Source organism: Desmodus rotundus, chromosome 4 (assembly GCF_022682495.2).
Source record: "Desmodus rotundus isolate HL8 chromosome 4, HLdesRot8A.1, whole genome shotgun sequence".
NCBI lineage: Eukaryota > Metazoa > Chordata > Mammalia > Chiroptera > Phyllostomidae > Desmodus > Desmodus rotundus.
Window position 1 is genome coordinate 67,504,953 of NC_071390.1, and position 72,089 is coordinate 67,577,041.

At 44.1% G+C, this 72,089-nt stretch overlaps 1 protein-coding gene across 4 annotated transcripts; it reads left to right on the forward strand.

Moving 5' to 3' along the window:
• The first annotated feature begins 28,649 nt into the window (after positions 1 to 28,649).
• Positions 28,650 to 54,071, forward strand: C4H10orf71 (chromosome 4 C10orf71 homolog). Of its 4 annotated transcripts, none has more exons than XM_045196216.2 (3): positions 28,650 to 28,916; positions 43,330 to 43,432; positions 49,010 to 54,071. In XM_045196216.2, the coding sequence occupies exon 3, from the start codon at positions 49,153 to 49,155 to the stop codon at positions 53,425 to 53,427; it is 4,275 nt and encodes a 1,424-aa protein (XP_045052151.2). In that variant the 5' UTR covers positions 28,650 to 28,916; positions 43,330 to 43,432; positions 49,010 to 49,152; the 3' UTR covers positions 53,428 to 54,071. The 4 variants fall into 4 exon arrangements, with proteins under 4 accessions (XP_045052151.2, XP_045052152.2, XP_053779497.1 ...); XM_045196217.2 differs by having other exon boundaries at positions 43,330 to 43,400; XM_053923522.1 differs by having other exon boundaries at positions 28,650 to 28,745.
• The last annotated feature ends 18,018 nt before the right edge of the window (positions 54,072 to 72,089 follow it).

A 72,089-nucleotide genomic window follows, 5' to 3' on the forward strand; every position in this document is an offset into this window, starting at 1 on the left:
GAGAGAGAGAGAGCAAGTCCTTTGTTCTGAGAACTTACATAGTTGGTGGAAGAGGAGAAAAAAGTTACATATTGATTAATGAGTAAATGTGGTGCAGCTTTCCTGGGGGAATGTGACTACCCAAACTTAGGTATGTGTGGGGGTCTGTCCACTCAAATGCAAACAGGTACTGGGAATCTGGGTGGACAGGGATACAAAAGAATTCATTGTTTAAGTCTAAGACAGTATACCACTAAGTATAGTCTGGTACCTGGGTGAGGATAGCATAAGCGTTGGCCACAAGGGGATGTAAGGGGACGACAGCCTCATTAATTAATCTTAAATCCTGGACCAACAAGTACTCCCCTGTGGGCTTAAGAATGGGGAGGATTGGAGTATTGCAGGGGGATTGACAGGGTACCAGCTGCCCGTGCATAATAAACTTCTCTGTGATGGGCTCCCTCTTGGGATATTGTTTCTTGTGGGGATAAAGTACCCCAGGCTTTGGGCAAATTTGGACTGGTCGGGCTGTGCTGGCCCTGCCAAGAACCCCAGAGTCCCAACTAGAGGATCTACTCCTTGTAAAATCTGCTCTGGGATATTATTTCTTCTTGTCTTCACAGGCTAACATAATTATAAAGACTTTATCTGGGACCTCCTGAAACTTCAGAATAGCTCCTAGTCTGGTCAAGAGGTCTCGTCCTAGCAATGGTATGGGCATTGTGGAATAATTAGAAAAGAATGCTTAAAAATTTGGCTTTCAAACTGACAAGTGATAAGGGGCATGTAAAAACAAGTCTTAGATTTTCCTTCTACCCCCATAATGCTTCTTTAGTTAGAGGACAGAGGACCAGCATATGAATTGAGGACAGAGTAAGTGGCCCCAGTATCAAGAAGGAAATTAATTTTCTTACCTGCCACATCAAGAGTCACTCGGGGTTCTTCATTAAAGACTGAGATGCTGGTGTAGGCTGGGGCCAACGGCTCCCCAGGCACCCTCAGTCCTCCAGTGCTGCCATGGCCATAGGAGTTGACCCTTTTCCACTCTGGGAATGGGGGCAGTCTACCTTCCAGTGCCAGGGATCAAGGTTTGTCCCTTTGCACTTGGGACGTGGCCCTGGGGGTTGCTTAGTGCATTCTTTTGCCCAGTGTCCAGGGCATTTGCACCTAAAGTACATTTGATCCTTGTGCCCTCCATGCCTTTGTGGCTTTCCCAGGTTACCTTGAGGTGGCTGGCCACAGCCGATGTTGCCACTAAGAGCTAATGCAAGTAGCTTGGCCTGTCTCTCCTCTAAGTCTCGATTGATAAAGACCGAGAAGGCAACATCCATCAGTTGTGCCAAAGGGGTTCGGGGCCCCATTTGTAATTTCTGAAGCTTCTTACAGATATCAGAGGCTGACTGGGTTATGAAGCGTTGCCCTATTAATACTTGCCCCTCTGGAGACGATGGGTCTATATTAGTGTATTTCTGAAAGGCTTCTACCAGTCTATTGCGGAAGAGAGCAGGGTTCTCTTCCCTTCCTTGTGTTATTTCCTTAACTTTATCATAATGCACTGGCTTTCTGATACAGGCCCTCATTCCAGCCAATAAGCACTGTATCATGACAGATGTACTTCTGGTCCCTCCTGGTGTATTATAGTCCCATTTGAGGTCATGCTCTGGGACAGCCTCAGCTGCAGGCCTTGCATTACCAGGGTCTTCAGTATGTAATTGATCTGCATGTTTGCAGGCCCCTTCCCCAATTAGTTGCTTTTCTTTCGGAGAGCAACACATAGTTAGAACTATATAAAGGTCCCTCCAGGCCATATCAAAGGCAGGAGTTAAGATATGGAAGTTATTAATGAAGTGTGAGGGATCTTCAGAAAAGTTTCCTAGCCTTTTCTTGCACTGCTGCAGGTCAGCTATTGAGAAAGGCACGAGTACCTCTAGAGTATCAGGTGCAGGAGGCCAGAAGGAGCAGGGAGATATGAGGCTCCACTCCTAGTATGCCCCACTGGACTGGATTTCTCCTCCTTTGGTAACTTTGGGTAAATGGGTGAGTAGGGTGGAGGAGAAGTCGTAGTTATCAACTCAGGGGTTGAGGTCTCAGGGCTCTGAGACCTGCTAGATTCCCCCTGAGAGACGGGCAAGGAAGCCTCTTCTCTCTCCCGCTGGGAGACAGATGGGAAAGCCTCCCTTGTTTCTCTCTGAGAGACAGGGGTGGAATTTAAAATGGGGTCATCTAGAATGTCATCGAGAGACCCCAAGGTAGATGTTTCCTTGGACCCAGAGCAAAGAGATGGAGCATGAGATAACACAAAAAAAGCTTGTACGTAGGGAAGCTCCGACCACTTGCCTAGCCTCCGACAGAATAGATGTAATTGGAGTATGGTGTTGTAATTGCTACTCCCATTTTCAGGCCATTTCTCACCCTCTCCTAACTTTAACTGAGGCCAAGCTGTGTTACACAAGAAAATCAGTCTCTTTTTCTTGAGATACTCAGGGTCAAACTTATCCCAGTTTCTAAGGATGCATCCCAACAGGGATCCTGGGAGGGAGGGGGATAGAGGGTGTATTTCCCATTCGGTCTGTGGCGCGCCTAGGAAGAAAAAAAAAAAAACCCTGAGCTTGGAGGGGTGTCCCCACCCCCCTCCCCAGTCACTGCTCCAGGAGCCGACTAGTGGGATATAGGGCGTCCCCTGTTTTTCCCACCTCGAAGCTACCAGACGTCTCTGGAGACATGAAGCACGAAGACTAAAACTCCTGAGCTCCAAAAAGGCATCCCCCTGGATCAATCAAGGAGCTGACTAGTAGTTTACAGGGCGTTCCCTGTCTCCCCACCACAAAGCTACTGGAAGTCTCTGGCGACACGAAGCACAATGCGCTGGCCAGCGCGAGACCACGAGCTAAGCTTGCCACGGACTACTTGTATCCCCTTTGCTACTGGTGGAATCAGCAGCTTTGATTGAACTGGACCCTTTCTGCAGATCTCAAGATTTATATAAGTTTGGCTCCTCGCCAACAAGGGGTCAGAGAGAGGATGGCACTAGTCACTTGGTATGTTTCCTGCAAGAACTGTAGGCCGATACAGTACTGTTTAATTCAGTAAGGGAGGCCCCCTGTGGCAAAATATTTGCCACCTTTGTGGCTCTGGGTCACTCCTGTCTCCGGATTTACAGGATTAAAACACAGAAGTTGGAGGAGTGAGCTGGGAAGTAGGCTGATACTACAAACTCCCGCCTAAGATGGCAGCTCGGCTGGAAAACGACCCTATCTAGAAGAGGGGAAAATGCCATAAGCTGTTGTTTCTCAGCATCCCCAAAACCCTGGGTGCTCGGGTGCTAGCAGCAGGACTGCCCTTAAGGTGACCCACCCCCTGCTGTGCTTAGGACAGAGGCTGGGGGAAAAAAATGGCAGAGATGTCAGGCTCAGGCTTTAGGCACAGCTGAAAAAAAAGGAAAACACCTGAGTTTAGGGATGGGGATAAAATGCAGACACTTGTAACTGAATAACAATAAAAAGAAAAATTTTTTTATTAATTCTAAAAAAAATAGACAGGGAGAGATAAAAAATGGTATAGGAAACAAAGAATTCAAAGAACTTATATGTACAACCCATGGACATGAACTAAGGGGGAGGGAGGAATGCTGGAGGGTGGAGTGTGCAGGGCAGAGGGAGGATAAAGGGAGAAAACTGTAATAGCATAATCAATAAAAAATAATAAATAAATAAATAAGAAGAAAACACCTGAGTTTAAAACATCACTTTTTCCCCACAGCTTGGAGAGGCAGGCACCCTGCTGTTTTTGAGTATCGAGTTAATTACTCTATTGTTCTCAGGACCTACAGTAGCCCCTAGGTCTAGAAGTTTACAGTGTTTCAAAGACTTATTTCCTCGTTTTTCTTTCTGAGTTCTACAGTCATGGAGGGGATGAGATTTTCCCTCTTTGTACCCTTGCTTCTAGTTAACAAGGGCATAGTGGGGCCAAGCCCAATCTGTAGCTGAAATTAAATGCAAGGCTTGGGTTAGGCAGGTAAGGAATAGCATCACCTCCTGCTGGACAATAAAGATCAAAGGCATGGTTTTAGGGATTGATTAGATGGCTGCTTGGCTGGAAAACAAACACAGCAATTACTTGGTAAAGCAGATAGACATGGGAGTGTTCAGAGATGTAAATGGAGTGGTCAGAGAAAGGAGAAAAGACTCAGGAATGAGGCAAATTTGAACAAAAAGGCCTAGTTAGGAGAACAGAGCCTGGAAAAGCCAGGACTTCCTGCTACGGGCTAAAATCTTGCTCTCTCTTCTCGAAGACTAAACATAAGTGGGGAATGTGCTGCAGGGATGGGACCATGAATGCTTTTACAGTGTGCCTCTCAGTGCGTGGACTTTTGCTTGCAGCTGGCGAGAAGCCTGGTGCTCTGTCCGAGCCCATGTCCCAGCTTATCCTCTCATGGGTGTCTTTGTTGTGGCGAGCGCCCTGATGGCTCTTAAATACTCTACCCGTGCCCACAGGGTGGGGTGATTTCTTGAGAGAGAGAAAGCAAGACATTCACCCAGGCAGACCTAACATTGCCCACCCGCTTCAGTTTTTGCAAGGGGTATTCAGATGCAAATTGAGTTGCTAGAAGTCACCTGGGGTAGAGAGAGATGCTGCAAGCTCACAACAGGCCAATGATTCAAACTGACTTTTTTTCCTGGCCAGGTTTGGAGGCAGAAAAGGCTAAGGAATCCAAGTAGTGGGTCAAAGTGTGCTGCTTATGAGCAGGATCCCAAAGGCCATTACCCCTTTGGTCACCCCTAACTCTCTTATGTGTCTCAGTTTCTCCCCTCTTTGAAACAGTCAGGGAGACTCGGAGTGCTGGGTGACCAGCTTTTATGTGCACTTCCCTGGACGAGCTGAAGTTTAATTACCATAATTGGAGTTCCCTATGAGGCCCTTGCACATCTCAGGGATTGACCCCAGACACCCCCGCAAGACCCCCACTCACGTAGGGACACCCAAAGATTTGGTCCGGGGGGGAGGAACTACTTCTTTTCTTCAGATCCGGGGCAGTACCAGCACACTCATTTCAGATCTCATTGTTTCTACCTTCAAACATAGGCCTAGCACTTTGAAATGCCCAAATCCCACAGCGCAGCATCTCCTTGATCCCAAAGGTGAGAAAGACAGGACAGCCTTGCTGGTGACCATACTCACTGCATTCCAAACGGCTGGAGACAAAGGGTAGGGTCCAAGTCAGGTTCCAAGGTTTTGGCACCAAATCTGTTGATGGGAGAGACCTGGTTCTTCTTGCTGACACATGTAAAGAATTACAGATCAGCAAATCTAGTAGCATGTAATCAGTTTATTAGTGACCCGTTCCCATGGAAGAGAACAGGACTGGGTAGAGTAGGGGTGAGAGGCAAAGTTTCAGGGCAAAGCAGTGTGATAAAAGTAAGAGTGGCTAAAGACCAGGGTGGCAAGCCCCTGGCAGCCTGAGGCCAGGTGGCCAAAGGCCCAGTGGCCCAGAAGCCAAGAGCGCCCAGAGCTCCCTGAGCCCCCAAGAGAGAGAGAGAGCGAGTCCTTTGTTCTGAGAACTTACATAGTTGGTGGAAGAGGAGAAAAAAGTTATGTATTGATTAACGGCTAAATGTGGTGCCAGCTTTCCTGGGGGAGTGTGACTACCCAAACTTAGGTATGTGTGGGGGTTTGTTAGCCCAAACCCTTATCTTGCTCCAGACCCCATTTGTTCATCTTGTTGTAAAACAAATTTGTGACAGGAGGCAATTAATTAAAATTGAGGCATTTCCCAAAATTATTTATGGGCTCTTTCTGTAAGCATCAGGGCCTCCCTCGTAAAACAGATAGTGACCAGAGGCAGACAATTAACCAAAGTTGTTTTATGGGCTCCTTCTTTGGGCACCGGGGACCCCCTCCCACATTCAGGCCTTGGGATAAAAGCACAGTTTCAAGGCTTTCTTTCTCAGATAGAGGGAATGCTACATAGAATTTCAAGGACTTCCCTTCTTTCTTGCTAACCTAGTGTTTCTTGTGGTGTTGGAACACCTGGCAATATTATCAGACCAGGCTCAGGACTGCTGAGTTAGCATGTGAGACCTGTCTCCTTCCTCCTTCCTATTTAATCTACCTAATTGGTAAAAGGTGTTTCCTGGCAATCAGGATGCTAGACGCTGACCAGTAACAGTATTGCAGTCTCGGAGTTCCTCCTATGCTGTCTCTTGACTCAGTATGTAGCAGTATAAATGCTGTGCCTTTCTCTCCCTTTCCCTCAGTCCTCATAATCCTACAAGGTAGGAGTTAGTCAATCTATCCCCATTTTATAGATAAAGAAATGAAATGCAGCACTCAGAGAAAGTAAGGCCAAGGTCTCAACCTTGGGTTTCAGCAATGTTTGTGTTGCAGACACACCAATATTTCCCACTCTGGATTTGACCAGTGTTATATGGTCCAAGAAAATCTAGGTGGTGGTGGCGTGGGGGGAGAGCTAATTTCCCAGAAACAATCTCGCTTCTGCTCTTTGAAGTGTCACAAAATTGGCTGGAGACTGCTCCCGTCAGCAGCACTGCACAGGCTGCTGAAAGCACTTTTAGAACCTGATTTTCAAAGAGCCTTATTTTCCTGAGCAATTACCAGCCTGCATTTCATGATCTCATCCCAAAGATGAGGAAGAACAATGATGGAAGGCTGGGCTCCAGATGCTCACCCTGCAAAGCACTGAAATTCATGCCTGAATTTGTAGTGAGACTTGCACAGCTTAGGCAGAGGTGGCCAGAGCTGCTGGACAGCAAGCAGAGCCCACCATTGGGGTCAGCTATCCTTTCCAGCTGACAGAACTCTGCTTTTGGGCTGCATCATCCTTGCAGGCCATGACCTAGCTGCTGGGGGATTTGGGAATGAAGCACAGGGAAGAAGGGAAGGAGTCTGACTTGAAGTTGTCCTGCTGACAGTCATTCCTCTCATTTCCCAAAACAATTTTGCCTCGGGGCATTAAAGGAAGCAGAGACTTAAAAGGTAACAGCTAGCCCAAAAACACACAGCCAGGAGCTTAGCGGGAAAGAGATTCAAATTCAGGGCTCCACCCTAAATCTACCCTGTATTATACCACAAGGCCTGGTAGTGCCCTGAAACTGCCTTTTAAGAGTAGCTCAGGGTCTGCGCTTGTTCCCTGTTTCCCGTCCTGCCTGTTAATGGGAAGGCCTCCCCATCCTGGGTGTGCTGGGAACATTCCTGCCCCCTGCATTTGTCCTGTGCCACAGATACCACACGTGGCACTGTACACCTGGTCTCAGTCATTACAAGGGATGTTACCACGGACTTGAAGCCCCAGTTTCCACAGTTCACAGTAGCAAAGACTCATAAAGAAGAAATAACTAATGCTGGCTGCCAAAGATGTGGTCAAATGGGCAGGCCTACCCATTGTTGGTGGCAGTTGGATACATTGGGCAAGATGTACCCTTACAGAACTTAATAATGTGCATCCCTTTGATCCAGTAAATACACATCTGCAAACATATTTTAAGGTAATGAGTCTAAATAAAAATAAGTCTGACCTATAAGCACCATTGAAATAGCATTTTCTAAGGTGCCAAAAACACTTAAATTGCATAATATGGAATAGTAATAAGCCATTAAAATATTATTTTAGAAGAATTTATAGCAACATGGAAATGTTTTTATCATATTTAATGACAAAACAAGGTTGTAAAATTGTCTAGGTGGTATGATCACAACTATGTTAAAAAAAAAGTGAGCTAATGGGACTCATGGGTGGGAGGTTGTTTTTGTGTTTTTTTTTTAATTAACAGACTTTAGTTTTTAGAGAAGTTTTAGGTTCATAGCAAAATTGAGCAGAAGATTCTACATATGCTACCGCCAACATCCCACACAAGTGTAGCCTCCTCCATTATCAATATCTCTGGGGGGGTCCCCCTACTGCTTTTTATTTCCCCCTCAAAATATCAAATTGTCTATAGTGAAAACATACATTTTATTAGGAATGAAGAAAAGACAGAAGACAGGAAAAGAAGGAGGAAGGGAAGGAGAGGGGAGGCAAAAAGGAAAGAGAAAAAAAGAAAAAAGAACCCCTTATCCCAAACGAAGAACACAGACAGATTCTTGGCCCTTTTGCTTCCCGATACAACTTTCCATTTCACCAGCTGTTGGACTTCCTCACCATTCTTTTAAGAATGGTCATTTTAAGTTTGTGACCTCATGTTCCCGTCAACATATTTTCACCCAGGGAGGGGAGACCATGTTAATGCTTTCTCAACCCCTCAGCCCTCCCGAAAACATCGAATTCAAGCTGGCCTCCTAGCGAAGCGTTCTGAACTCACTCCCCGGCTCCCTTACCTTAGGAAAGTGTTCCTTTTGACCTTGTGCCCTTACAGGCTGGGCAGAGATTCTCTAGCTTTATCCCTACTCTGTCAAACACACACACTGCCTCCAAGGCCTGTGAACAAGACCTGCATATTGGCCTTCTGCCAGCAGTGGGCAGAGTGCTGAGCTTGGGTGGAGGCCAAGCCTGGGTGGACATCTCCAAGTCTCCAGTACCCAGAACCAGGGGACATAGACATATTGAATGAGTACATAAGTTTGAGACCCATTTTCAGACTCTTTGTAATTTTAAATTGGAAGTGGCTTCTTCTGGTCAGTGATGGTGGAGTTTCTCATACATTACCTCACCCCACAGGAAGAAATGTTAATATCTAGCCTGTTTCAGTATCTAATAGATTTTTCTTCTTCTTTTTGGGAAGGAGGGTTAAATATTATTCTATCTATCTATTTATTTATATTTTCATTGAATTTATTGGGGTGACATTGGTTAATAAAATTATACAGGTCTCAGTTCTACTATACATCATCTGTATGTTGTACTGTGTGTTCACCACCCCTAGTCAAGTCTCCTTCCTTCACCATTTATTCCCCTGTATTGTCTTCCATCTCCCTTCACTCCCCTTACCCTCTGGCAATCACCATGCTGTTGTCTGTGTCCATGAGTCTTTCTTTTTTTCTTTGCTTAATCCCTTCACCCTTCTCACACCACCCCCAATAGATTCTTCTAAGTGTCAGTTTCACCCAACTGCCAGGACTTGGGTTTGCCATACACATCCCACAACCTGGACAAGGCTCCTTCCCCCAGGGCCTGGGTTTCCCTAGGTATAGAATGAGGGGATCAGATGAAATCCCAGGGCCCTTCCATGAGGCTGGCCTATGACCCCATTAAGGATCACTTAAATATATAATGAACTCTCAATATGGAAGTACTTCCAAAATATGAGACATTTTAAAAGTATATTTTATTTTTATGTTGCACATAATAATACCTACAAAGAATTGAGGGTAAGATCCTTAGAAAATTAACTCCCCAAACAGCAGAAATCAGCTCCTTATCTTTTTGACCCACAAACCTTCCTGTGACACACACCTACACCCAGCCACACATACTCACACATGCATGCACAAACTCACCCACTCGCACATACCTGTACACATTGCTATCACCACCACCACCACCACCACATAAATGACTATATTGCAAATCCACATGGAAAACTTTTAGGAATGGGACCATATAATTAAACTTAAAAAGATGAAACTTGGGGGTGAATCAGGAGCAAATAATGCTGCAGAAACAGGGGCAACAAGCACTCTGTTGGGATTTAAAATAGATGGAAGACTGGACTATTTTTGTCTTTCTGGAGAGGAAAGAATGGGGGGGTGACAGTGCTGACTTTTTGGCACTAAAGAAAAAGAGGTGTACTGGCTCTTTCTGTTGCTTAATGCAGTGGCCTCGACGACCAAAAGAGGCAAGGTCTGCACAGGAGGCCTCTGTCAAGGACAACAGATAACATATCACTCCTAAGCTGCTTCTCAATGAGTTCCAAGATCAAATGAAGTATTGAACTAAGGGTTGAATATTTATTATTTTACTTAATCTGTACAAAAATTGCCAGGCCAGTATTATTACCTCCACTTATAAACAAGACCATTGAGGTAGAGGTAAATAAATGTAGTTCCCACATCCACATACCTACTAAGAGACCCAGCTGGACTTTAAAGCCAGATGCCAGCTGTTTTCCCCTACTGCCTCACAATCTCCCCACTTTACAACATTTCTTCCCACAATTTTATTTATTTTTTAATTTTACTTTTCAATTACAGTTTACATTCAATATTACTTTGTATTAGTTTCAGGTATATAGAATAGCCATTAGACAATCACATACTTTGTACAGTAATCCCCCTGATATTTCAAGTACCCACTGACACACACATAGTCCTTACAGTATTCTGACTATGTCCCTATGCCGTACTTTATATCCCTGTGATTATTTTGTAACTACCAATTTGTAATTCTTAATATCTTCACCTTTTTCACCCAGCCCCCCACCCCTTACCCCTCCAGCTACTGCCTGTTCTCTGTATCTATGGGTCCATTTCTGTTTTGCTTCTTTGTTTATTTTGTTATTTAGATTTGAAATATAAGTAAAACCATATATTTGTCTTTCTCTGTCTGACTTATTTCACTTAGCATAATACCCTCTAGGTCCATCCAGGCTACCACAAATGGTAAGATCTTGTCCTTTTTATGGCCAAGTAATATTCCATAGTATATATGTATCACCACTTTTTTTCCCACTCATCTACTGATGGGCACTTGTGTTGCTTCCATATATTGGTTATTACAAATAGTATTACAATGAGCAGAGGGCTGCATATAGTCTTTCAAATTAGTGTTTTTGGTTTCTTCAAATATATGACCAGAAATGGAATTGTTGGGTCATAAGGCAGTTTCATTTTTAATTTTTTGAGGAAACTCCATACTGTTTTCCACAGTGGCTGCACCAATCTGCACTTTCACCAACAGTGCACAAGAGTTCTCTTTTCTCCACAACTTCACCAACACTTGATGTTTGTTGATTTATTGATGATAGCCATTCTGACAGGTGAGTTGATATCTCATTGTGGTTTAAATTTGCATTTCTCTGATGATTAATAATGTTGAGCATCTTTTCATATGTCTATTGGCCATCTGTATGCCCTCTTTTGAGAAGTATTTATTTAGTTCCTCTACCCACTATTTAATTGGATTGTTTGTTTTGGGGTTCTGAGTTGTCTGAGTTCTTTATAAATTTTGGGTATTAATCCCTTATCAGATGTATCATTGGCAAATATGTTCTCCCATTCAGTGGGTTATCTTCATTTTGTTGATGATTTCCTTTACTGTGCAAAAACTTTTTAGTTTGATGTAGTCCCATTTATTTATTTTACTTTTTTGTTTCTCTTGGCTGAGGCAATATATCAGAAAAAAATATATTGCTAAGAGAAATATCCAAAATTGTACTGCCTATGTTTTCTTCTAAGGATTTTATGGTTTCGAGTCTAAAATTTAAGTCTTTAATCCATTTTGAGTTTATTTTAGTATATGGTATAAGAAGGTGATCTACTTTAATTTTTTTCCTATATCTGTCCAATTTTACCAACACCATTTATTGAATAGACTGTCTTTACCTTATTGTATGTTATTGCCGCCTTTGTCATAGATTAATGATCATATAGGCGTGTGTTTATTTTTGGGTTCTCTATTTTGTTTCATTGATGTATGTGTCTGTTTTTATGCCAGTACCAGACTGTTTTGATTACTATATAGCCTTGTACTATAATTTGATATCAGGTAGCATGATACCTACAACTTAGTTCTTTTTTCTCAAGATTGTTCTGGCTATTAGGGGTCTTCCATGGTTTCATGTAAAATTTTGTATTTGTTCTAGTTCTGTGAAAAACACCATTGCTATTTTAATAGGAATTACATTGAATTAATGATTTCTTTGGGTAGTATGGACATTTTAACAATGTTAATTATTCCCATCTACGAGCATAGTACATGCTTCCATTTATTTGTATCTTCTTTAATTTTGTTCTTTAATGTCTTAAATTTTCCAGGTACAGGTCTTTACCTCCTTTTTAAATGTTATTCCTATGTATTTTTTGATGCAATTGTGAATGGGATTGTTTTCTTAGTTTCCAATTCATTATTGGATTATAAAAATACAAGTTCTTAAATATTTATTTTGTGTCCTACTCCTTTACCATTTCTAATAGTTTTTTGGTGTAATCTTTCATGTTCTCTATATACAGTCATTTCACCTGCAAATAATGACAGTTTTACTTCTTTCTGCAAATTTGGATGCCTTTTTTTTTTTAATCTAACTGCTGTGGCTAGGACTTCCAGTACTATGTTGAATGAAAGTGGTGAAAGCAGACATCCTTGTCTTATTCCTGACCTTAAGGAAAACACTTTCAGTTTTTCCCCATTGACTATGATGTTAGCTGTGAATTTGTCATATATGGTCTTTATTATGTTGATGTATGTTCTCTGTATTTCCACTTCACTGAGAATTGTTTTATCATAAATGGGCACTGAACCTTGTCAAATGTTTTCTTCATCTATTGATATGATCATACGATTTTCATTTTGCTTATGTAGTATAATTGATGTGTGGTTATTGAACCATCTTTGCATCCCAGGTATAAATCCCACTTGACTATGGGGTATGATCTTTCTAATGTATTGCTGGATCTGGTTTGCTAATATTTTCTTAAGGATGATAGCATCAATGTTCATCAGGGTTATTGGCCTACAATTTTCTTTCTTTTACTGTCTTTCTTACATGTTTTGTAATCATGATAACGTTAACCTCATAAAATGAACTTGGGAATCTTTCCTCCTGTTGAATTTTTTGGACTAGTTTGAGAAAAATAAGTATTAATTCTTTCTTTTTTAAAAAAAATATTTATTGATTATGCTATTACAGTTGTCCCATTCCTCACCCCCTCACTCCACTCCATCCTGCCCACCCCCTCCCTCCCACATTCCCCCCCTATAGTTCATGTCCATGGGTCATACTTACAAGTTCTTTGGCTTCTACATTTCCTACACTATTCTTACCCTCCCCCTGTCTATTTTCCACCTATCATCTATGCTATTTATTCTCTGTACCTTCCCCCCCACACTCCCCTATTGACGACCTTCCATGTGATCTCCATCTCTATGGTTCTGTTCCTGTTCTAGTCGTTTGCCTAGTTTGCTCTTGTTTTTGTTTTAGGTGTGGTCGTTAATAACTGTGAGTTTGCTGTCATTTTTACTGTTCATATTTTTTATCTTCTTTTTCTTAGATAAATCCCTTTAACATTTCATATAATAAGGGCTTGGTGATGATGAACTCCTTTAACTTGACCTTATCTGAGAAGCACTTTATCTGCCCTTCCATTCTAAATGATAGCTTTGCTGGATACAGTAATCTTGGATGTAGGCCCTTGCCTTTCATGACTTGGAATACTTCTTGCCAGTCTCTTCTTGCCTGTATGGTCTCCTTTGAGAAGTCAGCTGACAGTCTTATGGGAACTCCTTTGTAGGTAACTGTGTCCTTTTCTCTTGCTGCTTCTAAGTTTCTCTCCTTCTGTTTCATCTTGGCTAATGTAATGATGATGTGCCTTGGTGTGTTCCTCCTTGGGTCCAGCTTCTTTGGGACTCTCTGAGCTTCCTGGACTTCCTGGAAGTCTATTCCCTTTGCCAGACTGGGGAAGTTCTCCATTATTTGTTCAAATAAGTTTTCTATCTTTTGTTCTTCCTCTTCTCCTTCTGGCACCCCTATAATTCGAATGTTGGAACGTTTCAAGATGTCCTGGAGGTTCCTAAGCCTCTCCTCATTTTTCCAAATTCTTGTTTCTTCATTCTTTTCTGGTTGGATGTTTCTTTCTTCCTTCTCGTCCACACCATTGATCTGAGTCCCAGTTTCCTTCGCATCACTATTGGTTCCCTGTACATTTTCCTTTGTTTCTCTTAGCATAGGCTTCATTTTTTCATCTGGTTTCGAACAGATTCAACCAATTCTGTGAGCATCTTGATAACCAGTGTTTTGAACTGTGCATCCGATATAGGTTGGCTATCTCTTCCTCACTTAGTTATATGTTTTCTGGAGCTTTGAAGTGTTCTGTCATTTGGGCCATTTTTTTCTTTTTTTGTCTTGGTGCTTCTGTTACTTTAAGGGGCAGAGCCTTAGGTGTTCACCGGGGCGGGGTAACGCTGGTTGCTGTGCTGTGATGCTGTACGTGGGGGAGGGACCCAGAGGGAGCAATGGCACCACTCCCCTCTCCACCAGATTTCAGTCTTTTACTCCGCTACCCAGAATCAAACTGGGCCCCTCTGATGCTGGTTCCCGAGTGGGTGGGCTTGTGCACGCCCTAGGCCTCTGTGGGTCTCTCCAATGACCTCTCCTGTGAGGCTGGGAGTCTCTCCTGCTGCCGCCCCAGCCCTGACGGGCATTTTCAATCAGAGGTTTGAGGCTTTATTTCCCTGAGCTGGAGTCCTGGGTTGCGCAGTCTGCTTTGCTCCCCGCTGTTTGTCCAGTTTATCTGTGTGCGAATGTGGGGCTGCAGGGTGCTATCCACTGCTCTGCCTGCCCCGTTCTCCACCACTCTGAGTCCGGCCCTCTCAGTTTATCTGTGCGCGAATGTGGGGTCGCAGGGTCTGCTAGTGGTCAGACTGCCTGCCCCTTTCGTCCCACACTCCACCAGTCTCAGTCCCGCCACGGCCACGCGAGTCCTCTCCGCCCCGGTGCCCATCTCCAACCCCTCCTACCGGTCTGGATGAATGTTTATTTTTTATTTTCTTGGTGTCAGACTTCCTTGCCGTTCAATTTTCTGTCAGTTCTGGTTGTGCGAGGAGGTGCAGTGTGTCTACCTATGCTGCCATCTTGGTTCTCCCTAATTCTTTCAATATTTGGTAAAATTCACCCATGAAGCCATCTGGTTTGTTGGAAATTTTTGATTACTGAATAGGTTTTGTTAGTTGTCATTGTTCTCTTCAGATTTTCTCTTTTTTTTTATTCAGTCTTGGAAGATTTTTTGTTTCTATGAATTTATCCATTTCTTTCAGATTGTTCAATTTGTTGGCATATAATTGTCCGTAGTATTTTCTTATAATCCTTTGTATTTCTGTGATGTCAGTTGCCACTTCTTTCATTTCTGCTTTTATTTATTTGGGTCTTCTCTCTTTTTTTGTGATGAGTCTGGTTAAATGTTCATCAATCTTGTTTACCTTTTCAAAGAATGAGCTCTTGGCTTGATTGATCTTTTGTATTTTTTTTAGATACTGTTTTATTTCCCTCTGATCTTTATTATTTCCTTTCTTATACTCACATTGGCTTTATTTGTTGTTGATTTTTCCTCATTTCTTTAAGTGTAAAGTTGGATTTTTTATTTGAGATTTTTCTTACTTCTTGATGTAGGCCTGTAGTACTATGAATTTCCCTCTTAAGACTGCTTTAGTGGTGCTCACTATCCCTTTTTATGCAGAGGGTTAAAGAGGGGTTTAGAGGGTTGCCAGTGGTTATTTCAGGAAGTAGAAAACATTCCCTGAAGTCACAGCCCTTCCTGGACATTTTGCTCCTCTCTCAAGCCCAGCAACTCTGGATGTTTCCTCTTTACTCTGGCTGACCTGGCATCTCAATAGCAACCTCTTTTAAAATAGTCTCTGAAGGGTGTGGCCTGGGTCTGATGGCTTGATCTTGCTCTAAATTAAAACTATGATTTTTGGCAGTCCTGTTTTGTAGTGACTAGTTCTCACTTGTGCTATGGATGGTAATAGCATATTTATGTGTCCGACTTGACGAATTTGACATGCCTTTTTTTCCCTTCCTTTAAGTGCAATTTAGAACGCTAGTCCTTAATTGGTAAGGTTGTTTAAGTGGGAGGGTCATCTTTAGATGGGGATTGTTTATGTGTTTACTGGCCAAATATTCTCTAATTTACGTGAAAGGCATATCAATGTGGCATATGTTTTATTCTTTCCATTCTTGGCTTTCCACATCCCTTTCAGTTAAGTTAGAATCAGGGAGAAGAATTTCCTGAACACTGTGGCTCCAAGTCTTGTCCTTACATCCCACTATACCCTCTGGGGAAGAAGTTCATGTGCAGTTGGGGAGGAGGACCTTGGACCCAGCCCTGCCCTTGTCCACTGCCTGACTTTGGAAAAGTCATGTTGTCCCTCTGGGCCTTGGTATGCTACCTATGAAAGGTGAAGATGCTTTGTTAAGACCAGAGGTTGCAAGAGAATCCTCTGGACTCTCTTCTGATCTTCTGGGCTCACCCCTAGTGTCTCATTCACTAGAGCCTGAGAATATGCATTTCTAAAAAGCCCCAAGATGCTGATGCAGGTGGTCTAGGGACCAAGCTTGAAGAATATCTGGCTAAGAGTGAAGTGGCTAACAGTAACAGGTGTTATCATGATGCAGGGTAGGGTCTACACACAAGGGAAGCTGCTCCCCTCATCGCTACCCCTCACACTTAAGGACAGCAACAGGACAGTGTTGCTTAACTCCAGCCAAGTATCATCTGGGGTGCTTGTTTAAAAACAACACAAACAGATTCTTGGGCTCCAACCTCGACTTATCAAATTAGAAGTTCCAAGAGAGAGGCCTGGTGATCTGTGTTGAAACAAGGCTCCACACCAGTCCTACCATCAGAGATAATTGGGAAACATTGCAGCTTAACCACTAGTTCCAGATTGCAAAAATTTTAGGTAAAAGCAAATGGTCCATGTCTCCTCCAAGAGAGGACATGGATAATAAGTGTCATCATCTTTTCTTCAAGGAGGAGGTATTCATTAGAAACTCATAAAACCTGGAAGCCAGACTTTGTGGATTTCTGATAGCATCAGAGCAAATGTCAAAGAAGAAGACCTGTAGTGGACCTCAGTGTGGTTCTCATCACCAGCATCAGGAGGAACCTGTCCAAACCAGGGTGCTCATCCACTCACATAGGCTGCTATGTCCCATTTCTAGCCCCAAAGTTTCCCTGAATCAAGGAAACAATAGCACAGCTTGAAGCAGTGATTCCCAGACTTGGCTGCACAGTAGATCTATGTGGGAAGCTTAGTAATCCTCTCCTATGTATAGCAAAGCATTACTCAAGATGGACTAAATCAGAAATGTAAAGGGTTGGACACAGCATTGCAATGTTTAATGCTCTGCAGGTAGTGACAGTGCACAGCAGGTCCTGCATTAAAGGGAAGAGGTAGCATAGCTGGCAACCCTGCAGCTGCACACCTTCCTAGGGTTTCACCCTCTGTCATCTGCATGTCCATCCACAAACATAGTTACAAACCATATGGTATGTTCAATACAAAGACTTCCATTTAAAATGCAATGGTGTTTGCACACCTCTTTAAAAACTGATATTTCCTAAAAGATGCTCAACATCATTAATCATTAAGGAAATATAAATCAAAACCACATGAGATACCACCTCATATACAACAGTATGGTCACTATTTTTTTAATGAAATAAAAGGAAAAAACAGCTTATGGGTGGATAAAAAAGGTGTGGTACATTTACATAGTGGAACACTACCTGGCTATAAAAAAGAAGGAAACCTTACCATCTGCAACAGCACAGGTAAGCATTATGCTAAGTGAAATAAACCATTCAGAAAAAGACAAAATACCATATTATTTTACTCATATGTGGAATATAATAAACAAAATGAACTAACAAGCAAAATAGAGACAGACTCATAGAGAGCAGGCTGAGACTATTGAGTGGGAGGGTGGTTGCAGGCCAGGTGGGGGAGTGGAAGGATTGAGCAAAAAATGTGAAAAAAAAAAAGAGAAAAATCTCATGAACATGAATAAGAGTCTGGTGATTTCCAGAGGGAGGAAGTGGGGAAAGGTAGAGGAGCATATGGGGGAAATAAATGGTGATGGAAAGAGACTTGATTTGAGGTGGTGAACACACAATACACTGTACAAATGATGTGTTGTGGAACTGTGCACCTAAAACCTGTGTAGTTTTGTTAACCAGTGTTGCCCCCAGTAAACTCAATAAAAAGGAAAAATAGAAAAGAATAATTTTGGTTGTGATGTAGGAAAAATGGAGCCCTTAAGCATTGTGGGTAGGAACATAAATTGGTGCGAGCACTGCAGGAAACAGTATGCCAGTTCCTCAAAAAGTTAAAAATAGAATTGGCTTATGACTCAGCAATTCCTCTCTGCATATATACCCAAAAGAATTGAAAGCAGGATCTTGAACAGATATTTGTACAACCATGTTCATAGAAGTACTATTCATAATAGCCAAAAGGTGGAAGCAGCCCAAGTGCCCACTGATGGATGAATAGATACACAAAATGTGGTATATACATAAAATGGAATATTATTCATCCTCAAAAAAGAAATTCTGACACATGATACAACATGGATGAACCTTGAGTATATTATTTGAAGTTCAATAAGCTAATCATAAAAAGACAAATACTGCATGATTCCACTAGTCAAATTCATAGGGATTGAAAGTGGAATGTTGGTTGCCAGAAACCAGGGAAGGAGGATGGGGAGTTACTGTTTAATGTGCACAGTTTCAGTTTGACAAGAAGAAACAGTTCATAAAGATGAATGGACTTAATGCTATGGAATTTTACACTTAAAAATGATTAAGATGGTACATTTTATGCAATATGTACTTCACCACAACTTTTAAAAATTACAATATTAATAAAAACTGCTATCTTGTGGAAATGAATAGGGCCCCCTCCACGACAAAGCAGATTTTATCTGAACCAATGTCAGAGTCAGGGCTAGTGCTAAGAGAAACGTGGCATGTGTATGTCAGTTTTCAAAACATCTCCTACCAAAGGCACCAGAGAACTCAGGGGACATACCACTCTCCTTCAAAACAGAAATAATCTGCTAGGGAAAAATATAACTGAAGAAAGCTGGTCACAGAAGTTCATGTGTCAATGCCAGACACACATTCACAATTGTGTTTCATCCATTAACCCCTTGGTGCTTTCATTCACTTGTTTGCTCTTCCACTGTACAAAGAGTTGCCACACACAAGTGCAGGAAGAATAAGGGGGCCCAGAGTACAGGCTCAAACTTGGCCCAGTAGGTCCTTTAAGGTAGAAGCAGCCCATTGTGACAAAGAAGGAAGAAGATAAAAAGGAACAACCAAAGAGAAGAAGCCATGGAAGTAGTCACAGGTGTTTGGAGCCATTGGACAGGAGCAAATGGAAAAAGCTCCCTATGGGGTCTTGCCTGGGCAGCTGGTTCAGGGAGGCCTAAGGCCACATGTGGCTCCTCTGTGTGCCCCAGCCCTGGCACACAGTAGGCACCCAGCAAATGCTGGCTTGTGACATATCAGAGCAGGGCTAATTTTATAAAAAGTGCAAAAGAACCACTCTTCTGGGTCTGAGGATAAGTTTACAAAGCAGACCTAGCTGCCTGTGCCTCTCGCCCTGGGAGCCCGGAGGAATTCGTGGCCCTGTCCACTGCTGGCTTCTGGGAGATCTGTCTCCTCATGAAAGGCATTTTGCAGACATAAACCCTCTGCACACCCATCTCTTTTCTAAACCAGCGATGGATTGTCTTCATTTTATTCAGATTGAACAGCGACACTAAACTGGGTCCAATTTTTGATCAGTGTCATTTCTCAGGCTTACTCAGGGAGGACAAAATCCATTAAACTCCCCCTGCTTCCCCTAAGAGGCACTGAGCTCCCCATGGCATTAAGGCAGGAGCTCTTGAGGATAAAGACTCATTTTATGTGGATCAGTGACTGGCTTATTGTAGGTGCTTAATAAATATTCAATCATAACAATCTTAATTACTGGATTACATCATGTCTGTCTTAGGGTAGGATATAAATAAATAATGCCATAATAATAATGAGGCCCTAATGGAGAGCTGCTCAGCTTGAGCTCCTACTACTATGCAGGCAGTTGTAATAAATTTGGGTGGATTTCATATTTCATGAAGACATATCCTCTCACAGCAGGTAAATGTTTCTGAAGCTAAGCCATATTTAGTATTAATGCCAGCAGAACACCTCCTGGTTTATGTCTTCCCCAAGGCTTAATTCAACTCGACATGGCACCCAGCTCTCCAAGTGTTTGAGAGTGTCCAGTGGCTAAGAGGGTGGCAGGGCTGGGTGTTCAGGGTTTGGCCCCCCAGCTGGCTTTAGGGAAGACACTGAGACAGGTTAGGTTTTTTGTGAACAACTATTCCTCTTTAACACAGCCTAAGCCACCCCTGCTCAGAATGGAATTGCAAATATTGAAGTTTTTAGTCCTGACCACTTATATAAATAGTGAAATTAGCTGGTGGTCAGCAGAAGGGGCTGCCTTATCTAATACTCCTGCCCCCATTCAGGAATGTCACCCAATGGTATCCCACTTTTCCATTAAAAAGAGCCATAAATGCTGCTGTTGTCACAAAATCTCTTGATTTTAAGTGCTGCTAACCAATCCAAATTTTTAGAAGAAAACTCTCCTGCAGCCTTTTGGGCCACATCTGATTATGGGCTGCACTAAGTGAGTCCATGGACTGGAGCTCAGATCCAGGGAAGTATAAGCAAAGCATGTGCTGGTCCCTCCATGTAGGCCAGGAAAGAGTCAGAAAGCCCTTGTCCAATTGTTGGGCACCTAGAGACAGTCTGGCACTAGCTCTGTTATCTGCTGGATGGTCAGTCATGTGATTTCTGTAAATCCCCAAGACCACGCTCCCTCTGCTAGAAAGGAAGGGGGCTGGAAATGAGGCTGCTGAGCCCTCCTCAAAGGGCTTCCCTAGAACTAATGTCCCCTAAAGTGTTGAAGAGCCCTCTGCAGACCAGACAGCACCCTTCATGCCAATGGAATGGCAACTAGTGGACACCTGAGAAGTCAAGTGAAAATCTCACAGCTCCCTGAATTCTGGCCCCTGGAAGCCTCCAGAAGCAGAGCTTTTCTTGGGGAGCTGAGACTTGGATGTGAGAGAGCAAACCTGGGAGAAGGTGACTTGTAAAGCTACTCATCTGAGAATGCACTGACTATTCCAACCTTGAAAGGCACCTGAGCCAGTCCCAGTCCCACTGTGGATATCTCTTTCCTACTCTGTGTTCTAAAATTGGAGGAGAGAATGGGACTGAACCTCCTCTAGTGGAGCTGATATTCAGGAAGGGGGTCTTGACATCTTGTTTCCCAAGAGGAAGCCAGAGCTCTGATGGCTTTAAAGGTCCATAAGTTGGGCAGCCCATCTGTAGTGGTGAACACCAGCCTCTGTCCTAGAGCCCTAGGTGGCTGCCCTTCTGCAGCAAAGACAAAGCCTGTAAAGGGACCTTGGGAAGTGCAAGGGTCCAAGAAGCAGCTTTTGTCCCTGACACAGTTCACAGGCAGTGGTCGCTAGGTAGTGACCCCTTGCCCAAGGGAGAAAGTAGACATCTCTGGGTTTTCTGGAGAACTTCTTACACTGGCGTATTTTTAGCCCCACTATCCCATACATCCATTCCAGGGTGTTATAAGGGTGAGGGAATGGGAACTATCCCATTGAAAATCTGGACTCAGTTTTCCCTGAAAGTTAGTCCAACTGTAATATCTTGTCAAAATAGGAACATCTTTTCTTCACACGGCCACAAATCACTTCAATGAAAAATGAATTATCTTTTTTTAAGGAAAAATCAACATCCACACACACATAAACTGCTTACAAAAAGTATCTGTTGGGTTTAGGTATCTTTTTACCTAATGTTTGGTGATATATTTAAGACCTTATTTTTTTTTAACAAAACTACAGTTTTACATTTTTTTCTTGCCATGAATATGCACATTTTTACATCAGTACATGAACTCCATTTTTACTTGGTTAGTTAACAATCTACCATAGATATTTTCATCTATTTTAATTTTTTAATTGTTGAGCATAGCCTTAGTCAACCAACCTCTGAAATTAGACATTTGTTTCTGATGTTTTGTATACCTGCCAATATTTGTGGAGATGTTGGCCTCTTTGAATTCACTTCATATCAAATAACCCTAAGTGAGGTTATCAGACAGACTGGAATCTACCGGACGGGCCAGGCAGGCCCCAGTGCCATCTCTTCTGCCCCAGGGCCCCAAGGACAGTCTTAGTCCTCGCCCCAGCTCCCACAAAGGTTTCTCTGACTTCCTGTGTCTCTGTCCTCCCCTGGAGCTCCCACCTTCCCCTCAGCTCACTCTCATCCTCCTTTTCTCTCTTTTGTGCCCCAGGGTATTTTCTGTTTTTTTAAATTATGGAACATTTCAAATCTATACAAAAGTTCATAAGACAGTGTAACAAATCCCCAGTATTAAAAACCTTGTTTCATATATTCCAACCTTTTCCCCCATATATTGCATTACTTAGAAGTCCTAGATAGCATATTATTTCATTCATAGATAGTAGTATAGGTCTTTTCAACTAACAAAGCTTCTTTTTTCAGCATGCTATTATCATACCTAAAACATAAGCAGTAACTCCTGAACATCATCAAGTACCCAGGCAGTATTCAAGTTTCCCAAGTTCTCTTATAAATGTTTGCCATAGATGGTCTGTTGGAATCAAGATGCAAAGAGAGTCAACAAATAGCATTTCATTGATGTGCCTCTGTAGTGTCTTTAAATCAATCAGTTCCTCCTGCCTCTATTTCAATGGCTTATTTGTTAAAGAAATTGGTCCCTTGTCCTGTAGAGTTCCCACACTCCAGATTTCATTGATTCCGTCCTCATGGTGTCATTACCAGTTTCCACTTCCCCTGTTATTCCTATAATCTGGTAGTAAAATCCAGGATTAAAAGCTCATTCTGATTTAGGTTTGGTTTTTTTGGCAAGAATATTTCATGGGCAATGGATATTTTCATAGGAGGTCCATTGGTGACCACATCTTGAACCATTATTTTGTCAGGGGATTAAAAAATAGTAATATTCTAGTTTTACCCTTCCTTCTGTATTAGAGGAATTCTCCTTTATCTATCACTCAGTTCCTTGATACAGTCCATACAGGAAAGTCAGGTGAGGTACTCATCCCTGCTCCACTTTTGAGAAGAAGCTACTCCCTACATCCTTTAAGCAGACCATGAAGGGCTGTTTCCATTGGTTTAGGGGGAGAGGGTTCAACATCATTATGGACTCATGGGTTTAAATATGTTCCATGTGTTTCAACTCATCATGGTTTTCATTCTTACTGATGTGCACATTGTTCTGTCTTTCCCTGATAGGAAACTCTTCAAGTTGGTTCCTTAGTTCTTTGGTCTTATTCTAGAAGTTTTTCTCAGTCTGCCTGCCTTTGGTGTGAAAAGGGATTCTAAACTCTTCTTATACATTTTCTGCTCTAGATCTGGAAACGTTCATTCTTTTTAATGAGAAATTGAATTTAGAGACAGAATCTAGACACAAAGGAGGTTCATTGCTATTACATTGGTTATTGTTTCGAGAACTTTTCAGTAGGAAATACTTTTATTTTTTTTAAGATAAAGTATAGCTTATCTTTGTTTTTTATATTGATTTTATAGAATCTCTTCACCTTACGTTGATATTAAAATACAATTGATATTCAAGTATGCAAGAAACAGGTTTTTACTTACTATTTTGATTTTATATTTGCATTTCTTTAACACTAAAAAAGGTCTTGCTTTCCAATGAAATTAACATAGTAATTTTCTATATCTATATCTATTTCTGAGAACAGTTTGAGGTTTTACTTTACAGTTAATTTTGTGTTAGAATATATATGTTCCTGATAGATGTCAAGTCAAATTAATAAATTTTAAAGTCCTTTTAAATAAATCCTTTCTGTGAAATTATGCTCTTAATTTTTAGGGCCTTCTTTTTAAATTGTTTTTTATTTAATTTAGTTTTATAATTCTGTAAGGTGCTTATATGGCTCCACATCAAATCTACCAGACCGAGTAGACTCAGAGAAGTCAAGTTCTTAACCTATCACCACACCTGCGCTCTGCTGTTCCCATAGGTAACTATTCCTGTTTTTTAATTTATTCTTCTATTATTTTTAATATAATCAAATACACATAAATGCACACATGACTCCCTGCAAGGATAGAGAAATGCCCCTCATCCTTCTCAGCAGCTGCGTGTACTCCACCACGAAGAGGACTACCTTCTTGGTCCTCTGCTCACTCCCTCCTCACCCAAAACTCCCAGGTTTTTCTGTCACCCCAGACCTGCCGTTGCCCTCCTCCCCAATGCTAATATGGCCAAGGCAATCAAAGTTATAACAAAATAGTTTCATTGGCCTATTGTACCTATCTATGTGGAGCTTCTATTGCTAACTATTTGCATCATCTCATTTAACACTTACAACAGTCATTTGAAGGGAGTACCAAAATAAAGTTTGGAAAACTCAAGTCAAACACCAAAGCTCACATAGCTGTGTAGTAGATCTGGGAATGCAAACCTTACATCTCCGGGGCCCAGATCTGCAATCTTAGCCTCTCAGCTAGACAGACTCTCTTGGCTGTACCCCATGACGTTCTGTGTGGCTCTGCCAAGCATCACACAGATAAGCAGTGGAAATAGACAGCTAGGTCTACCTGGTGCCCATGACCTATATCCAAGAGTTCTGGAAGGCAAGATATCAGAAAGACAGCAGGGTAGGATGGGAACATACCTCCTGCCTGGGTTGAGTGCCAGTATCCCTAAAAATTCAAGCCCCAGCCTTATTTTCTCCTAGCTCCTTGACCTTAGGTTATTTATTTAACTCATGCCTCAATTACCTTACCTGTAAGTCTACCTCCGTGATGCAGTAAAGATGACAGGAGGTGCCTGAGATAGAGTGAGGGTTCAGTAAATATTTGTTGAATAAACTTGAGGAGGAAGCCAGTCTTGAGGAGTATCTCCCAGTAAATAATCTGTAGCAACAGTGGGAGGGTGAAGTTGACTTATCCAGCCACAGTGACCTGGTCTCTCGGGCTGTTTTCTAGCATGATCTGCAAATAGGGATCCACCCTCCCCCACAAACCCAGACACTCTGACTGGGCACTGGGTCTACATTTTCATGCAACAAAGGGGTCAACCCAGGCTTCCTAGTTAGGAAATCCGTGAGAAGGACAAGCCCAGTTGCTCAGCAGGTGAGTGACCCAATGGGGCCTGAGCCTCAGAAGCACCTTCCTGCAGTGATACCCCATCCTATCATCAGCCTGAGGACACAGTTTCACTGTTCCAACACTGAGGTACAGAATCCCCTCGGTTCCCATAACAAATCAGTAGCTAAGGAGGTGCCCTGGCCTGCCTGATCCTGGTGTCTCGCCAGAGAGAGGCAAAGAGAACAGGTGGGTGAAAGGAAGCCATGTTCCCTGGACTTGGGCTAGGAGAGTGGTTAGCTGCTGGTTGGCAGGGGAGGGGCATGGCTGCGACAGAGACTACAGGCTAAGCAGGCAGACAGACAAACCCTGGCCTACATCCTTAGTGCCACCGTTAGCTGTGTGATATCCAGGACCTCTGCAAGCCTCAGTTTCCTCATCTGTAAAGGTAAGGCATAAGCAGCCATCACACAAGGGCATTGTGAGGATTTGGTGAAAAACCTACAGATAGTGCCCAGCACATAACAGGTGCTCAGGCAATATTGGTTCCCTTATCTCATCTTTCCCTAGCTCCCTGACAGGTAGTGTTGTGGGGATAGAACTAAATGGTGCCAGGTACAAGATAAAGAATGTATAGTGTGAGAGTTAATTTACATAAAAGCTCAGGACAGTGCAGGGTGCAGAGGAAAGGTTTTATATGTGTTAGCTAACATTATTATTGTTATTATTGAATATTATTATTATTAAGCTCAGGAAATACACTAACCTCCTGAAGAAGTTTATGGAAAAGACTTCTAAAGAAGGCTCAGCATTAGTGAAGAAAAGTCTCCTGAGGCCTCCTAACAAGCAGTCCAGAGAACCATGTCACAAAGTGGAAGAATCAGGGGAGGTGCCTCACAATATTTGCAGGGATGTAAGCTTCAAATACCCAGAGCCAGGGATTGGCCTGAGGGACCCATTCTGCATTGCTGTTATTACCAACTTTTGAACATTTGTAACTAATACAAATGCAGAAGAGTAAATTTGCTGCAAAATTAACTTAGCGAGCATCAGGAATGTCCAGTCAAGGGCCAGGCCATTTTCACCCACATAGTTAGGCAGGTAGGCAGCTCCCACAACATTCCAGAAGTTCTGCTGGGAGTTAGAGCCAGTGAAGTCACTGCAAGGATGGGAAGATGTAGCACGCCACCTGAGGACAGCTTTATTTATGCTCTTGCAGAATGTACAATGTTTTTCTGGATGACTAGAGAGCCAGCTCACATAGCCTTCGTGATTCTACATTTAGAATTGTGTCTTCATTCACATTCTTTCCACACAGCTCACAGCTCCTGGACTGGAGAAGAGTGATCACTTTGCCTGTGCCTGTCCCCTGGGAAGATGCCAGCTCAGGCTCATGCAGACACTGAGCTCCCAGTCTGGAGCTGTGGCTGAGTTCTAGGGCTCTGTTTCCTGCTAGAATGGTTGATGCCAGTGTGCCCACCATGACCCAACCACACATGGGTTCCATGGCACAGGGCTGGTAGAGGCATCCTGGCCAGTCAGCTGTGGTCAGGCCAGTGGGGTGGCACCCCAAGCCATACTCTGAGAACTCCTGCTCCCAGGACAAACTCTTGCCAGATCAATGGTGTTTCATTGTTGTCTCCTAACCCCTCCTGCTGATGCCATTGACACGGTTGCTGGCCACTGCCCTGCCTCCTGAATTTTCCCCAGGTCATCCTCATGGTTTTATTTTCTTCATCAGCTGCTTCAAGCAAACACCATCAGCCCCTGCTGCACAGCAAAGCTTACCGCTTCCAGGATCCTAAACCAGACATGAGGTCATGCTCTCCACCTGTGAAGAATTAAAAGCTGGGGAGAAATGCACTGAGGAGTGGGAGGAAGCAAGTCAGAAAATCAGGGGCCCTGCTGAACAGGTTCAGCTCATGTTCCTACATGCACCCCAGAGCAAACTCCTCCATAAAATGAGATTTGGTGATGCGACATTTCCTGAAGTCCAAACAAAATATTTGGGTCAGATGCACATAACATATGAACTGGCTATAAATTTGTTGCCATGTGTAATAGGGGAAAAATATAACTAGAACATCAAATCCATGATTTAGCAGGTATTATTGTTTGCCATAAAGCTCTGTTTTTAAAAGTTCTCTTTACATAAAAATAGTAAGTAGGCCATGATACAAATTGTTGAAGATGTGGCAAAAATCATGAGAAAAAAATAGCAGATGACTGACATTTGAGCAGCTTTGTAATATATGAGCATATCAGTATACACGAACTCATTTGAACTTCAACCCCATAGAGCATAGGCAATCTGTCTATCCTAGAGATGAGTAAACTGAGGCATATAGAGGTCAAGTGATTTAGCTGGTATCAAATAGCTAAAAAATGCGAGAGGGCAGGGCTCCAAACTCTATGTTCTGTTTTGTTTTCTTAATGCTGGCTTAGATCTCAAGTTGATTCTTTTCATCTGCCAGGTTGACTAGTGTTAGTTTTGACAAACAAGGGAGTTGGATGGAGTGGGTAAAGTCAAGGGATTTACTTTGGGCCTCCCTCAAACTAATTCAGACTGCTCACTAGTGAGCAGGTGGTCCTAAGTCCTCAGGGCAAAAGGCAAGTTGTGAGTCTCCCAGGAGGAGGAGGGGCTAGATGCTTTTGCTGGCTGGGGTCTGATCCCTTCATCTGTGGGGCAGCAAGGAGCTCTTCTATGACTCTGTTCTAACTGAAATGCATACACCCGGGTTCCTGTGACCCTGGCCACCAGTAGGTCCAAGGCCCGAGGTGGTGCCTGGCACTGAGTCGTAGCTTGGTCAGAGGTTCCTGGCCATTAGGAACCCACAGAAGCAGGAGGGACAGTCTGCAAATAGACACAGAGATACAGTGCAGTGCAGACTTCCTAGGGCTTTGAGCACCGCATAGAGTGAGGTACCCAGCAGGGACTGGGAGCCTTGGCTTTCCCAGGCTGTGGGATAAGGGAGTGGGAGAAAGGGCTCTTGGAAAGAAAGAAAAAAACTCTTGTTTTAAATACTGGTGATAAGCAGACTTTAACAGGGCCAACTTGGGGAGGGTGAGAAGGGCATTCAGGAAATGGCACCACATGAGCAAAGACATGAAGGTTGAAAGATGTCGGGGGGTCTGCAGGCAGTATGGGGAGCAGACGACCCTAGGCCAAGACAGAAAATGACGAATGGGCCAGCCCCTCCCAAAGATGGACAGGGGAACTCTCACCTGGTAGAACAGGACCTGCCCACTGGCAATTGGACCTTGCAAACAACTGGGACTGCCATGGCCAGCCTCACAAAATTGGAGCTTACCTTGCCTTGTCCTGATTTTATTTCATATTCTTCTGCAACTCTTACCCTGAAAGCCCAGCCTGGCCTTCCCCCAGCCTGCAGCTGGGCATGTTATTTTGCTCCAAACATACAACAGAGTACGTCTCCTTACTCGAGGAATGCAGGCTGCGGTCCTCTGAGCTGATGATGAAAGGGGCTATTTCTGTGCTGGGACATCAGCAGGCCTCTGGGTGCTAGTTCCCAGGCGCATACTATCATGTTTTTACTGTTTCCCTAAACAAATGTTTTCCTTTGCACCTTGAGATATTTTTATTTGAATCTAGATACTATAATAGCTTTAGAAATCATTCTGGATTGAAGCTGGAATCATGGTTAGGGTCCAGTGAACCAGAAAGTAATTTCTTACTCCTCAAGTTATCTATTACCCATGGCTGATCTGGATGTAAAAATAGCTGCTGAGGCTGTTTGTTTAATCTGACTGTTACTTGACACCACGCGGGTGTTGCAGTGCACACTGTTTGCCTCTTCCCCACCGAGAACACCATTTGGTTTCCCCAGCTGAGTCTCTATTTAGGTACACTCCACGGACTTCCAGTGTCTGGCCAGTTTCTGGCCACTGATTTTCTCCAGGTGGGCAAGTTTGGGGGAAAGAAGAGGTTTGGGTCTGGAATCTCATCTTTGGGCAGCCCAGCTTGTCAGTTTTAGCTGCTGGGCAGAACTGGGTTGCTGGAAAAGTCAGGGCTCTCTCTCATTGCCAGGGAGGCCTGAAGAGCAAGCAGCAAGACTCACAGGGAGTGGAAGGTAGGATACCGACTCCTCGGTTTTTCAGTGTGGGCAGGGAGGTGCAAGCTCCCACAGCAGGGCTTTTGCTTTGGGCCAGCAGGATTGGGGATGAAGTTCTGGGCCAGGGTGCTATGCAGGGTGGTGTGAGTGCTGAGGGGCATATTGAGGGCTGCATTTCTCAGTGTACTGGGTGTGCCATGGGTATGAGACAGCTGTGTGGACCATGAGGGGTACGCCACAGAGTACATGTTATAGCCTGGTGTGACTTTTTCCTCACGTGTCTCTGTCAAGGCACTCTGCTCCCACATGCCTATGGATGTGCCCAGGTCAGTGTGCTGCCAAATGAAGGCGACCCCACGGTCACAAGTTCTATAGCAGGAGACTATGTTGTGTCCTCTAGCACTAAGAGGGACAGGATCCTACCAGCTGTAACAAAGGACACTTGGCCATTTACATTCTGGCCGTGGGCTCTGAGAGCATGAGTGTCCTCATCACAGGAGCTGCACTGGACTGCGTGTTCCCCCACACCCTGGGGGTCTCCAAGCAGACTCCCGCACAGGAGGTTTCGCCAAATCTAAAATCATATCTTTATTTTTTATTGTGGAAGAATTGATTATTGAGAAGAACAATATTGAATATATGGAGAAAGCTAGATAGCCTTTAAACATTATTATTTAGGACTTTAAAATACACGTGTGGATGTTGATAATGGAGGAGGCTATGTATATAGGTGTAGGGAGTATATGGGAAATTTTTGTGTTTTTCACCCAGTGGTTCAATTTTGCTGTAAACCTAAAACTGTTCTGGAAAATAATGACTATTTTTAACTAATTATGGACCATTTCTTCAATACATCTAACCCAATTATAATAAACTCTATTTGAAGTATTTTTTGAAGTCCTAAAGTATAGAAATCCTAGAGAGGAGATTAAACAAATGTTTGTGGTAAATGAGGTCCAACTTTCCAATTTTTGAGTTCCCTTTACAACAGTGGTTGGTAAACCACAGCCATGGGCTGAGTGCCTGATTTTGTAAATAAAGTTTTATTGGCACACAGCCACAATCATTCATTTACATATTGTCTATGGCTACAATAGCCTATACCATATGGCCGGTAAAAACAAATATTTTAATTTTCGGCCCTTTACAGAAAAAGTTTGCTGATCCCTGCTGTGCAACACTTCCTGAGGTGCACCAATTTGGTACACACACACACTCACACAATGAAAGTTCTAGCGCTCAAAACAGACCCTTCGGGACCAGTGACTGGCTCTGGAGCACCCTACCACTCCCTGGCCAGTTTTTTCAGTTACAGGAAAAAAACTGTTATAGGAAATGTTTGGTTTACCACTAGGGGGTAGTTAGCTTTGCTATGGAGAGTGGCCTGGGCTAAGCAGGGCAGATTATGCTTATCAGGATAGTTTATAAATAGATATCTCCAGGTGACCTGAGTCCAACGTGTCGCCCCTGAGTCTTTGGGAGGGGAACAATTGCGCCTGCTCTCTGGTAACCAGAAAATCATTGGGATGAGAGCAACTGTGCCCACTGGGAGGAAAGGGGTTGGTGGGATGCTGGGTACTGGTAACAGAGGGGCTTGGATTCCCCAGAAACCAGGGGACAGCAGTATGTAGAGATAAGGAAGATCAGAGGAGGCCACAGGCCCTCAGAAATGTTATTTTCCACTTCTTTGTTCCTGACCCTAAGAAAGTCCTAGAGACCCTTATAGAAAGGGGAAGCCCCACGTCTGGAAATAGCCCTGTTCCTCCAGACTATGCCAGAAATCTCAGCACTGAAACCTGCCGGCCAATGGAGCCAGAGCCGGACTCTCTTCCTTGTTGTCTCTTGGGATTTCACTCCATCTGTCCAGGGTTACTAGAGATGAGAAGGGCTTTAACGGAAGGCAGCCCTCGTGGAGACACACAGTGCAGTAATTCCCATCAGGCTGCAGTGGGTATTGGTTTTTCTTCCATTTGTGGGTTTAAACCACATTTCACCAAATCCAGCCAATGCATGGCCCTACAAGTCAATCTTGTATTTCATTTACCTAGTTGGGAAACCCCAAAACACCTCTTAGTTTCTACTTGTTTCCCTGTGGTTGCATGACTCAAGCTGGTGAGGGTGGATGAAGAGGTGGGGGACAAGAACAAGACAGATGGACCAAGACTCAAAAATAGAGCATGTAAAGCACTACTGAGATGCATCATCCCCACTCTAGGACACTGGCATCCTTCTGGAACATTCTCTGAAGGGGCTGCATGTGTGAGTAATGCATGGCTTTCTGTGCCAAGGTAGAGGCAGAGCAGTTTCTCTGCCAACCTCAGTTCTCAGGTGGAAGACTGAAGGCCACTTGCTGCCAGGTGCATTCCCTTGGGAGCCTATGTCATCGGCCTCACAAAGTTTGAGCATAGAACTGAAGTGTTTGGGAATTGGACAAGAGGGTCCAAAGAGCCAGTCAACTGGTAATAGTAGCTTTCTCTCCAGCACTTGACAGATAGACTTCCCTTTCTTAGTAGAAAGGAGAAAGGGTCCCCTCTGGACCACAACATGTGAAAGTGAGAAGAGGCCTTCCTCATAACTTCCATTCTCTGCATGGCCCTCCCTCAAGGCTCAGCCCAGGTGTCCAAGCCTGAAAGGGCTTCCAGATCCTATGGAGATGCTGGTGCATGGTGTCAGTAAGAGCCCAGGGCCTCCTAGGGACCTCTGCAGCCTGAGCATTGTTCCCTGGTCTCAATTGGAGCCTTCTTTCCCTGAGGACCCCTTCCAGAGTGGGACTGAGCCTCTGAGGGACTATAAGGCTGAGCTAAGAGTGGGACTTTATCTTAGCCATCTCCCATCTTAAAGCATTCACCTGAAGCTTAAGGAAGGCCAAGAGGAGAGGAAACTGAGATTTGCTTGAGTGACCAGTGTGCTGTCCACACTCTGCTGAGTCTGGAGGCTGGTTGCAGGCCTCACACTACTGAGCCCCAATGGCAACACCCAGGCCACTGTGGAGCTGTCTCAACTTGCCCTGTCCTGGGGTAGCCCCACCACATGCATTACCACCAGCTCATCTCCTCACCTGGACCCGTCTGCCCTTCTCCTAGGCAAGTCAAGCCTAAAGGCCACAGAGCTTAAGGGGTCAGAACTCAGAGTCATTTCTTGCCCTCCTGTGTCCACCATTTTCATTAGGGCAATTGCTGGTTGCTTTATTCCCATATGCAAAGTGCCTATGTTCATTACTTGGTTCTATTCTCAAGGTTACCCAGCATGGTAGGTCTTAGGTTTCCCTTCACAAAGCAGGCACTGCACACAGCTTAGAGAGGTTGCCCCAGGAAGTAGAGCTAGTAAGGGGCTGAGATGTAAACTTGGGGCCTGAGTTCAGAGCTCACATCTTTTCCTAATTGCTTCGTAGACCTATAGCTCACATCAGTGTCAAACTGAATCTCTACAAAGAATGCCAGTCCACTCACCAGTAGTCAAAACCTTCCTTAGAAAAGCTACACGTGCCTAGGCAGGCCCATCCCTTCAGAGCTTCAGAGTCCACACTGCTCCCAGGAGGCCCTTGGGGACACCCAGCAGGGTCTTCAGGACCATGCAGATCTGGGTTCACAGGCCAGCTCTGCCCTTCTCAGCAAGCCCCTGTGCCTATTCTTGCCCCTCTGTAAAATGGGGATACCAACACTGTTGGCCACCAACCAGGGGGACAAAGTGTCCTTCGTGCATTAAATGCACAAACATAAAAAGCACCAGGCATGTGATAGAAATACAACTGCCCTATTTGTCCATTATTTTCTCTTCTGCTTGAACTCCAACTTGGGGGCTTTTCCTTCCAGAGGTCACTGAAGATAAATCCCAGTGTTTTAGAGTGAGCAATAAGCTAATCATGCTTATTTCTCAGTGGGAGAGTAACTGGCACCATGGAGGACTGAGCCCATCCTGACAGTGACCGCTGGGCATTAACACATCATTATTATCTTCCCTCTTGTGCCAATGAGGATGACGGATCTGGGCCCCTTCAGTGCTTGGGGTGGAGGGAAAGTAACGTTCCCACTACATGACAACATGGCAGTGTCTGGGCACCTCAGCACACAGACACAACAGCTAGAACACCCTGCGCTGTCCCCTAGCCCCACCAGAGGAAGAGAAAAGCTGTTAAAACTTTACCTAATTTTACATAATTTAAATTTACCTAACCTTAATCTTAAATCTTAACTGAGCATGCAAGGTTTCTCCAAATTGCTTCAGATGACTGCCCAAGAGGAGCGGACCCACTGTTCAAGGGGATGCCATACAAGCACCAATGTCACCGTAGGGCAGCTGAGACCTTTTCTAAGACTGAGACCTGGCTGGTTTGCCAATGCAGGAAACCAGCAGAGAGGGCAAACATGGTTCCAAAGACAGGAGAGCCCTTTGGATGCTGTCTAATCAGTCACTGCCTCACTTCTCACCCCCTCTTATTTTGAGTAAAGGAAAAGTCATCTCTCAGGTCCCTGGCCCTGGGTAAAGCAGGTTGCATTGTGGGGACAACAGTGACATTTATGGATAGTCACTAAGGGCCTACCACTTCACAGACATGAATCACTGGGTCCTCATAGTGACCCCTCAAGGCAGGTACTCTTAGTAGTTTCATTTTACAGATGTGGAAACCAAAACTCAAAGAGGTTTTGTGATGTGCTGAGGGCCACTCTTAGCCAGTACAACCAGGGACAACACTCAAGGGGGTCTGGCTTTAGTCCATGCCCTTCCCACGGTGTTAGACTGACCCATCTGGGAATTAGAAATGATGCATGACAGCATTTAGTGAGCACCACTATGTGCTTTTTATACATGAGCTCATTTAAAGCATTCGGCAATCCTGTTGGCATGTTAGTAGTGCCATGGTAGATATGGGATTCCTTCCCTGCACTGTCTGCTTTAAAAACCCAAGGTCTCTAGTGGTGGAAGCATCCACTCATCGAATACTTACTCTGTGTAGGTCTCTTCTGGACTCTTGACAATTCTTTACCTCCACCCTTTACAACCACCCAAGGAGGTCAGTATTGTTGCAGAAGAACATGAACAAGCAGAGGCTCAGAGAGGTGAAGTAATTTGTTGAGGTGGAACAGGGCTAGGAAATGGGAGCACTTGTCTGACTCTAAACTCCTGCTCTTTCCACCACCCTCACTTAGTGGTCAGTCTGGACCCAGCTGTCTGGCTGTGCACAGACCAGCAGCCAAAGCTCTCTCACAGCTACTTTTAAGCACGCCCTGCCTGATAAGACCTCTCTCCTTCCATCCTTGACCCTGCAGCATGCACTGACCTCTGCCTGGTCTGCCCTTAGAGGCAATCATCTCTTGGAGTAGGCCAAATTTCTGATTCATCTCTGTGCCCCACATATGCATGGCCTGCCCAGAGCAGGCCCAAAACAAGGCAAACACAGTGCAAACCACAGTGGTTGACAACCATGAGATCCAAAAGGCCCAAAGAGCCTGTGACCTATCAATACAACCTCCCAGAAAGTGGTACAGTCTCCCATTGCTCAAAGCACAGGGCAGGGTACTTCAAGTGTGGTTCCCACACAGGATCCCCAGCACCATAACCACTCCAATCTCCCAAGTGTTGTCTCTGGGGTAGGACCCAACATGCAGTCTAACAAGCCCCCAGGGCCTTCTGAGAAGCAAGGATACTGCCTTCAGGAAGGAAAGGGGGACAAGGTTTTGACACAGTGGGATCTCTCCAAGAAACTGATCTTTCATATCAACTTGAGTCATTGTTTTAAATAACTTTGTCTATTAGAAGAGCAACCATTTTAATTTTTAGAAGGATGACTTGAGTGGCCATGTCTGAGCTCTTTTTATTGCCTCTGTAAAGCATTCCATGAGGGACTCCATGAAGAAGGCAGGATATTCCTCTGTGCCATGACCATGCCTCTCATGGCAGGGAAGTTCTCTCTTTCCTTTCCTGGCAGAGCTGGACTCACCACTGTGACACTGGTTGGAGAAAGGGCAGCTGTCCTTGACCAACCAGCCATCTCCCATCTACCTTCCAGCCTCCAGAGGGAACCAAAGAGGCTAGGGACAGCCAGGCTGTGATGTGTGTGTGTGTGTGTGTATGTGTGTAGGAGGTTGTGGCTCTCCCCTATCCCAGATGCTCCTACCTTCCTGGCCATCCAGGGATGGGGAAGAGTACCCTTCTGGAGACTCCCCAAAAGACAGCCAGGTCTAACAAATGCCTTCTTTGGCTTTACTAAAGCAAATGCTCCTGGTGGGAAGAGGCAGGCCATGGGAGATGGAGAGAGGTGCTGAGAGAAAGGCTGCCACACACACTTACCCTGCAGGGGCACTACTGCAGAGGAAGGGCCCCCTGCACCTGATGCCCTTCCCTGCACCTAATGCCCCTCTCTGCCTTGCCTGAATGGGGAGGGCAGAGGTATGCAGCCCAGGGCCCCAGGTCTAATCCTGACTCCACTGTGTGACCTTGAGCAAATTCCTTAACCTCTCTGATCATCAATTTCTCCACTTTATATTCCTTTAACATAAACCTCACTTAACTTGCCAGGGTTTGTGACCACTGAACAAGATTGTGGATATAATCTGTAACTGAAAATTTTTTTAAAGATTTAAATTATAGATTATAAAGGTTTAAATTAAATATTAAAAAAAATAAAGTTCATGGCAGGCAGTAGGAGCTGGATAAATAGGATGAGTGTCTGGAAGCACTGAGCAGGGTGCTGATGCTCAGTGATGACTCTTCAGCTCTGTTTCTCTGCCTTTGCCAACCAGCCCCACACACTAGTTTACAGATGGAGAAATGGGTCCACAGATGGTGAGGAGAACTCTGTAACCCTGCTGCCCTCCTGTGGTCCTAGGAGCCCTCCTGAAACCTCCTGTCTCTGCCCAAGCCTGGGACACCCCAAAGCTGCTTTCAAAAGGTGTTCTTCCCAAAGGGCTGGAGAGAGGGTGGTTGCTGAGGGATGCCTCACTCCCAACAAAGCCAAGTGCCTCTTTCTCTGAAATCCTCTGAAGGGGCTCCTCTCTGGACAAGGTTCTCCAAGGTGGAGTCAAGGCCATCGGTTAGTCATCCCTGCAACACCAACTTGATAATCTACATGGGTCGCAGTGAATACTAGGCTACTGGATTTGTCTTGTCATCAATCCCAGGTTACAAAAACAGGATTAAGGCTCAGACAAACTGAGTGACTTGTCCAAAGCCTGTCTGATTTCACACTTCTTAACTAGAGAGCCATTTGCCTGTCAGTAGGGGCAGGGCAGGCATACAAGGCCTTTTTGTGGGCTGACAAGTATAATGGGGCATGGGAAATAAGACATTTTGTGACCATCATTCTTACGATGAGCTCCAAGGAGACCTGAGGGTGAGAACTAGGAATGTGGGGGCTGCAGGGTGGCCAGGGGTGGGGTGTTGCTGAGCAGAGGTTCTTAACCTGCAGCAGGCATTCAGAAGCTCCTAGAGGAGCCTCTGCAAATGCAGATTGCAGGAACCCTCTCCCTCTCCAGTAGCACAAGGTTCAAGCTCCACACCACCAGGTATTAAACTCTGGACTCCAAGTCCTTCTGGATAAATAACAAGAGAAATTTTTTCTCACAGATTGTTGCAAGTATTAATTACATAATAATATGAATTAATAATATTGTAGTATATTAAATGCCTGTCTTATGTCAGATGCTCAGGAAATCGGGATTTCTTTTATTCATTCATTCATTTGTTTAACAAATGAATGGCCCTGTGCTAGGCCCAGACATTGGGTGGGAATTGGGGACACAGCACTAAAGCAAAAAAGCAAGGCAAGGCCCGACCCATGAGCCTGACACCCAGGTGCCTCCTCCCCTCTCTCATGTGAATCTGGTCAGATCATGCCACTCACTGTGGTTGGGCCTCAGGTTGCCATTTCTCGATCAAAAACCCAGCATCACTATGAACAGGGCAGCAGCAATTGAGCCTAATCAGGAATACCTAGAGTTATTGATCTATAATAATTCTTTTTAAAACCCCTTCAGATCATAACTCATTACTGAGTGCTGAAATCACTTACTAAATTGAAAATATGTTTTTAAAAGAAAGAACAGAATAGAATGGAAATATCAGACAGTACATACAAGCAGGGGAAGTTTTGCTCCATGAAATTTTCCATATATATATATATATATGTATATATACATATATATATATATATATGGAAAAATATATGTATACATGAGGATCCTGGTAAAGCAGGGCCAAGACGCTGGATAGTGCCAGGCCTGAGCTCCTTCTGGGAGATGGAATCATCCAGAGATAGTGATACTCCAGTTCATCTGGCCACCAGAAGCTTGAAGACCTGACCCCTGCAATGCCTGGCCACCAGAAATAGGTGAGACCACTGTCCAAATATTGTTATCAGCCCAACTACCAGTACACCTCATGGGGGCCCTCTGTACATACCTCATTTCAACTCAGTCCTGGATGCCAAGTCAGTAGCAGGAAATTCACCAGTGCTACAAAGCAGGGCTTTTGCCCCAGAGAGCCAGTTGTAAATATTGCTCAGTGCCCCTACCCCATGTCTCCATGCCTTACTTACCCCATTTTCTCCTGCAACTGGGTTCCCCCTAGGTGTGTGGTGCCAGGTACTAGCACCATCCTGTCCTGGGGAGCATTCAGTTGGATATGACCCAGTCTTTCTTGTGCTGGTTTCCTGGCCTCTAACTGCAGACACAGCCCAGGTCTGGGCAATGCTCAGAGGCTCTTGAGGAAATGTCCCATCCTGACACAGCAGACCAGACCATGGCCCAGTCCAGACATGGGAGTAAGGCTGGTCTGAGCCCCAAGAATAAAGTGCCCCAGCTCCTGAGCTCTCTCCCAAGGGCAGAAGAACATCCACAGCCACTGTGACAACAATTCACAGCCAGCTCCATGGGCCCTGCAAGCTCAGGCAAGCTGTTTTCTTCAGCCACATTTCCTAGAAAACCCTACCTTCATACGTGCACCAGAGCTTGGAGGCCCCTTGCACATGTAGCCTTAGTTTCCTGAGCTATAAGATGCGGAAGAAAGGAGTGAGCACAGGCACATGCAACAGTGGGCCTGAGGCCTGCCACCCCTTAGACACTCAATACATATCTGCTCCTCTCTCCTGAAAGAATCCAACTGAGAAAGTCAATTTGCCATTTTATTGTTCACCTCATAAAATGTAGAACGTAGACAAGGATATTACCACTGAAACATCAAGCAGAAGTGCTGTTGGAAATTGCACAGAGAGGTTGAGGGCTTGGCCCAAGACTGATCAACAATGCACCAGGGTGAGGTCCAAGGTGGGGTGGGGCTAGGTGGCAGAGGCTGTGTGTGGGACCTCTGCACATTCACCTGCTGTAACGGGCCATCTGTCACAGTTCACTGCAGTGAACAGCTCCTCCAGGCATGCCTGAGTCAATGACTCAAAAAAACACCCAGAAAGAGGAGTAAGAGAAATCAATTCCAATTTGTTAGGGCCTTCTGGGTGTGATAAAGCCAACCCCTGTCATCTCAACTGGCTTCCTGCTTTCCCTTTACTGATAAGTGAAAACATCATTCAATTAAGGTAATTAAATTCACCCAAAGAGCTTGGGCTCAAAAACCACACTACAAGCAAGTGGTCAAACCCAGCAGGAAAGCAAACCCCAATGGCTTCCTGTGCAGAGACAGGTCAGCCAAGAGAATTGAACCACCTCCTTCAGAGCATCAGAGAGTCCTTTCCAGGTATATACCAGCCACCTGGACCCCCACGGACCTACCTCTCCAAGCAGGAGGGGCCTATACTTAACCAACCTAATCATCAGTTTCGTTCCTATGGTTGTGAAAATACGAGCTGAGAAAATTGTTGGGCCATGAATAGAAATGAAAGCCCTCCTTTCCTCCACCTGTCCTCCCCTATCCTCAATTCTCACTTGAACTCCAGTTCATGAGCTCAGGACTCACCTTCATGCACCATAGCCCATGACCGGAGAGGGTCAGAGTTTTACCCTCAAGAAGGTGCCAGGTAGTCAAGTGAATTCCAGTCCCAGTTCTCTTCTTTGCATGCTGTGTAACACTGAGCAATATTCTGTACCTTTCTGTGCTTATATTTATCCACCTAAAAATGGTGACAATAAGGCCTAGTCACACCACCTCATAGGGGTCATCAGAATCAAACAAGATAATAGGTGCTGAAGTATGTCCTGAACAGTAGGGTGATGTGAACACATAAGTCATCCCAGTATGCACTCTATAAACAATGAGTTTGTATTTTTAACTTAAGTATGTGATGATTAATTTTACAGATAACTCTGACTAATAAAAAGTATATTCAAATATTGCATGGGACATAGGTGTGTTCGGAAAGTATCCAGCCACATGCTATGAAAAGTAAAGCCATCTATTGAAAAAAAATACAAGAAACATTGTACATAGGACAATGACTCCTCTGTCCCCTTCAAAGTAGGCACCTTGGGACCTCACACAGTACTCCCAATCACCATCCTGCCCCATCATATTTCCCTGAATCTTAACAATGGTCTGAAATCTTTTCCCTCTCAAAGGTGATTTTAGTTTTGGGAAAAGCCAGAAGTCACAGGACACAAAATCTTGGTTGTAGAGGGTCAGAGACACCTGGTGATTTGATGTTTTGCTAAAAAATTCTGCATGAGACATGATGCATCAGTGGGCACATTGTTGTGATAAAGCTGTCAATCACCAGTTACACATAGCTGCAGCCTTCTTAATCATCCAAATAGTTTCTGCAGAGGAATGTTCAAGCTTAATGCAAAATTTGATGCAGATTTGTTGCTCTATTTGCTCATTCACTTTGAATGCAGTGGCCACACAGTACACATGCTCACTCAAGGGCATCTACCACCCCCACTGACTAGTACGGTGAAGTCGTCATTGTTCATACATGTGCATTCCAGTCCACTCTCCTTGGCTGCCAGGTTACACCCATGTCACACATACCTTTCTCGTTATATTAACAATGACTGGACTTTTTCCAGACATACCTCTTATACTAAAAAAGTTTGTTGACATGGAACTTTCTCTTCACCTCTCTGAAGCTCTGTTGTCATCTCAGAAATTAAGCTGATAGTTCACATCCACATGGATGATTATTGTGCTGAAGCTGGGGCCTCCTGGAGTCACCAATTGGGACTCTGGTTCTGTGGGCCTGTCACACTTCCTTAGTCATGGGGCTTGGATGAGTGACTGTATGTGGAGATCTAGATCAGTGTCCCTAGGAGGTGACATGGGCAAGTCTCCTCTCCTTGCCACTTCCTGTCCTCACAGCCTGGGGCAGACCAGCAGAACTGGGGTTGTGTGAACTCTCAGGCCTGGGCCAGCTGCTGGCTGGGAGCCCCAAGGGAGACAAAGAGAACATGGGGCAGTAGAGCTTGTAGCCCTCCATTTTCACACTGCACACTTGCAGCAAACCTCTGTCATCACATCCTTGGGGCCCAAGAAGCGCACTCAGCAAGGGAAACTGAAAACATTGACCAATGACTACCACACGCCAGGCATCCTGTCTGTCAAAGGTAATCAAGGCTGGATACCTCACTTCCAGGAGCTCAAAGCCTTCTTAGAAGGATAGATTCAAACAGACAAATGCAATAAAGCAATACAGATGACTTTTTAAAAAAATATACAAGGAATAGTAGAACTTAAGAGGAAATGGTCAGCTGTTTGTGACCAGGGAACAGAGAGAAACATTCCAGGCAGAGGGACTACCACTCCAAGGAGCCATGCCAGGACCCACCTGTGCCTGTAGTTCCCTCGTCCTGTGTACATAGGCCTAGAGGGAGGAAGAACATGGGGAGACATCCAGCTTCACCCCCCTCAAGGTCATGTTGAGGGCCATGCAGAGGCATTTGTAAAGGGCTAGGAGAGAGAGAAAGAGAGCATTGTTTCTGCAAAATGCAGTATATTCCAGTCCATGATAGTTCAACAGCATCATGCAATATGACATGGAAAAAAGCATCATGTGAGAAGACATTGTAGAAGGTAGAATTTAGTAGTGGCTATAAAGAGGGTATTTCATTGCTCATTGTGAGAAAAAGCTGATTTATGGGGCTGCTCACTCAGATTTACTTTGTTTGACATATTTTGATTCAAATAGATGACCCTGGCAATGGAGAGGAGACAGATGGGAGAGAAAAAGAGAAGGAGAAGGAGAAGTCATAAATTCTTGGAATCTCAAAAGAGAAATGACTTGTGGGAAGGTCATGGCTTCTGTTTTAGATGTGAGTTTGTGGAACTGTGAGACACAGGTGTGCAGCTCTGCCATGGGTAGTGTGAGATCAGGCCTGGAGCCCAGACCAGTGGCTTGGCTGTACATGCCATCAGTGTGACTGCTCCCTGTGACCACAGGTATGGGTGAAATTGTCCCTATGGAGACCATAGGTAGGGAAGAGAAGTGGTCCTGGGGCTGAGAGTGGAGGAAATCCAACCATCTAGGAAAGGAAAATAAGAGGCTGAACATTCAGGTGGGGCAGGGAGGAGACTGTGTATCCCACAGGTCAAGGTAGGAGAGCTTCTCAAACAATATTCATGATTGCAGCTTAGAAGCTAAATCAGATGAGGAGCAAAGATTACTTGTTAGCAGATCCAGTGGGGTAGGGGGAACTAAAGGCTGAGCAAAGTGAGTTAAAGGAATAATAGGTGATAAGGAAGAGATAGGAAGCATTTAAGAACAAAGCATTCTGAAGGCCAAAGATGTGAATAGGAACTTACCATGCCATGGTTCAATACTAATTTTTGTTTCAATGTATTCATTAGGACAGATTCCAGGCTTTTTTTAATAACGTGACTCAGCAATATGCAATTTTTTCTCATTTATATCTCTTGGGGGTAACCACACACTTTTACTTGAGAAGAGCTCTATGAGACAGACTTCTCACCAATTCAGTTGACTTCCTTCAAATGACCCAAAGCAATGAACAAGACAGTTCTGTGCTGACCTCTGAAAAATGCATGCCAGCAGCAATGACAATGAGTTCATGAACCCAAGCACAGATAGGTCCCCTAAATGTTCACAAATAAAAGTCACTACATCCTTCTGTACCTGTGTCATCCTCATAATGTTAGACATGGATTAATATCATTCTCATCCCTAAATTATACCTCTGTGGAGCTGCAGGAAGTTGACTGTGCTCACTATTCAGTGACACAAACTGGTCACTCTGAATTTTTCAGATGGCCTGAAGACCCAAGGCCAGAGGTCCTTCTCAGTAGAATTTTTTTCTTCTTTCTTACTCCGTCTTTTCTGTGTCTTTTTTGCCCTCTAGAAAAATTCAGAATAAAGATATTCACTTCAGAGTATCACCACTCACATTTATTTGTGTTCTGTATGGGTGTGTTTGGTACACAGAGGCACATAAGGGACACTTTCTAGATTTAAAGAATTTTCTTTCTATTTGAGAGAAAAAAGCAATCATCAATTTCTAGACATATGATATATATTTACAACATATAATCTACTGAAAAAGTAAACCCAGCTGCCGTGGGAACATGAAGGAGAGCCTGGGAGTCAGGGACAGGCCAACTGGATGGTGGTGACACAAAGCAACTTTGTGGGTCTCAAATGAAATGTACTCAACTAATTTGAGTTATTATGATTGTGAATATTATTAATGAACTACTGTGGACTAGATGAATATTCAGGAACTGCGAGATTAGGGAGGTCTTGTGATCTGACTTTAAAATGTGTGTAGTGGATTGAATGACTTCACACTTTATTCTCAGAACTCTTAAAATTCTCCTGGGCAGCTTTTTGGTTATTTTAGCTGTCAAAATAGATAGTCAAGCCTCCTGCCAACAATAAATTGAACACGGTTCTAGTGCTAGACATGTGGATTTAAGTTCAGCTGCTCTGATTCCCTTTATTGCAAAACCAGAGTTACTAATTCACATGGAAAGAAAAGGGCCTCTGGTCAGATCTGACTAGCAAAAACAGTTCTCAACTGGGCTAATCATATTAGAAATTTTAAAGGATTAAAGCAGGTTCCTGAAGAGTTCTTAGACCATAGACAAAATAAGAAATATTGGAAGGAATAAAAATTGGCCCCAGACCTGGCTGGTATAGCTCAGTGGATTGAGCGTGGGCTGTGAACCAAAGGGTCACCAGTTCAATTCCCAATCAGGGCACATGCCTGGGTTGCAGGCATGGGGGTCCATGTGAGAGGCAACCATACATTGATATTTCCCTCCCTCTCTTCCCTCTCTGTCTCCCTCCCTTCCCCTCTCTGTAAAAATAAATAAATAAAATCTTTTTAAAAAATTAGCCCCCTATTAGTTTTCACTGAAAATGATTATGCTTGGAATTTTGTTGAGTTCAAGTGTTGATTTTCAAAAAACGAAGGCCAGTATATTACCAATATTTAAAGTCAGTATTTAAGAACATGTTCAGCTTTTGCACTGAACATGTTCTTGGCCCTTTGGTCAATTGGGTTTCACTGAAATTATTTTTCCTCTTTTTTTCTAGATGGGCAGTAATGACAGAAAAAATAAGCATGAAAAGAAGTTTTAAAACTACAGGTCCTAAAACTCAGCAAGGTAGGAACCAGCAGCCCTCATTGCTATAACAGGTATGGAACCACCAACTCAAGAGCCAGCATCTGGAAACACCTTTAGTTGTTCATGGGGGACTGGGGTATGAGGAAGGGATGATGAGGCCAACTTAACAACTATCCCAACTGAACCCATGTAAATCAAATCAGAATTGAAGAAAGTATTTGAATAAGTCTATGAATAGGGATGTCTCTTTTTCCTGAAGCAGAAGGAATGTGGTGATTTTCCAAGTCTCCAAATATCAGTGAACATCCTTCATTACCATCTGGAACTGTAGGGTTCTATCATCACACAAAACAGAAACAGACACTGGACAAATTAAGCAAAAATTGGTAAATATTCAAAGGAAACTGTAGCCCTTGTAGACTCAAAATGAAGGTTGAAATTGCAGGTGGGGAAAGGGCAAACCAGGAGCTCTGACACTGCAAAGGATGCCTGAGTACGTTTCCAGCCTTGTGTCACTCCAGGACAAATGAAAGGTGGGCCTAACCTGGGTCTCACATCTGCACTTGGCCCAAGGTGATATTGGCAGGCAACTTGACTTTTAACCTCACGAAAACTGAATCCTATAGAGAGAGGAATTTCTCCAAAAGTTATAGAGTGTTTTTACTCAGAGAAAAGGGGTAGAAGCTGAGTATTCAAAAAAAAAAAAAAAAAAAAACAAATATCTGCTAACAGTAGGGGATATTTAATTGGAGAGGGTGTTTATTTAACTCTAGGATTTTATTTTATTTTATTTTTTTAAATCAACATTTCTTTTCTTTTTAATTTTTATTGTTATTCAATTACAGTTGTATGCCTTTTCTCCCCATCCCTCCACCACATCCCAGCTGAACCCACCTCCCTCCCCCACCTCCACCCTCCCCCTTGGTTTTGTCCATGTGTCCTCCATAGTAGTTCCTGTAATCCCCTCTCCTCACTGTTCCCCCACCCCCCAGTTATTGTTAGATTGTTCTTAACTTCAATGTCTCTGGTTATATTTTGTTTGTTTTTTTCTTCTATTGATTATGTTCCAGTTAAAGGTGAGATCACATGGTATTTGTCCCTCACCACCTAGCTTATTTCACTTAGCATAATGCTCTCCAGTTTCATCCATGCTGTTGCAAAGGGTATAAGCTCCTTCTTTCTCTCTGCTGCATAGAATTCCATTGTGTAAATATACCATAGTTTTTGGATCCACTCATTTGCTGATGGGCACTTAGGTTGCTTCCAGTACTTGGCTATTGTAAATTGTGCTGCTATGAACGTTGGGGTGCACAGGTTCTTTTGGATTGGTGTTTCAGGGTTCTTAGGGTATAATCCCAGCAGCGGAATTGCTGGGTCAAAGGGCAGTTTCACTTTTAGTTTTCTGAGGAAATTCCATATTGTTTTCCACAGTGGCCTCACCAGTCTGCATTCCCACCAACAGTGCACTAGGGTTCCCTTTTCAACTCTAGGATTTTAAATTTAGATCTCCAACTATCTTATTTTCATCTTAATGTAGAAGTGTAGAAACCTCAATATTACTGACTTCAGCTCTTTCCCAGGATCAAAACCTCAGCATTCACAACACAAGAAGACACCTGGAAGGACCTATATTGGTAGGACCGCAAGGGGCCTAAAATTTAACTTATATTGGCTGAAGAGACTAAGGTTCCCCCACCCCACTCCAATAACATAAATACTAGGGGGAGATGGCTGTAGCATGGACTCACAGCTCAGCTGTGCCGTCGAGGACCAAGGACATCTCTTCTGTCCACATTGCCATCTTCAGTCAATTGACCTTAGCAGTCACTGCTCATCCCTCAAGTTACATAGTGAATGCCTCAATATCATGAGTTGAATTGTATCCTCCCAAAATTTATATGGTAAAGTCCTAATCCCCAGTAGCTCCGAATGTAATCTTTGGAAATAGGGCAGGTGCAAATGTAATAGTTAAGATGAGGTCATTAAGGTGGGCTCTAATTCAACAGGACTTATATCCTCATTAAAAGGAGAAATTTGGACATGAGATAAACTCAGAGGAAGATCATGTGAAGAGACACAGGGAGAAGATGGTGCATCTATAAGCCAAGGAGAGAAGCCTGGAGTAAATCCTTCCCTCACAGCCCTCAGAAGGAACCCCTCCTGCTGATATCTCAATTTGGGACATCTAGACTGAAGAACTGTGAGAGAATACATTTCTGCTGTTTTAGCCACTCAGTGTGTGACACTCTGTTATAGCAGCCCATGCCAAAAATACACTCAGTTCAGTCTTGTTGTCTGCATCAAAGCGAAAGGGAAGGTACCAACAGAGAGGGGACAGCTGAGATCACTCCTGTGATCAGAATGCACAGATTTTCCTTGGTACCCCAATACTTCCATCCCTTACCAGAGCTGCACCACAGCCTGGCCACGCTGGTTACATGGAATCCTAAAAACATGAGTGGTTAGGAGAGGGGGAAAGAGTGAAATTAGCCAGCCAGCAGGGTCTGAGGCAGACACTCTCCCTTTTCAATACAGCCTTCTAAAAGGCAGGCACTGTGCCTTCTAGAGAGCAAGCAGCCCTGACCTTCAAGGCAGGGCTAAGGAGTATGGGATAGAGACTTTCCTACAGTAGGTAAGTGATTCCTTGTCACCTCATTCTGTTTGCCAGAACCCTGGGTCCTTTTCTTTATCTAGCAGTCTCTGCTCATTTCTTTCATTCATAAAGCAAGTCAGTCAGCCCACAAATCCAACTGGAAACTCATCGGAGTGCTATGGTCAAGAGACAGTAAACAACAAACCCCAAGAACGGCTGACCTGAAGGACAGAAACACAGTGCTGCTAGCACAGTAGCACTGGGCCTGTGAGGACACCTGGTTCACATTCCCAAGTGTGGAGCAAGGACTGAATTGGGACTCCTGCCACATGGGCCTTGCCTCCCATCTCCTAAAGCCATGACTGTATTATTGCTCTGCCTGTTGCTGATGTGAATGGGCTGCTGCCTCACAGTGCTCCATCTGTCAGCTGAAGACACAGCACCCACCACGATTGCTGTCCCAAATGCCCACCACTCAGGCCCACTCTAGGTTCTAAACTTGCTATTTTGTCTATTTTTTATGTACTGATTTACTTATTCCCCGCTCCAAGCCAAGCCTATTATAGGCATTGAAGGTCATGGTGGTCAGGGTCCCAGCACAAAGCAGCATCCTCAGACAGGACCCAAAAGGGAATTAATGTACCACCTCAAACCCATTAGGATGGTTACTATCAAAAGACAGAAAATAATAAGTGCTGTCAAGGATTTGGAGAAATTGGAACCCTTGTGCAGTCTGGTGGAATGTAAAATGATACAGCTGCTATGAAAAACTCTATGATGTTTTTTTCAAAAATTAAAAATAGAATTGCCATATGGTCCAAAATTCTACCTCTGGGTTTGAGCCCAGGAAAATTAAAAACAGGATCTGGAACAGATATTTGGACATCAATGTTTATAGCAGCACTACTCACAATAGGCAAAAGGTGGGAGCAACCTAAGGGACCATTGACAGATGGATGGGTAAGCAAAATGCAGCACTTACATACAATGAAATATTATTCAGCCTTAAAAAGGAAGGAAATTCTGACACATGCTACAACATGGATGAACCTTGAGGACATTATGCAAAGTGAAATAAGCCAGTCACAAAGAGACAAGTACTATATGATTCCACTCATACGAGGTACCTAGAATAGTCTAATTCATACAGGCAGAAAGTAGAATGGTGGTTTCAGGGACTGGCAGGAAGAGAATAGGGAGTTATTGTTTAATGGGTATAGAGTTTAGTTTTGCAAGCTAAACAAGAGGTGGATGGTGGTAATGTTTGTACAATATGGGTATACTTAATACTACTGAACTGTACACTTACAATGGTTAAGATGGTAAATTTTATGTAGTATATATTTCACTGTGATTTTAAAAATAAAAAAATAGGATGTAATGAAGGGGCTATGACAGAGGTTTAGGCAGAGTTAGGGAGACTGCAGGATGTTGAGTCACTCAAAAAGAGTGGGGACATCCTCCTGCAGCCCCAGGGGTGAGGGCAAGAAGGCTCCCCTTCCCTCCAGGATCCTACTGGCACTTTCCATTGGCCACATCCAAGGGCAAAGCAGAGAGTGAGGGAGTCCAGGAAAGGTAGGTTGTGGAGGACTATGCCCTCTTTTGTGGCTGTGGGACAAGGGCAATCAGCTAACAGACAGCTTAATGGCTCCTAAGCTCCTGGTTCTTACAGTCTAATGATGGAATAGGCAACAAAGAAGTAAATTTAATTTTAGATTGTGCTCAGTACAATGAAGAAAATAAACCAGCCATTGTGAAAGAGAGAGTGAGGGGGGATACCTCCACAGAATGCCAGAGAAGATATCTCTGCATAAATGACACACCTGAACTTTAAGCACTATATTAGTCAGGGTCCTCCAGAGGAATAGAAACAATAAAATGTGTACATACACAGTCATGTGCATCTTAATGATGGGGATACATTCTGAGAAATGGGTCCTTAGGCAATTTTGTCATTATATGAGCATCATCAAGTGCATTTACCCAAACCTAGATGGTACAGCCTACTACACACCCAGGCCATATGATATAGTCTATTGCTCCTATGCTATGAGCCTATACAACATGTTACTACACAAAACAACACAAAATTAAATCAAGCACAAAAGAAAATAAAGCAATCAAGAGACTTGGTAGCCCTGGCTGGTGTGGCTCAATGGATTGAGCTCTAGCCTGGGAACCAAAGGGTCACCAGTTTGATTCCCAGTCAGGGCACATGCCTGGGTTGTGGAACAGGGGACGTGCAGGAGGCAAGAGACTTGGTAAACATGGATGAATTAAGTTGCTGCTGGTGTAATGTGGCTTACTATTTTACAGCAAACTTTTTTATATGTACAAAGTACTTCAAAATAATAATAAAATGTATAGTAACTTTGTAAACCAGTAACACAGCCATTTTTTATCATTATCAAGTATTACATACTGTACATAATTGTATGTGTTATATTTTCATATGACTGGCAGTGCAGCAGGTTTGTTTACACCTACATCACCACAAACACGAGTAATGCATTGTACTACAACATTATATGACTATGACATCACTAAGTGATAGGAATTTTTCAGTTCCATTTCAATATTGTGGAACCACCATCGTATATGCAGTCAGTCATTGGCCAAAATGTCATTAGAGAGAGATTTATTTTAAGGAAGTGGTTCATGCAATTGTGGGGTTGGCAAGCCCGATATCTGCAGTGCAGGCCAGTAGGCTGGACACCCAAGGAGCTGATGTTGCAAATCCAGTCCAAAAACTGAGCATAGAATTCTCTTTCTCGGGGGCTTCTTCATCTTTCGGACACGACGCATCCACATTAAGGAGGGTAATCTTCTCTGCACACAGTCTATTTATTTAAATGTTAATTATGTCTAAAAAATAGACTGTCAAAGCAACATCTAGTTTGGCATTTGAGCAAAAATGGGACACCAGGACCCAGCCAAGTTGACACATAAAATTAACCATCACAAGCACCATTACCCATCTGGACCAGTGTGTAATTCTGTATGGAGCCACTAAGTTAGATATCTTGTTCATATCCTGCTCTTCTTCCTTTCACAGAGAAAAAATTCCCACTCTGCAACTGCATTGGATCAACAAGAAGCTCTAATTTTGTGAAAAGAGGTCTACATTTAACCCTTCCAGAATCATTACCCAGAGGTGCTCATTGACTGAGCAGGGACAGGCTTCCTAGCCATCGGACGATGCAAGGGAACAAGAAGTACATGGATGGATTCAGCGACTCCTCAAGCATCGGCAGTGTGCTGGATGATGCAGACAGGGAGGTTAGCAGCCTCACAGACCGGGCATTTCGGAGTTTGTGCATCTCAGAAGACACATCTTTCAGTGACTCTGACCTGGCCCTGTCCCCAGATATCAGCCGCCAGGTGTTTGGGAATTTTCACCAGGAAACAGTGAGCCACACCCACAGAAAAAGCGGCATTTGGAGCCAGTTACCATCGCAAGGCACAGAGCATTCAGGCTGGGCAGCCACGTTCCAACAGCTACCTAAATATGTTCAAGGTGAGGAAAAGTATCCCAAAAGCAGCCCCACACTGACACCAGCCCAGAGGAGACTGGAGGTGCCAGTTCCTGGCCTGAGGAATAGCAACAAGCCTATTTCCAAAGTGTCCTCACTAATTAAATCTTTTGACAGGACTGAGAGCCAACAATGTGATAGCAGGCCTCCTACCAACAAGCCTCCAGCTATCAAAAATCCCCCCCAATTTGCTCCTCTTCCAGAGAGTGGTGTAAACTTCTGCTTTGATTCTGCCTTTTTGACTGTGAGGAGGGTACCTGCAGAAGTCTCCAGCACCCATCAGAATAGCCACCAGCCCTGTAGAAAGCATACAGGGCAGGGGTCCCCCAAAAGTCCTGAAATGACCTGTCAGGGCTCTAGTAGCTTCCTCCCGACACCTGAAAACATACCTAACTCATTGGAGTCCAAGTTCCCCTCTCCACCCCAGAAACCAGCCATGGGAGAGCCTGGAAGAAGCAAGGAGTGGGCTCGCAAAGGCACCTTCCTTCACAGTGAAAACAGTGCTTTCAAGTCATGGAGCACCCACCAACCAAGGCTGCTGGAAAGAAAGGATCCTACTGAGGCTGTCCCTGAAAACAAATCACCCAAACACTATGAGGACACACCCTTGTTAAGAGAATCCCAGGCCCCTGAGCACAAAGTCTCTCCCTGCCAACTCTGTGCCAACTGTGGTCAAGAAGAGAACAGGATGGCAGCAGGAGCTCTCTCCACATCTGGACCCTGGAGATCTAGGGACCCAGGAGTTCAAGTATTCTTTATGGAGGAAAAAACTTCCAGCTCAAAACCTGACCAGGTGAAGTCAACCCAGCCCCCATGGAGAAAACCAAAGACTCACAAAGGAGGGAAAGAAAGTGCACAAGATGCTTCAGAAGATAAGCAGAACAGCAGAGGCCCAGCCTTGTACACAAAGCACAATCCCCAAGGGCAATTTCCAGAAAATGATGCTCTTGACAATGCTGTAGACCCCAATGATGGTTATAATCCTCCTTTTAATATCAGTGAGCTTCTGACCCCCATCATACACACCAAACATGTCCTGGATTCATCCAATAGCCCACCAGTAGAGATAACCCCATTACCCCCAGGGCAGCAGAATGGATACCAAGAGAAGGAGCCTGGTGAGTGTCCATCTCAGGATAGCTACAAATCCAAAGCCCCTAGCCTGCTGTTCAACCTCAAGGATGTGCGTAAGCACGTTAAGAGCACATACAGTAGTCCCTCACCTCTCTTAAAAGGCCTCAATGAGAAAACCAGAGACAAGCAAGAACCTGTGATCAATGGTGTCCTTCCCAATGGGCTTGAGGAAAGTTCCGCAAAGGAGCTTTCTAAGGAGAGACCAGCTGACCCTCCTTCTCTATCACATGCCAGTACCCAGAAGGACCCTAAAGCTGATCCTGGTGCAACCTCTGCAGACAACTATTTAACCCTTAGCTCACCTCCAGCTGTCGCCAAAGCCCCCTTCTGTGTCAATGGGGAGGCTGCCGACCAGGACAGCTATGAGAAGGATGCCACCAAAGAAAATTCAGATTTGGGTGCTGCCAGGTCCAGCTGGTGTCCAGACTCCAGGGAACATTGCCCCAAGAAGCACCTGTCCCTGAAGCTTTGCAGCAGAGAGCCTGAGGCAGAGAGGCCTGAGCAGCAACTGAAGACTGCCAGCCTAGAGAATGGGTTCTCAAGATCTGTCTCTCAAGAGACAGAATCCGAGAGAGAGGAGGGACTTCAGAATCCAAATTTCAGCCAGAAATTCTCCCCTGGGCCCCTTTCTCCTGAGGAGGAAGATGTGTTTTACAGTGACAGCCAGTCTGATTTTATGCCAGGCCTCAAAAGTAAGGCCAAATTCAGCACCAGCTCTTCAGATCAGTCCTTTGCCTCATTTGAGGATCAGCAAAAGACGTGGTTTACTGAGAGCCAGTGGGAAGACAGGAGGAATGACATGAGTACAAGTGACAGTCAGAAGGATGAGAAAGAGAAAGTGCTGGGCAAAGATGAGCTACAGTACTGTGCCCTTGGTAATGGGCACACATGCATTGAGGAGCAGAGCGAGGGGGATGTATTGCAAGGAGAGGAGAAAAGTGTGTCTGGAGAGAGATCCAGGAAGCCATTGAGGGAGGAAGATAGTTTCAGAGGCACTTGGATTGGGGGAAGTAAGGATGCAGCCCTCTCACATGCCAAAGACCTTACCCCCTCACCATCTTCCACTTCAAACAAGCACATACTGTTTGCAATCAAAGACAACACCCTCAGGGCCACCCCTGTGATAAAACCCATCATGCTGCCCCTTCTGAGGGCCTTGTCCTCAGAGGACCCACTGGGCAGTGGTTACAAAGAGAAGGAATTGTCAAGGCCAGGCTTGGGAGATGATGCTGGTCTTTGTGCCCCCAGGAGCCAGGAAATGCCCAGCACCCTGACACCCACTGTCTGCGTGAAGGGCCCACACTTAAAGCATGTGGCCTGCAAGGGCACAGAGGAAAACAGGTGGGTGTCCAATGTGGCCAGGATGGAGACAAAGGGGAATATCTCATCTATTCTGCTTGCAGCAGAGGGTGAAGGGCTGAAGCCAACCCCAGATACCACATGGAAAGTTGTGATTGATGGCAAGAGCAATTCTACAGACCAGGGGAAGCTGGAGGTTCCAAAGTGCATCCCCATGATCTCTTTGCCTGAAAGTGACTTACAAGACCAGCCACCCCCACAGCAGCTGAGGACCTCTTGGGAAGAACAGACACAAGATTTCCAAGGTCACTTTTTGTCTACACCCAAAGCAGGACCCCCAGGGAGAAGACTGGCCCCTGGTGAGATGGCAACTTCCCCCAACACCAGCTCTCTGGAGGACAGCAGCACATACTCCCCTGCCACCAGCAGTGTTTGGGATGATGCTTCTCAGGGCCCCAGTGAACTGGGCCTGATGCTAGGGGAGCCTTCCCGTGCCAGTCCCTGGGCCAACCACAGCCCTGCCAGGGTTGCCCGCAGGGAGGACTTGACACATGTTTTCATGTGTGAAGCCAGTTCTGACCCCCAGATTGAGCCATCAGCAGAAGACCTCAGGACACTCTCTCCAAGAGGTTCATTGCTAGATGCGGCCACCAGCTCAGCAGTCCTCCCTGAAAAAGCAGAGCCTTCTGCTCACCTAGAAAGAATGGCGGCCAAGCCACCAGCAGTCCCACCCAAAACAGAAAAGGCCCTGAGGCGGGCAAAGAAGCTGGCAAGCAAGAGGAGAAAGACTGACCAGGCACAGGAAATACATGGCAAACCCCAGGAGGAAAAGTCCTGTCTGGAAGACTCAGGGCACAGGCCCTGGTCCCTTGGAGACAGGCTACTGCCCAGGTTCCCTGCCATCCGTGCCCTGCCCCCTCCTATGCACCGCCACTCAGTGTCCACCTTCTCAGAGCCAATCAGGCAGCCTGGGGAGCCCCAGTCCTTCATGCCCCTACTCCCTTACCCTGCCAGCCAGAAGGTCCTCCAAGACCCCCAATCAGGAGAATACTTTGTCTTCGATCTGCCACTTCAGGTGAAAATCAAAACCTTCTATGACCCAGAGACAGGCAAATATGTCAAGGTTCCCATCCCATCTTCTGAGGAGGGGTCCGCCAAGTCACCCCTGCCAGATGTGCTTACTACCCCCTACATACTCTACCCTGGCATCCGACCCCTGCCTGCAACTGCCTTGATACCATTGCGCTGTTCCTCTCAGCTCTCTGCCCCCACCTTCCTTAGGCAGGGCCCTGGTACCACTGAGGCAGCCTGCTCTGGGCCCCAGAGTACCCACAATGCTGACCCTCAGCCAACCCCTGGGCCTCATGGCAACCACACCGAGCACACTGCAGGCCAGGCTGCCAGTGAGCCTCCCCAGATTCCAGGAGAGGAAGGAGTAGATACTCCAAGCCTGAGCATCATCTCCACCAATGATCTAGAGGACTTTGCCACAGAAGGAATTTCTTGAGAATTACAGCAGACTAACACCTCCACAATAAACCCAGAAAAGCTTAGTTCCCCCTCCCCCAGAACAATCAATTGCTACACTCACATACACACACCACATACTTAGCCATTTAAGATCCTTAAAGCCTCAAAGGAAGTGAAGATCCTGACAATACGCCACCTCAAGGGCACCCCTACAGCTCCCCTCCCTGGAAGGGCACTGCTGGCATGACCTGGCCCTTCCAAGCCCCTTCCTGGCCCCCAGATCTGCTCCACTCCTTTTCCCTTCTCCTCTCGTCCTTCCTGTGTTTATCCTCTGGCCTTGCCACTAAGGTGGATCCACCCTGACTCCTCAGGGCTATGCAGCTGCAACACCTGGCCCACTCCTTCTCAAGGGCAGGCTAAGGCCCCCAGAGACACTGAACACCACAGGTCAAGCAGACCATCCAGCACAACCCCTCGGGGTCAGACATGGCACCAAGGATGACTTCACCTTATCACTCTGAGATAGCAGCCATTACCAGCTCAGCTCAAGTGGAAGTGGCTGAGGACCGACACAAAGCAATATGGCAGAAATGTTTATCTGAAAGAATGGGTTTCCTTTACTGAGAAAACTTTCCCCTGAAAGCTGTTTCCTGATAAAGAAAAGGCTACCTTTTAAAAAGTGAAACAAGTTTATAGATGTGGTTCTGTCCCTGGACTCCTGTCTCTTCTGTGGATAGTGGTGGGTCTCAGCTGGTGAGTAAAGGGCCACATGCCCTCCAAGGCTTCCATCTCAGCCTGCGGGCCATGCAGGATCTTGACATGTTAACAGATCTGCAGCTCTGGCATCCCCTGCAGTCCCAGTGACCCTCCTTGACCCTTCAACCCCAGCCCATGCCTTCCTGGGGCCAGGATCTCCACTGTTACTAGGAGGCAAAAATGAGAAAGGCCCAAGGCAGCCATTGAGGATAACCTGGTACCTGAGTCAGGCCCTGATTGTCCCAGTTTAGTGACCAATAGCTGTGTTCTGTGCTCAAAAGGGAGTTGTATTTGGGGATTTGGAGGAAAGTATCTGAATCAACTCAAAAGAGCAGAGTACAATAACTATCTCTGCACCTCCAAGAGCAGTGAAGGTGTGTGAGGAGAGGCCCACTGTGTGCAACCATTCTGGAAGGGGAGCTAGGCCAGTCCTCATGGCCTGTCGCTGGGAGCTTCCTCTGAAGCCCCAACATTTTTGTGATTCGGGAAAGATAGGGACAAAAGTGCCTCCTTCCTTGTTTAAAAGGGCAGCTGTGGAGGGGACCACACAAAATACGTTGTCCTTGGGTGGCTTTTTGGGTTTTGTTTCAGTTTGGTTTGGTTTTGGGAAAGGGGCCATTTTGCACAGATGCTGCTTCCAGGCTGGGAAGATGGAGAGGCACCCAGCTCAGCAAGCCTCTGAACCTCACAAACACAAGGGCTTGAGCATTTTCCAAGTTTGTGATTTGGATTCAGGATTTTATGTCTGTTTCTTATCTCAACAAGTATGGTCACACCTTAATTTGTGTGAAAATACCACACAAATCCCCCAGCCTGATGCCATAAGCTCTGTCTACACCTGGTGAGTCAGCTAAATGATGAATCGGAGTGCAGGTAGACATGCCATCGCCCATGAAGCCAGGACCCCCAACAAGTGACACACACCCATCAGGATGCAAATAAAGAGAACAAAGTTGTGATCTCAGCTCTGCCACCAAATCGCCAAGTGTCCTCTTCACCTGTTTTCATCTTACTTAAATAGGAAAAGTAATATCTCATTTTAAAATTCTCAAGGCCAAAGAAGATAATTTCCTTGACAAAAGAAATATCCCTCAATTAAAAACAACCATGTCCCCACAAATCAAAATATACTTTATATAAGGGAAACTTATATTTGAGGAAGAAGTAATCTTGTCTTAAAAGCAATATGAGCAAGGCTCTTGATGTAACTGAAAACATAAAGGCAGGCATTTGGAAATCAAGGTCAACTTCTCAATTCTCTTAATCTCTGTGGATGCAAAAGAGGAGAAGGGCATCTGGTGGAATGTAACATCTATTCATATCAGGGAATAAGGATGCCTGGCTCCCCAGCAAGGCAGCTAGAAGGAAGTTCTCTCACTTATAGCAAAGTGTTATGTCCCTACATTCCTAAGAAGCAAATAACTTTACCTCCAGTGGACAAAGTCAGTGAAGACGAACTCATTTGCAAATAATCCTCTCCTCTTTCTCTTACAAACATTTTCAGAGTTCCTCATCTATGCCAGGCACTTTACCAGGCATTGAAGATATACCATGATAATAAGACCTGGTCTCTGCACCCAGGGAATTAAAATCTAACAAAGAAAAAATCCAGTACAGTCCCATGTGTTAAGTCATTTAATAGGCTGGTCTCAGGAGCACATTACACAGTCTGGAAGAAAAGGGGGCTTTGTATAGCAGATGGCACCAAAGCTGAGTTAGGAAACACAAAGAAGTTCATCAGCTTATGAAAAAAACAGAATTGCCCCAGCTTTAATCTATATATCAAAAATGATTCCATTTGGTAAATACTAATAGATTGTTTTACCATATCAAAATGTATTAGTTTAGCTAAATTCTTTAGCATTTCTAATCAGCAAAAATGGAGCCAGTGTAACCTCCCAGGATAGACCTTTCTTGATATGTCCTTTAGCTTCTGAATTAATAGTGCCTAGAAAAATCACCATTTCTACTGTTGTGTTCAATAAGATAGTGGTAAGAACTGTGAAAATATTGTTTGTGGAAATTGTAGGTCAAGGCCATGCCTCAATCTTCTGTTTCATGTACTGACCCTTTACTATGTTATGACCCTTCTAAATATCTCCTGGAGGGGGTAGATAAATAGAGTACCTCCAGGGAATGATCAAAGGTACTGGGGCTGTTTAATGGGAAATGACCAAGAGGTCACCACTGAGTGGGATGCTTTGAGCCTGGCCTCTGTCCTCATAACCTTATGGGAGGTGCTCTCTTCAGCTTCATGTTATCCCAAGGTCACACAGTCACTAAGTGAGGGGCCAAGCTGGGAACTCAGGCCTCCCTCACTATTGGACACTCTTAAATCTCAGCCCAGGCTTTTGTAAGTGTGGTCCATGAACCAATGGCCTTCACATTACCAGGGAGCTTGTTAGAGACCCAGAATTTCAATCTGCATTTTCATAAGATTCTCCAGTAATTCATTTGCACATTAAATTTTGAGAAGTGCTAGTAGCATGTTTGGCCTAGAAAGGAAAAGATTTAGGGAAGGTGTGTTCATGTCTTCATGGACACATGGAGAGCATTGTCCATGTCCATGGACTTCATGGACAGCATTGCCATGGGCAAGAAAAGAGACACAGATCTGAGTGGTAGAGTCACACTCACTGTAAGAAAGGCATTTCTAATGACCACAACTGTCTCCACATGGTGACAGTGGCCTGGGAAAGCTAAGCTCCCTATCACTGGAGAGGTGCAACAGAAGCTGATGATCCCTTTCCTAAGACGTCAAAGGGGCCTAACTACATCCTTTGAGACCTTAGTCTACATGTAGGGCTCTTCTATGCCAACGTCATGGATCCAAAAATCTAAACAATGGAGACCCATAGTAAAACATTTGCCTATAAAAGAGGAGCTCTAGGAAAATCTGAATTGTATTCATGTCAAAAGCATTTTGGCCCAGATCACACCGTGATATTAGACACAATTGTCATGTGTGGATCTTCCACACCATTCACGCATAAAGTCCAAGGTGAACAGGGAGAGTTGCAGACCACGTCACTAGAGCCTGTCACCACCTGCTTACATGTCTTCAGTAGCACCCCAGCAAAGCCATCTAAGCAGAGCTCCTCCCTTGCATGGGGACTCTGGGTGGGTCCAGGATGAGAGCTGACCCTAGTGGTGGTTCTCACCCTCACATCTCCTGACAGGATACCCAAGCTTACCTGGGCTTTACAAATGCCTGGGCACTTGTTAACAAGACAGTCCATGCCCCACTTCTAATTCACCTCATCAGACTTTCCAAATGTGGGGAAAGAACAGCTAAAGATAGAAAAGCTCCCCAGAGACTCTGATCACCTAGATTCATAAACACCAACCAGAGCAGACTGCCTGCACATGAGCCCAACTCACATGGCAAGACACTGCCCACACCCAGAATTCTACCCAGTAGAGGAAGAACACATCTGGGTTTGCCTGACAGGGAGAAGGCAGAAGAGCCACCTTCTTCAGGTGGAAAGCTGTGAATGAGCAAAAGCACAGACAGGCTTGAGGACTGCCCAGCAAGACCACCAGCCTTACCCAGAACCAGGTCCAGGCTCATCTTGAAGCTCTCAAAGGAGGCCATGGACTGATCTTTCTCACAGGGAGAACAGGCACTGTGCGGAATAAGGCTCTCTTCTGACGTGGTAAAGCCAGTGCTCCAACTACACAAGTAGATGTTGGAGAATTAAAGAGCTACATCCACCACCATCTCCAAGTACAGCCAACCTTTGTGTGTTCATTGTTTATCCAAATGCAGCTTAGTTTTTTAAGTCTTTTTACTGTTCCAGCATTGTTTGCAAGCCCTAGGTTATTCTGTCACACTGACACCATTTTTCCAGGTCCTTCCATGTCATTGGTCAACCTCCTGGGTCCCAGCCCTGATTCCTATCACTCATTTTCATACTTCCAGGGCTCATAGGCAGGCACTCCTTGCTCTCTTCTGAGTGATCATGCCCCTCACAATAATGTCTCTCAGATGACATAGATGGTGTGTTCTATGTCAGTCTATAATTTCCTTTGAATACAGAAAATTTTAGGCTGATGTGCTCTTTTTTAATTTTTACAAACACTAGATTACTTATTACTTATTACTCAGTCTTATTCAATATCCCTCTACTTTCACCAGCTCATTCTTCCCTACTGATCAAAACAGAAAATGTCAGTAAGCCAAGTAAAGAATTAAGCAAATGGTCTGCTAGCAAAGACTCACAACAAACGTTGCCATAAGTAGAGTCCCTGTCTTGGCCCTTCCTCGCACTGGTAGCCTGTTTTGTACCTGTGTTAGGAGTATACCCAAGGGCCTTCCATCTGACCAGGTGACCCAATGAATGCACCTCCCCAGCTGTCTTGACCCACAAGTTTACTATATCTCTACTGCCAAGTGTGCTGATCTCCCAGAAGGTGGATACCTTATGATGGAAACCTTTTGACCAATGTTCAACTTGTCATTAGGGAAATACAAATCAAAACCACAAAGATGTATTACCTTATAGCCATTAGGATGGCCACTGTTAAAAACCTAGAAAACAAGTGTGGACAAGTATGTGGAGAAATTGTAACCCCTGTATATTGCTGGTTGGAACGTAAAATGGTGTAGCTGCTATAGAAGACAGTGTGATGGTTCCTCAAAAAGTTAAACATAGAATTACAATTAGATCCAGAAATTCCACTCCTAGTTAGATACACAAAAGAATTGAAAGCAGAAACTCAAACAGATCTTTATACACTCAAGTTCATAGCAGCATTATTCACAATAGCCAAAAAGTGGAAGCAACTCAACTATCAGTCAACAGAAGAGTGGATAAACAACATATATCTGTTTACATAAAATGGAATATTGTTCAGTCTTAAAAAGGAAGGAAATTCTAACCTATGCTACAGCATGGATGATCCTTGAGGACATTATGTTTAGTTCAACAAGCCAGTCACAACAGGACAATTACTGCATGATTCCACTTTTATGAGATACCTGAGTAGTCAAATTCATAGAGGAAAAAAATAGAATGGTGATTGACAAGGGCTGTGGGAAGGGTGGATCAGGAGTTGATGTTTAATGGGTACAGAGTTTCAATTGGGGAAGATCAAAAAAGTCTAGAGATGGATGGTGATGAATGTACTTAATGTATACTTAAAAATGGTTAAAATGGCAAATTTTATGATGTGTATTTTTGCAAAAATTTTGAAAACAGAATCCCCCCAAAAAGCCTCTTGAGCAGCACAAACATACCATTCACCCAGAGACTCCAGCACAGCTTTGGTGTTTAAAGGAAACAGTGCCCCTGTGAGGAGGAGCAGACTGGACTCCACCTTCTCCTGGAGACAAGGGCACAGGGGCCAGCATAGGTCAGGATTTGGGATTGTGGGCCACATGGGCCTGCTCAGAGCCACATCTCACAATGGCAGAGAAACTATGCCTGATCCCACAGATAAAAATGGAGGAAGAGGTAACTCTAGAGTTGTACCCAAACTAGGTCCTCTCCTTCCTGGCTCCCATGCTTAGTAGTCACCCCTTAGTGGCCCAAGCCACAGTCCCTGGCATGAACACCACTGCTCCCAATCCTTTACCCCAACTCAGATCCCATACCTGTCAATTCAACCTTCAGGAGTCTATCAATGCATCATTCATCTGCACACCATCTTCATCTCTCACCCCAAATGCTGCCCCCTCATTGTCTCTACTCTTACTATGACCCCTTCCCCAAGGCTCACAATAATGCCCCACTTTGATTCAGAATGTTCCAGGGTCCCTTGCTCACTTTTTCAGAATCAGGCTTCAGAGGGGAGCATGCAAAACTGCCACATGCTGGGTCTTTAGTCCTCAATGGTCTTATCACCTTCCTATTCCTATAGCTCCCTTGGACTTCAGCTATATTGAGTGTCTTTGCCTTGACCTAATGGACTAGTCTCAGCCTTTTGCACAGGAAGTAGGGGGAACTGTCCCCTCTTCCACTGGTATGTGCCCAACAGAATGGACTCAGTGTACAGTTCTGAGGCCAGGTCAGAAAATACCATGCCACTTCCACCAGCTCCTGAAATGCACTCTCTTCAAGTCCCCAACTGCCACAGCACAGTCCACATAACCTGGGTCACTCTGCTGTAAAGAAGCCAACACTGGCCCATGTGGAGATGGCCTGTAAAAGACCTGAGACAATATGGAAAGAGAGGAAGAGACCTCAGCCTTCCTGTTCCAGCTCCTGCCAATGACTGCCTGAGCCAGAACCACCTCACCAGTCACTCCCAGATTCCCGACCCACAAAACTGTAAGAGGTAATAAATGATTATGTTAAGCCACCAAATTTCAGAGTAGTTTATTATATACCAGCAGGAGACCAGAGCCCTCCCTTTCTCCCATCTTCCATTCCCTCTTCATTCTCACCCTCTCCCTGAACCCTCACCTTCTCTTGTCTAACTCCTATGTCACCCTAAGGTCACCCACCTTAGACACTACATTCTCTAGGAGGCCACTCCCAATGCCCCAACTCCTGACTGTGCACCTCACTTTCCAAGTACCAGCATATGCACTTCCTCAATCACAGCATATAGTATAATGATCTGTTTAACTGCTTTTCTATTCAAAAGTCAGGGGGGAATCTTGCCTGTCCACATTATTGCTGCATCCCTAGTGCTAATACAGTGTCTAGTCAAAGATAGGCAATAGGTAAACATCATTGAATTCAGTGGAATTCTTATTTTTAATTGAAGTGTTGAAGCCAGTAAAAAAAATCATTTAAAAGAGCAACCAATGTCATTTTGATCTTATTTCTTTACTTTCCAAACTAACTGTTGACACAATTTAGATGAGTCAACCCAATCCAAGCCAGAGCAGGTACTGCTCTGTGGCCCCACAAATGGGGTCTCAGGGGCCCATGGCCCAAGAGCAGATGTCCCACAATGTAACTCATAAGTCAGCATTCATACTTAACTAATGTTCTTTAATGGGAAATTCTATACCTGCCAACAAAAGGAGGCCCAAAGGCCGACCCAGCACTCATAACAACATCCAAAACCCAAATTGGGACCAAATTATTATTTAATTTTGTGATGATGAAATGATAAGGACATTATACAAACTGTATTAACTGAAGGTGGTGAGTATACCTAACTTGTGTGTTTACTGCCAGTGGAGAGCCTGGCATCAGAGTACAGCTTTCTAAAGGGCTGCGTCACCTCAGCTGCCAAGTGGGAAGGCCAAGCTAGTACAGATAAGGTTTTAACTCTTAAGTCATCAAATAAAAATCAAGAGTGCTCTTCTTCAGGCCCTGGCTATGTGGCTCAGTGGATTGAGTGCTGGCCTGTGAACCAAAATGTCACAGATTCACTTCCCAGTCAGGACACAAACCTGAGTTGCGGACCAGACCCTCAGTTGGGGACATGCCAGAGGCAGCTAATTGATATATCTCTCATACATTTATGTCTCTCTCTCTCTCTCTTTATCCCTCCCTTCCTATCCCTCTAAAATAAATAAGTATAATATAAAAAAAAAAAAGAGTGCTCTTCTTCAAAACAAGGAGGGTACATTAAGCCTATATTCTGTCTTCTCATTTCCCCTCAATCCAATGAAACTGTCTAATTTTAGTTTCATATACGGACAAATAAATATTATTACAGAAAGAAAATGCTTCTAAACAATACATAGTATCATTGTCTAAGGTGTGCATACATCCAGGTTTAACTCTGTAAGTAGGATTTAAATATTACAATAGCCAAGTACTCTAAGCAACCTAAGTGCCCATCAGCAAATGAGTGGATCAAAAAACTATGGTACATTTACACAATGGAATTCTACATAGCAGAGAGAAAGAAAAAGCTTATACCCTGTGCGACGGCATGGATGGAACTGGAGAGCATTATGCTAAGTGAAATAAGCCAGGTAGTGAGGGACAAATACCATATGATCTCACCTTTAACTGGAACATAATCAACAAAAGAAAAAAGCAAACAAAATATAACCAGAGACATTGAAGTTAAGAACAATCTAACAATAGCCAGAGGGGAGTGGGGAGGGGATAGTGGGGAGAGGGGTTTTCAGGAACTACTATAAAGGACACATGGACAAAACCAAGGTGGAGGGTGGAGGCGGGGAAGGGAGGTGGGTCTGGCTGGGGTGGGGTGGAGGTATGGAGAGAAAATTCAGACAACTGTAATTGAACAACAATTTTTTAAAAAAGAAAAAAAGAAATGTGATAATTTTTAAACAATAAATAAATAAATAAATATTATCGAGCATGAAGGAGGTTTAGAAAATTCTAGAGGAGATAATGCTCGATATCTTCACATCTCAAGTTCTCTATGAGTTTTGAAACTGAGGGACTCCAAAGGACCTTGGGAAATCAAATTAGCCACTAAGAAATTTTTCACACCTCTAAAAGTTCCAAAAGCTTCCTTTGTACATGTTCTTGAGGCTTCAACTTAAAACTAGTTGACCCCAGGTAAGCACTTTGTTAAAGGAACGCTGACCACACTGTATTCCCAGAGCATTCTGTCTTTGCTGACCTCGCCAGCCCACCCAGCCCAGGAAGAGGCCTTTTCCTCTTATACTCTGCAAGGCAGTGAGAGGAGGCAGGCAGAATAGAATACACAAAAAACCAGGAAGAAGGAATGAAGAAGCCATATGTCATCCCCCCCAAAAAATGCTCACACCATATTTGAATCTAACCTAAATCCTCCAGGCTTTTGGAAGAAGATGATAAGAAAAAGGGGTTTTCTATGTAAATATGAGCCCAATGTTGATGGTCCTGCAGATGTGTCAAAATAACTCTCAGTGCCACTCTCTTCTCTCTGCCACTCTAGCAAACCAGGAGACATGTATTCCTCCAAGGTAATTTCAGTAGGCCCATTCAATTTGGCCATTTTAATTTAAATCAAGAGTCTTTCAGGTTTTTCATAGGAACTTGTTATAAACAGGAATCAGCTTAAGAATAATTTCATCATATTTCTTGAATACGGTTTTATGGAGAACCAAGATGGCGGCGTAGGTAGACACACTGCGCTTCCTCGCACAACCAGAACTGACAGAAAATTGAACGGCAAGGAAGTCCGACACCAAGGAAATAAAAAATAAACATTCATCCAGACCAGTAGGAGGGGCAGAGACAGGCACTGGGGTGGAGAGGACTCGCGTAGCTGTGGTGGAACCGAGACTGGCAGAGTGTGGGACAAACGGCGCAGGCAGTCCAAGCACTAGCAGACCCTAAGGCCCCACATTCGTGCACAGATAAACCAAGAGAGCCGGACTCAGAGTGGCGGAGAACAGGGCAAGCAGAGCGGCGGGTAGCACCCCGTGGCCCCACATTCACACATAGATAAACCTAAGGAACAGGGTGGGGAGAGAAGGAACGGGGTGGGGAGAGAAGCAGACTGCGTAACCCAGGGCTCAAGCTCAGGGAAAGAAAGCCTCAAGCCTCTGCTTGAAAATACCCGTGGGGGTTGGGGCGGCAGCAGGAGAGACTCCCAGCCTCACAGGAGAGATCGTTGGAGAGACCCACAGGGGCCTAGAGCGTGCACAAGCCCACCCACTCAGGAACCAGCACCAGAGGGGCCCAGTTTGATTCTGGGTAGTGGAGTAAAAGACTGAAATCTGGTGGAGAGGGGAGCGGGGCACCATTGCTCCCTCTGGGCCCCTCCCCCACATACAACATCACAGCACAGCAACCAGAGTTAGCCCACCCAGGTGAACACCTAGGGCTCCGCCCCTTAAAGTAACAGAAGCACCAAGACAAAAAAAGAAAAAAAAAAGGCCCAAATGACAGAACACTTCAAAGCTCCAGAAAAAATACAACTAAGCGAGGAAGAGATAGCCAACCTATATCGGATGCACAGTTCAAAACACTGGTTATCAAGATGCTCACAGAATTGGTTGAATCTGTTCGAAAACCAGATGAAAAAATGAAGCCTATGCTAAGAGAAACAAAGGAAAATGTACAGGGAACCAATAGTGAGGCGAAGGAAACTGGGACTCAAATCAACGGTGTGGACCAGAAGGAAGAAAGGACCATCCAACCAGAAAAGAATGAAGAAACAAGAACTCAGAAAAATGAGGAGAGGCTTAGGAACCTCCAGGACACCTTGAAACGTTCCAACATTCAAATTATAGAGGTGCCAGAAGGAGAAGAGGAAGAACAAAAAACTGAAAACTTATTTGAACAAATAATGAAGGAGAACTTCCCTAATCTGGCAAAGGAAATAGACTTCCAGGAAGTCCAGGAAGCTCAGAGAGTCCCAAAGAAGCTGGACCCAAGGAGGAACACACCAAGGCACATCATCATTACATTACCCAAGATTAAACGCAAGGACCTACATCCAAGATTACTGTATCCAGCAAAGCTATCATGTAGAATGGAAGGGAAGATAAAGTGCTTCTCAAATAAGGTCAAGTTAAAGAAGTTCATCATCACCAAGCCCTTATTATAGGAAATGTTAAAGGGGGTTACCTAAGAAAAAGAAGATCAAAAATAGGAACAGTAAAAATGACAGCAAACTTACAGTTATTAATGACCACACCTAAAACAAAAACAAGAGCAAACTAGGCAAACAACTAAAACAGGAACAGAACCATAGAGATGGAGATCACATGGAGGGTTGTCAATAGGGGAGTGGGAGGGAGAGAGGCGGGGAAAGGTACAGAGAATAAGTAGCATAGATGATAGGTGGAAAATAGACAGGGGGAGGGTAAAAATAGTGTAGGAAATGTAGAAGCCAAAGAACTTATAAGTATGACCCATGGACATGAACTATAGGGGGGGAATGAGGGAGGGAGGGGGTGGGCAGGATGGAGTGGAGTGGAGGGGGGGGAATGGGACAACTGTAATAGCATAATCAATAAATATATTTTTAAAAAAAGGTTTTATGAAACACTTAAATTAACCATTATAGCTGACTAAACTACACATTGTGAAAGCATGCCTCTCTGCCTTCCCTCTTAGTAACAAGAATTCTTCTGCATTAAAAAACAGATGTCAGACATTGAACAATGGGCAGTATAGGACTGGGATCCCAAAGAGAAGGAAAACAAGCAAGGTAAATCCTGTGACTTACCAGCTTATTGTCTGGAGGAAATTGCCAGGTACAGTACAGCAAGGGAGAACCCAAACAGAGCCCAGTGGCCTGGCTTTGTGGTTATAGAGATTAGAGTTTGCCAAGAAAATCAGAATTTTGGGGGCAGAATACTGGGAAGGAGGACACTGAAGAAAAGGAAAGTTCTGGAAATTTTCAGAGGAATACGCTCAAGTCTTTTGCTGAGTAGTGATTAACATATGTTTGAGCAGAAACCAGCAATGCTAGGGAAAGAATCACAGAAATGAATAGACAGAATAAGTCTAAGAGACTACACAAAGTTGGGAATAGTTCATGTCCCACTAGTCAGAATGAAAATGACTCCTAAGACATAGGACATGAGGTAGATGCTTCAGAAGGGTATCGCCTTAAAAGTGCTCTAAATATATCTTAAAATAAAGGATCACTGCCCTTAAAAGCTTGAAAACAAGCCTCTAAAGCTTCAGTATCCACTATGGTGGCCACCACCCAAACACAGCTCTTGAGAAAGTGCTCAAGAGCTGCTCTTGAGTAGTGGCTACCATTTTGAACAGCACAGATTACAGAACATTTCATCATTAATTTCTAAAGGATCCAATGGATTCCAAGTAACTTAGCTAATCACCAGACAAAACACATCTTCATTCTAAGGATACAACAAAATCCAGTAAACGACAATATAAAACTCACAATGTTCAATAACCAATCAAATATTACCAGGCATGCAAAAAAGTGGAAAAATATGATTCATAACTGGGAGCATTCAATAGAAACAGATTCTAAAGTGAAAGAAAAAATGGATGAGCAGAATATATTAATACAAGGCTCCAAGATGGTGTCAGAGTAGGTGAAAACTACACTAACCTCCTCCAAACACCAAACTGGAATTACAACTAAATTAAAGAAAAATCATCTGAATAACCAACTGAACACTAGATGGAGAAAAGTCGTAAAACCAAGGACCTATGGAAGAAACCACATCACCACAATGAGATTGGTAGGAAGTGCAGAGGCACAAGAGGGGTGGCTGAGCTCCCATGGGCAGCTGCTGAAGTTCTGAAGGGGTTCACCAGCCAGGGGGGTTCCCTGAGAAATGTGGGGTCTAAATCCCAGCTGGGCTCCCCAGCCTAGAGCACCAGAACCATGAAAGGAACTCAGACAACATCCACCTGTGAAGAGTGAGGTTTCTGTCCACCAGGGAGAGATGGCTAGAGATACAGAGAGCCTCTTAAAGGGCCTAAACACAAAATTTTGTTTGCAACCACTCACCCTGGGCTCTGGCAGAGGGAGGGTACAGTGGACTGAAGCTTCATGAGGAGAGTCTTAGATTAGCAGCTCTATGGAGAGAGCCAAAGTGTCAGCAACAAGGATCCCTTTGCTGAGTTATTCCCCATCTTTCTCAGGCAGAGCACTCCCCTCCAAGTGGCAACAGCCTGAGGGGAAGCAACAGCCTCATCCACAAAAAACCCTCTCACTCCACCCTGTGGAGATTAAGACTCATTGCTGAGAAATACAGCTGTATGCTATTTTAGAGATCAAACCTAACAGAAAGTCTGCATGCAAAGGCAGATCTCTGGGAGCTCTGACACTTTAGCTGAGACTCCGTTGGGACCAGTGCTAGCAAAAGCTGGCCTTGGTGTACAGCTTGGTCCTTTCCGTTTGCATCCAGACCCAGCTGAGGGATTCGCAAGCTGTGAAAGCCCCAAACAGGTTGCCTATGGCCACTTATATGCAGCATTTGACATAGGTATGAAGCAGAGTCTTTGCAGATCTACCTAATACAAAGAAATAACACAAAGAGTCAGCCAAAATTGGAAGAAAAAACACAGACCTGAAATGAAAGAACAAAACAATTTTCCAGAAAAAAAACTAAATGAAATGGAGGCAAGGAATTCAGCAGGTATATAGAGTAGATTATAAGGATACTAAATATGAAAAAAGACATACGAGCCATAAAAAAGGACCAGACAGAAATAAAGAATGCAATATATGAAATAAATAATACACTGGAAGGAATAAACAGTAGATTAAATGAAAGAGAAGATAAAATCAGCGATTTGGAAGACAAGGTAGAATAAAAACACCCAAGCTCAGCAGCGAAAAGAAGAAAAGAATGTTTGGGTTTTGTTTGTTTCTTTCTTTCTTTCTTTCTTTTTTAAAAAATTTTTTATTGTTATTCAATTACAGTTGTCTGCATTTTCTCCCCATCCCTCCACCCCACCCCAGCCAAACCCACCTCTCTCCCCCACCTCCACTCTCCCCCTTGATTTTGTCCATGTGTCCTTATAGTAGCTCCTGTAAACCCCTCTCCCCACTATCCCCTCCCCACTCCCCTCTGGCTATTGTTAGACTGTTCTCTGCTTCAATGTCTCTGGTTATATTTTGTTTGCTTTTTTCTTCTATTGATTATGTTCCAGTTAAAGGTGAGATCATACGGTATTTGTCCCTCACCACCTAGCTTATTTCACTTAGCATAATGCTCTCCAGTTCCATCCATGCTGTTGCAAAGGGTATAAGCTCCTTCTTTCTCTCTGCTGCATAGAATTCCATTGTGTAAATGTACCAGAGTTTTTTGATCCACTCATTTGCTGATGGGCACTTAGGTTGCTTCCAGTACTTGGCTATTGTAAATTGTGCTGCTCTGAACATTGGGGTGCATAGGTTCTTTTGGATTGATGTTTCAGGGTTCTTAGGGTATAATCCCAGCAGCGGAATTGCCTGGTCAAAGGTCAGTTTCATTTTTAGTTTTCTGAGAAAATTCCATACTGTTTTCCACAGTGGCCTCACCAGTCTGCATTCCCACCAACAATGTACTAGAATTCTCTTTTCTCCGTATCCTCTCCAACATTAGTTTGTTGATTTGTTTATGTTGGCCACTCTGACCAGTGTGAGATGGTACCTCATTGTGGTTTTAATTTGCATCTCTCTGATGGCTAGTGATGCTGAGCATCTTTTCATATGTCTCTGGACCCTCTGTATGTCTTCCTTGGAGAAGTGTCTGTTCAAGTCCTTTGCCCACTTTTTGTTTTAATTTTTATTGTTATTCAATTACAGTTGTATGCCTTTTCTCCCCATCCCTCCACCCCACCCCAGCTGAACTCACCTCCCTCCCCCACCTCCACCCTCCCCCTTGGTTTTGTCCCTGGGTCCTTTACAGTAGTTCCTGAAAACCCTTACCCCCATTATCTCCTCCCCCCTCATTTTTGCTTATTGTTAGATTGTTCTTAATTTCAATGTCTCTGGTTATATTTTGTTTGCTTTTTTCTTTTGTTGATTACGTTCCAGTTAAAGGTGAGATCATATGGTATCTGTCCCTTACTGCCTGGCTTATTTCACTTAGCATAATGCTCTCCAGTTCCATCCATGCTGTTTCAAAGAATAGGAGCTCCTTCTTTCTCTCTGCTGTGTAGAATTCCATTGTGTAAATGTACCCGAGTTTTTTTGATCCATTCATTTACTGATGTGCACTTAGGTTGCTTCCAGTACTTGGCTATTGTAAATTGTTCTGCTGTAACCATTGGGGTGCATAGGTTCTTTTGGATTGGTGTTTCAGAGCTCTTAGGACATAACCCCAGCAGTGGAGTTGCTGGGTCAAAAAACAGTTCTATTTTTAGTTTTCTGAGGAAACTCCATACTGTTTTCCACAGTGGCTGCACCAGTCTGCATTCCCACCAGCAATGTACTAGGGTTCCCTTTTCTCCACATCCTCCTTAACACTTGTTTGTTGATTTGTTTATGTTGGCCACTCTGACCGGTGTGAGGTAGTACCTCATTGTGGTTTTAATTTGCATCTCTCTGATGGCTAGTGATGCTGAGCATCTTTTCACATGTCTCTGGGACATCTGTATGTCCTTCTTAGAGAAGTGTCTATTCAAGACTTTTGCCCATTTTTTAATTGGGTTTTTTGTCTTCTTGGAGTGGAGTCTTGTGAATCCTTTATATATTTTGGAGATCAAGCCATTGTCTGAGGTATCATTGGCAAATATGTTTCCCCATACACCTGGTTCTCCTTTCATTTTAATACTGTTTTCTTTAGCCATGCAGAAGCTTTTTAACTTGTTGAGGTCTCATTTGTTTATTCTTTCCTTTATGTCCCCAGCTTTAGGGGACATGTCAGTGAAGATGTTGCTGAGTGGAATGTCTGAGAATTTCCTGCCGTTGTTTTCTTCTAGGACTTTTATGGTGTCATGACTTATGTTTAAATCTTTTATCTACCTTGAATTTATTTTTGTATATGGTGTAAGTTGGTGATCGAGTTTCATTTTTTTGCATGTAGCTGTCCAGCTCTCCCAACACCATTTGTTGAAGAGGCTATTTTCATTCCATTTATTCTTCTTTCCCCTTTGTCAAATATTAATTGACCATAGTGACTTGGGTTTACTTCTGGCCTTTCTGTTCTCTTGCATTGGTGTAGCTGACTGTTCTTATGCCAGTACCAAGCTGTTTTGATTACAGTGGCCTTGTAATAGAGTTTGATACCAGGTATTTTGCTCCATCTTACTTTGTTCTTCTTTCTCAAAATTGCTCCAGCTATTTGGGGTTGTTTGTGGTTCCATATAAATTTTCAAGTGTTTGTCCTATATCTGTGAAGTATATCATTGGTATTTTAATATGGATTGCGTTGAATCTATAAATCACTTTCGGTAGTATGGCCATTTTGATGATGTTAATTCTTTCAATCCATGAGCATGGTACATGTGTCCATTTGTTTGTGTCTTCCTTAACTTCTCTCTTCAGTGTTGTGTAGTTTTCTAAGCACAGGTCTTTTGCCTCCTTGGTTAGGTTTATTCCTAGGTACTTTATTTTTCTTGTTGCTGTATCAAATGGGATTTTTTTCCTGATTTCTGTTTCTGCAGTTTCATTGTTGCTGTACAGGAATGCCTTTGATTTCTGAGTATTGACTTTGTATCCGGCTGTTGTGCCAAATTCATTTATTAGGTGGAGAGGTTTTTTGGTGGAGTCTATAGGATTTTCCATTTACACTATCATGTCATCTGCAAACAGTGACAGTTTCATTTCCTCCTTTCCAATTTGGATGCATTTTATTGCTTTTTCTTGTCTGATTGCTGTGGCTAGGACTTCCAATACTATGTTGAATAGGAATGGTGAGAGAGGGCATCCTTGTCTTGTTCCTGATATTAGTGGGAAAGCTCTAAGTTTTTGTCCATTGAGTATGATGTGGGCTGTAGGTCTCTCATATATGGCCTTTATTATGTTGAGGACTGCTCCCTTTATTCCCACTTTGCTGAGTGTTTTTATCAGAAATGGGTGCTGTATCTTATCAAATGCTTTTCCTGCATCTATTGATATGATCATGTGATTTTTGTCTTTACTGTTGTTGATGTGATGTATTATGTTTATTGATTTGCGAATATTGTACCACCCTTGCATCCCTGGGATGAATCCCACTTGGTCATGGTGTATGATCTTTTTAATGTATTGCTGGATGCAGTTTGCCAATATTTTGTTGACAATTTTAGCGTCTATGTTCATCAGCGATATTGGCCTGAAATTTTCTTTCTTCGTTGTGTCTTTATCTGGTTTTGTGATTAGGATGATGCTGGCTTCATAAAAAGAGTTGGGGAGTCTTCCATCAGTTTGGATTTTTTTGAATAGTCTCTGGAGGATAGGGGTTAGCTCTTCCTTAAATGCTTTGTAGAAATCTCCTGTGAAGCCATCTGGTCCAGGGCTTTTGTGTGTTGGGAGTTTTTTGATGACTGATTCAATTTTGTCTGCTGTTATTGGTCTGTTGAGGTTTTCTCCTTCTTCTTCATTCAGTTTTGGAAGATTATATTTTTCTAGAAATGTGTCCATTTCATGTAGGTTTTCAAATTTCTTGGCATACGGTTCTTCCTAGTAATTTCTTACAATCCTTTGTTTTTCTATGGTATCAGTTGTAATCTCTCCTCTTTCATTTCTAATTGTGTTTATTTGGATCCTCTCTCTTTTTTTCTTGATGAGCCTACTTAACACTTGTCAATTTTGTTTACCTTTTCAAAGAACAAGCTCCTGGATTCATTGATACTTACAATTGTGCTTTTAGTCTCTATGCCATTTAACTCTTCTCTGATCTTGGTTATTTCCTTCCTTCCGCTTGCTCTGGGCTGTCTTTGTTGTTGTTCCTGCAGTTCTTGTAGGCGTAGGGTTAGGTTGTTTGTTTGAAATGTTTCTATCTTTTTAATGTAGGCCTGTATTGCTATGAACTTCCCTCTCAGGACTGCCTTTGCTGTATCCCATAGGTTTTGGGTTGTTGTGAGTTCATTTTCATTTGTTTCCAGAAAGTTTTTGATTTCTTCCTTGATCTTATTCTTGACCCACTCATTGTTTAATAGCATGCTATTCAATGTCCATGAGTTTGTGTGTTTTTGAGATTTTTTTCCTTGAGGTTGGTTTCTAGTATCAGTCCCTTGTGGTCGGAGAAAATGCTGGATATGATTTCAACTTTCTTGAATGTGTTGAGGCTTGCTTTGTGTCCTATCATGTGGTCTATCTTTGAAAATATTCCATGTGCATTTGAAAAGAATGTGTGTTTTCCTTCTTTGGGATGAAAGGCTCTATATATGTCAGTTAAGTCCATGTCATCTAGGGCATGGTTCAATGCCACATTATCTTTGTTGATATTTTGTTTGGAAGATCTATGCATTTTTGACAGTGGGTGTTAAAAAAATCCTCTACTGTAATTGTGTTATAGTAAGAGATATAGGAGGCGGGGGCAGGTGCTGCGGGAGAATTCCGTAAACAACCAATAAGTGCTTGTTTTTTCCTTTTTCTTTTTGAAAAATTCCTCCTCTTTTAGCCTGCTTCTCCAACCATCTCCTGGTCTCTCATACAGCTCAAATCTCTAACCAGACTGGGGAATGACAGGGTCAGTGTCCATGACAGCCCAACTCTTCACATCCC

What these genes read in the sequence shown, in the direction of transcription:
- C4H10orf71 (XM_045196216.2), top strand. Translation starts at nt 49,153, where the DNA reads ATGCAAGGGAACAAGAAGTACATGGATGGATTCAGCGACTCCTCAAGC.